Source organism: Labeo rohita, chromosome 7 (genome assembly GCF_022985175.1).
Source record: "Labeo rohita strain BAU-BD-2019 chromosome 7, IGBB_LRoh.1.0, whole genome shotgun sequence".
Taxonomy (NCBI): domain Eukaryota; kingdom Metazoa; phylum Chordata; class Actinopteri; order Cypriniformes; family Cyprinidae; genus Labeo; species Labeo rohita.
Window position 1 is genome coordinate 40,214,453 of NC_066875.1, and position 72,089 is coordinate 40,286,541.

Sequence of the window (72,089 nt, forward strand, 5' to 3'; positions counted from 1 at the left end):
GGAACACGGAATCAAGCGTGAGCTGTAAGTTCAGGCAAGAGGTTATATCCAATGCATCCTTATAAGGAAAAGCTACAGCCCCCCTCTGAAATGATTTTCCACACGGGTCGCCTGTTGTAGGGACATTGCGATGCTCTGACACTAGCAGGAATCTGAGGAATTGTTTGTTTAGAAAAAAGATGGTGGAGCTGGGGAGAAATAAATAAGAAGATATGGCATTAATACCCTGGAGGAAACCTGTATGTGTATGTGTGGACAGGGAGAAAGGGAGGGAATACTGCTTTGACTTAATCCCTTGTGATTGTGTGACATTTTTAGGGTTTGCTGGTTTTGTGTGCACTAGCTCCAGCTAAATAGAATCAAAATGATCTCCACACCACAAGAGGCAGAGTCAAGGTTGAAATAAATTATAATATAAAGTTATTTTAAATGTCAGTAATATTTCACATTATTACAGATTTGGGATTTTACTGAACTTTTGATTAAATATAGTTGAGGTCAAAAGTTTACATACTACACGCCTTGCAGAATCTGCAAAATGTTAATTATCTTACCAAAATTAGAGGGATCATACAAAGTACATGGTATTTTTTATTTAGTACTGACCTGAATAAGATTTTTCAAGACGTTTACATATAGTCCACAAAATAAAATAATAGTTGAATGTATAAAAATGACCCTGTTCAAAAGTTTACATACACTTGATTCTTAATACTGTGTTGTTACCTGAATGATCCACAGCTGTTTTTTTGTTTTGTGATAGTTGTTCATGAGTCCCTTGTTTGTTCTGAACAGTTAAACTGCCTGCTGTTCTTTAGAAAAATGCTTTAGGTCCCACCAAATCTTTGGTTTTTTATCATTTTTGTGTATTTGAACCCTTTCCAACAATGACTGTGTGATTTTGAGATTCATCTTTTCACACTGAGGACAACTGAGGGACTCATATGTAACTATTACAGAAGGTTCAAACACTCACTGATGCTCCAAAATGAAAAAATGATGCATTAAGGGCAGAATGAAGATGTGTGCATTTTCCTTTTCATATTTTTTTTTCATTTAGTACTGCCCTTCAATAGCTACAGAAGGTACTTATATGTTTCCCAGAAGACAAAATAAGTTACATTTACCCTGATCTTCAAATTCAAAAAGTTTTAAACAAAGTTTTAAACAAAAACGCTGAAAAAACTTTTTAGAATCTAAAGGATTTTTCTGAAGAACAGTGGGCAATTTAACTGTTCAAGACAAACAAGGGACTCATTAAAAACTAACACTAAACAAAAAACACAGCTGTGGATCATTCAGGTAACAACACAGTATTAAGAATCAAGCGTATGTAAACTTTTGAACAGGGTCATTTTTATAAATTCAACTATTATTATATCTTGTGGACTATATGTAAATGTCTTTTATGTGAAATATCTTATTCAGATCATTACTAAATAAAAAAGGTGTATGTAAACTTTTCACCTCAACTGTTTATGCAAAAAGTGTTTTGTTTTAAAATAAAAAAGTTGTTTTTTTAAATTAAAGCCTCCAATACATTAACACATTAAAAGCACTGAAAACGATTTTAAAAGTTGTTATCCAAAACAACCAATGTCTGCTCACTTCATCTACAGTATTTAAAAGCAGCAGATTTCGTAAAACTCTTAGAAACACCTCAAGATTAATATTTACCTCAGGTGTTTTGCTCCAAATGCTGCTCTGACTTATGATTTGCGGACAAGGAAATATGATTTGACAGACTCAGAAAAGACTTATATTTGCTTTGATAGGCCATCACTGTGTTTGGGACGTTTATGGGTTAATAAAGGTCAAACTAACCTGGCCATGACCAGAAAAACCTCAGATGACAGTCAGAAGATTTAATTTGTGGAGATTAGATGTGACTAACCTCATGCAACTAAAACCCTGAGATATTTTCATTACCTGTCTGCTCTGTGATGATAAATGCATTGTGGCGGTAATAGAAACCACACAATCCTGTTAAAGATCCACTTTGAGACTGAGCAGTAATTTTTGATTCCTGACTCATAGATTTACGGTCAAACGAAAATGAAGAAAGTTTTGCTTTTCGGCCTTGAGATGCTAACATGCTTTACATCCCTCTATAAAACATACTCTATGCCTTTAACTATGTATATACATTCATCCTCAAGTCACAAAGCTTTACTGAATGTTGTGAACCACTGGTGCAAAAACAAGCCTATGATGGCAACTCTGATTACCCACTTGTAATGGCTTAAATACCTTCGCTTGAGTAATTATGATGCTGTGAAAGAGGCCATGGAGTAAAATAAGTCTGAGAGAGTGCCTGTGAGAGCTTCCTAATAAATGCAGATGTGCCCACTGATGTGGGTTTAATGGTCCATGATGCAACACACAGCTGCAAAGGCTACAGCTGACCTCCCCCTTCTGATGGTGTACAGATAATCACAAGTCACACAGAAAGGGAGTTTTCTCATGGATTATGCAGCGAGATTTGACAGACTAGAGAGAATTGATTATTTATAGGTGCAATGAGACATGAATTATTCATGTATGTGCCAATCTGCTTGAATGGTGAAGATCTCAAGAATGGGATGAAACACAGTAGGTTCAACGTGAGGACAGTGATCTTGTATTTATGTAAGTTTTATCAAACAGATGGAGCATAGCAAAAAAAACAAACAAAAAAAAAAAAAACAATGACAACATTGAAGTGTCACTTGTTCAAAAGCATCCTAGAAGTGTCCACTCCTAAAGTCATTGCAAAGCTATGCATGTTTAGATTTCCCATAAACTTGCTATTTCACATAAGATGTTTACATATAGTCCACACTAGAAAATGATGATCTACAGCTGTTTTTTTTTTTTTTTTTGTGTGTGTGTGTGTGTGTGATAGTTGTTCATGAGTCCCTTGTTTGACCTGAACTGTTAAACTGCCCACAGTTCTTCATAAAAACCTTCCAGGTCCCACAAATTCTATGGTTTTTTAGCATTTTTGTGTATTTGAACCCTTTCCAACAATGACTGTATGCTTTTGAGATCCATCTTTTCACACTAAGGACTACTGAGGGACTCACATGCAACTATTACAGAAGGTTCAAACACTCACTGATGCTTCAGAAAGAAACATGATCTATTAAGAGCCAGGGGTTGTAAACTTGTGAACAGAATGAAGATGTGTACATTTTTCTTATTTTGCCTAAATATCATATTATTTTAATTTTTTACTGCCCTTGAGAAGCTACAGAAGATACTTACATGTTTCCCAGAAGTTATCATAAAGTATTTGGTAACACCCAAGTCATTACTGGTGGGTTACCATGATCTTCACTTCAGAATTAATTATACATTTTGCATTATTTTCATTAATTATGAACATGCATATAGTAGTTCTTAGTAGTTCTCTGGGAGATATGAAAAAAAAAATAGTAGTTACTGATTAGCTAATAGTGAACTACCACGTTCAACTGAGTGCTATGACTTACAGATTTGTTAATCAGAGTTTCTTGTTAGTTAATAGTAGTTACTAGAATGTTAATAGTGCATTAGTCATTTATTTCTGTGTAGTTATTCATTATTGATGGAACCGTATTCTAAAGTGCTACCCAAAATTTGTTAAATTTACTCTTATCTTCACATTCAAAAGTTTTAATGCATTGTGTCATCAGTGTGTGTTTGAACCTTCTGTAATAGTTGCATATGAGTCCCTCAGTTGTCCTCAGTGTGAAAAGACTGATCTCAAAATCATACAGTCATTGTTGGAAAGGATTCAAATACACAAACATGCTGAAAAACCAAAGAATTTGTGGGACCTGAAAGATTTTTTTTGAAGAACAGCGGGCAGTTTAACTGTTCACAACAAACAAGGGACTCATGAACAACTATTGCAAAAAACAAACAAACAGCTGTGTATCATTCAGGTAACAACACAGTATTAAGAATCAAGCGTATGTAAACTTTTGAACAGGGTCATGTTTATAAATTCAACTATTATTTCTCTTGTGGGCTATATGTAAACGTCTTTTATGTGAAATATCTTTTTCAGGTCAGTACTAAATAAACAATAACACGCATTTTGTCTAATTAACATTTTGCAGATTCTGCAAGGTGTATGTAAACTTTTGACCTCAACCAAGTTATTGGTTTTAATCTGGCACCTAATGCTAATTTCCATAATTATATGACAAGCCGTATACTGGCAGCATTTGTCCAATTTTTACTGAGACTGCAAAATGGTGGGCTGCTCTAAGGTGAATGAAACTCCGCGACAGGTTGTACAGATGAAGGCCCAAGGGATGACCTTTTCAGCCACTGCAATAAAAGTTTGTCATTCCAAATCTGTGATTTCTCAAATATTGCAGGTTTACAATGACACCAATTCATTCAAGACAAACATAAGACAAATGCACAGGGTAATGCAGAGACTCTCAATGGGGAATCGGTTCAACACTGCAGCTGGAATTGCTTGCCAGTTCAGTGCTGAACAGGGCAGGGATCTGTCTTGCTAACTTTAAGAGAAATCAGACTGAAAGTGCACTCTGCAGTGAACAAGCATCTCATCAGCAGAAAGAATCAAAAGACTCAGCTCACCTTTGCTGAGGAGCATGTTGTGTAAAGAGAGGAGAACTGCTCCAAAGTTTACTATTTTGACTGTGATTCTCATCAAATAAATGCAGCGTTGCATGAGAGAGAAAAACAATGCAACTGACCTTAAAGTTTTGAACGGTAGTGTACATCCGTAAAATCACTGCCCTTTAGAACATACTTTTGTGAGACCGTAAGCGTGTTAAACTTCAGCCATGTGAAAGGTTGCTTTATTTGTATGGAAAGCGTTGGGAGATGAGTATCCCAAAGGCCATTAAAACACACACAAAGAATTATTATACAGTAAAACAAACACTCAAGCAAAGCAACAACAATCCGGGAATGTCAATGAACTCCTCTAGAACAGGCAAGGACAATAAATTCTGGCCTTGGAGGATGGGAGTTGAGGGTGAATGAGGAAACTTATGGAAAATAAGACTGAAGCACGGGAGCAACATCAGTCAACACATTCCTGAATCCCCAGGCGACCCTTGCCGGTCCGATAGGCAGGTGAGTAATGAGGTTACTTGTCTGCATATGTGGGAATCACATTCAAAAGTGACTTACACAAACAGCAGCCTTAATGAGTTCACTAATGGAGGCAGGGTATGAAGCAGTGTCAGCGAAGCTATCGGATCTTACACAAATACACAAACCTTTACCCATACAGACCTGAGACAGGGGGTTCCAAAGGATAATAAGAGGAGCATGCTGGGAGGACCAACTGTGTATCTGTCAAGCTGAGGGGACAGAGGTCATCATCAAACCTGGAAGCTTCTAGCATGCTAGCATCAAACAGGGACAGTGCTATTTTGACCCAAATACAAAGCCAGCAAAGTGAACACTGTGAGTGCAACTTCTGCCACTGAATAGAACATCTAATATAAAATCCACTCTTTCAAGGATCCTTCAACAAGGTCAACATGAGGAAATAATAATTACTAGAGCAAACAAAGTAATGTAAAGCATGTGTGTAGTAGTAATAAATATCTCAGATATTTTCTTTCCACTGATTAGAGATCTGCAGTTGCTTTATTCAACAATAATCTGACCATCTGCCCCACTAAACTAATTGTAAACAATTGTAGTTATATAGATATGAAACTGTGGTAACACTTTACAATAAGGTTCATTAGTTAACATGAACTAAGGATGAACAATACTTTTGCATTTACTAAAGGAGAAGTCTACTTCCAGAACAAAGATTTACAGATAATGTACTTAACCCCTTGTCATCCAAGATGTTAATGTCTTTCTTTCGTCAGTCGTAAAGAAATTATATTTCTTGAGGAAAACGTTTCAGCATTTTTCCTCATATAGTGGACTTCTATGGTGCTCCAAGTTTGAACTTCCAAAATGCAGTTTAAATGCGCCTTCAAACAATCCCAAATGCAGTTGCAAACGATCCCAGCCAAGGAAGAAGGGTGTTATCTAGCGAAACGATCAGTTATTTTCATAAAAATACTTACTCTCCCTGAACTCTGTTTTTTTCCAGTTCATGACAGTTAGGGTACGTCGAAAAACTCTCAGGTTCTCCATCAACTTCAAAATTGTCCTATATCGCTGTTTTACCTTTTTTGTTAAGGGTGTTTGATCTTCTTTGCATGTTCACTTTGCATAGACTGAGTTGATGCTTCTGCAGCAATGAAGGATGATTTTGAAATCATTTATGAAGTTGAGGGAGAAAATACGATTGGAGTTTTTCAACATACCCTAACTATCTTGAGCCAGAATACACAGATTTCAGGCAGAGGAAGATAAGCGTTTATAAAAAGCGTTTATTAAAAAGTTTATAAATTGTATTATTTTTATGAAAATTACGTATCGTTTCGCTAGATAAGACCCTTCTTCCTTGGCTGGGATCATTTACAACTGCATTTGAGATCGTTTGAAGCCGCATTTAAACAACATTTTAGAAGTTCAAACTCGGGGCACCATAACCAGTCCATTATTATGGAGAAAAATCCTGAAATGTTTTCCTCAAAAAACAAACTTAAACTTCTTTACGACTGAAGAAATAAAGACATGAACATCTTGGATGACAAGGGGGTGAGTTTTCCTTTAATCTTAGTTAATGTTAATTTCAGCATTTAATGCATTATTAAAATCAAAAGTTGTGTTTGTTAACAATAAATGCATTGTGAACTAACATGAACAAACATTGAACGATTTTTATTAACTTACATTAACAAAGAATAATAAACAGTGTAATAAATGTATTGTTCATTGTTCTTTCATGTTATTTAATACATTAAGTAATGTTAACAAAGGACACCTTATTGTAATATTTTACCAAAATTGTGTCACAATTTGTGTTAAAAAAAACAAACAAATATAGCTTATAGTATTAAGAATTACAGCTTATTAAAATAATGTGCCGTCTTCTGCAGTCTTATTTTAGTATTGAGATACTATTATAGTTTTGAAATATTTTTGTTAATTACTTTGTGTTAATTTTAGTTTGTTTTTTGATGTGTTTGTCATTTTTCATAATTTTTTTAAATTCTTTTTTTATCCATTTTAGTTCATTTTTTAGTTTTCCGTTATAGTGAATATTTTAGTACATGAAGTTAAACTAAATGAAAAAAGAAGAAATGTAGCGTAAATTATATAAATAAATATATATATGTATATATTTTTTATTTCAAGATTTTTGCAAAATGTTTTTATGGTTTTAGTTTTAATTAAGCATAAAAACCTGAGTTTTCTGATCTCAGAGCATATTTGTATGGAAAATTGATTTAAATATGGACGCAGAGTGGCAAGTCAGATTCATATATTTGCTTGAAAATTAGGAATTCATTTATATGGACATGGTTTATGAAAACCTGTCCCATATTTCAAAAGAAGAAGCAGCCAGTGTTTCACAAAACAATACAACGCTCATTAATAATTCCGACGATATATCTACATACTGTAAGCTATGAAACATCTTTTGGTGTAATTCTGTTTCAATAACTGTACACTGGCTATAGACAGTAAAATAACACCTCATCGATAAAGCAAGTCTGAAATCATTTAATAGAAGAACAAACACATGCATTTCAAAGATCTCACTCCAAATAAAACAGTCAGTGTAATATTGAGATCCAATTGAGATATTAAAGTACATCTGTTTCTTGATTTAAGTACATTATAAATAATAGCTCCACAATTAAAAACAGTGAAATGAATATGATCTTCTTGAGAAACCATCTCAAGGTCTCATCTCACTTGCAATGTGATTGATTCTCAACTTTATGTGGTTTGTTTTGGTGCTTGGTAAGATACTTGATACCTTGCTGTGCTGTTGAGCATGACATGCTATGCGGTTTAAATCCCATTTTGATTTCATAAAAAGACATTCATTTAAAATATCTAGAGGATTATCTAGAATCATGGTGGCTAATCTCAGTCTGTGCAGTTGTTGTAAACAGATACTGAGGTGTTTTATTTCAGTTTGGAGTTTAACTTTTTTTTTGGGACCTAACTTTTCACTGGGAGTCAACAGTCAGGACACACATACTCTTTATTAAATGTTAGTACTATCACATTTTAAAATAATAGTAAAGTCAAAACTATAAATTACTATACATTTCTTAACACTGTTATACAAAAAAAAGAAACATGTCACTTGTAACTAGCGAATTGCTCTTATAGTATATCCATGATTTCAAGGGTGTCTTGTTCTCTAGCAAACCCACAGAGAGTGAAATATGGCGGTTCAAAGAGTCTTGTGTAAATCAAATAAATTACAGTGAGCCTTGAGTGCTGGGAGTGCCTGAGATGTCTCTTTGACACTTTCAGCCTCTGCGTGTGAGTGCGCTGTGCTATCAGGATAGAGAGGGAAAGACAGAATGACAAATACGTGAGGAAGAAAGTGAGAGTGCAAGAGATAAAGCAGGAGTGTAAGAGTGACTGTTGATGAGGGACAGCTTCCCACTTCCCAACAACCCTCTCCGGTGAAGCTCCAATCAGAAGCATTGCTATGATAATCTGCTCCAGATGTTGACCTGTGAAGACCTTTGCTGCAGGCATCTCGAGCTGCCGTCATAGACTACCAACACATTTACACTCACTAGGGGTTCATTTTCGGCTAGTAAGGAAATCCGGAATTCTGTGATTTAGAGTGTCAAGTATTCAAAGGGGACGGTGAAATGACAGAGTTTTATTAACTTTCCTGTTATTAAAGTTGCATATCTGTCTAAAAGGTTTAAGTAGCTCTATATGAAAAAAGGAAGTAGCATATCAGAGAGCTGGCAAAGATTTTCATTTTAGATTAAAGGGGTCATGAACTGAGAAACCAAAATTCCCTTGATTTTTTTGACATCTAAGAGGTCATTGTACTATAAAAACATCCTGTAAGTTTCAGAACTGTGGAATGTGCCACTCTATGATGTAATAGTGTAGCTAAACTCCGCCTCCACAGAAGATGATCAATACCTCCTTCTACATCACTGCCTGTTTAGCTCCGCCCACCGATTTGCGCACATACATTCTTAAAAACAAAGGTGCTTTACAAGGTTCTTCGCAGCGATGCCATAGAAGAACAATTTTTGGTTCCACAAAAAAACATTCAGTCAAAGGTTCTTTGAAGAACCATCTCTTTCTTACCTCTTTATAATCTGAAGAACCTTCAGATGTTAAAGGTTCTTTATGGAACTGTTTAGACAAAAAAGGTTCATCTATGGCATGAAGCATCTTTATTTTTAAGAGTGTAGCGTAAAGAGAAAGGCAATGGCAGATGTATGCAGAAACAAAATGATAAAGATGGCTCTGAATGCAAGAAGACACTGTGCAGTGCCAACATTCTTTGCATTGCCTTCCTTCCAGTCCCACCATTAGGAAAGAGTGGATGAACTTTTTTAATTAAGTTCCAGACCATGTCACTGATGTTGAACTTGGTCCTTTGTTCACTTCATTTTACCGTGGATTCGTTTACCAACAAGGCACAATTCGACACAGGATTTTCAGAAAGACTGAAACTAAAAGACGATGCTGTGCAGTCTATATTGGATCCGACAGTAATGTCAACACACGTGCTGTTTTTATTATGTGGTCACTATTGCTTTGTCTGTTATTACAGATCGCTTGATATGTACTGAGTATTTATGCGTCCATCTATGAAGGATACACAAGTCTTAGCCAATCATAGCAGTGGGAGTTTATTCAGAGTCTACAATCTAGTGATAGATACTATTTACAATAAGTAAAAATAGCATATTTTCTTAGCAATAAATTATATTTATATTAAGTGCAAATAGCAATGGATTCTATTAACAGTAAGTGAAAATAGCAGTGTTTTCTTAGTGATATGCTATTTACACTAAGTCCAAATAGTGATGCATTCTACTTACACTATGTTAAAATATCAGTATTTTCTTTGCAATAATACTTGCACTTAGTGCAAGTGGCAGATATTTGCACCTCAGTATTGTAGTACATTATAAAACAGTATACAATAAATGATCATTTTTATTAAAATTCTTAAATGGATCCTGCCTTATTGGGACAATAAAGGCCTCCCTACACCTACACCTACCCCTACCCCTACTCCTAACCAATAAATACCCACGAGGCACTTTATTTTTAATTTTTCAATTGTTTTCTTCATTTTATTGAAAATAAATTGCTTTCTGGTATGACTTTTGATGTGAAAAGGGAGAAGAATGCGTATGGTAAAAGGCGGATTCAAACTTGGGTCAATTGCACCAAAAAGCCAGTGCTATGTGCTTTACCACTTACACCACTAGATCCACTGTTCAACAGGCATTTTTTGTAATGTTTAACTACATGTTGGTGGTGGAGTTAGTGCAAATAGCCTCTGCCAACAAGGCATTTCTGCAAAACTGATAAAACACACCTATATGTGCAAATCACTGTAGTTTCCAGTTGAAATGAACACTACACTGTAAAAAATAAAAAACACAATTTGTTAAGTCAGCTTAAAATAATTTGTTACCCTGCTGCCTTAAAGTTTTAAGTTCAGTCAACTCAAATAAGTTTAGTCAACTTGAGATGTACTAAGTAACAACTTAGATATTTGTGTTTGCTAAACTTAACAGATGGGTAAGTAACCCAGCTGCCTTAAAATTTTAAGTTGAATCAACTCAAATATCTAAGCTGTCACTTAGTATAATTTAACATTTCAAGTTGAATTAAGCCAGGTAACAAATTATTTTAAGTTGACTCAACAAATTGTTTTTTACAGTGTAGAGGCAGTAAAACTTTGACAACTTTTATTCCTTTTTACGCAAAGAATGATTTACAGGTACAGAGTTTGGATTAATAAAGGCTAATTTTCTAACAGTTACTTGCAGAACATTATGTTACAACTCAAAAACAATTTTAACATCCTCCATGATTTGAAAACTGATACTTTTGAATGTTCTCGTCACATATATATAGCTTCACACGCATTAGTTTTCTAATTTAGTAGGTTTGCTCGTTTTGCCCTAATTTCTATATCACTTTTGCATCGTTAACGCTATCGTTTAGGTTTAGGCTTGGGTTTTGTGTAGGTAATATTTCCAAGACAATAGAGCATTTACCTTTAGCGACACTCCCTGGATATTTGAATTCTGAACAGCTGCAATATGTACCTCAAGCAGCGTAATAAAAATGTGCCACGGTCACTATTGAACATCTGTTTTAGCGCCACTCTCTGGACATTTCACTGCTGCAAAAGGTCCAGTATGGTGTACATAACTACAGTGTTGCAGAAATGTATATAGAGACACGTATTTTCATGAGCCATGGGTTGCTATTTGCACTTAGTATAAATAGACACTCCTGAAATGAGTCCATACATCTTTCATGGACTCCTTTCACAGACAGTGATGATGCATTTCCACCATTTTTAACATCTTAAATGTGGCAAAGTTTTTTTTTTGTTTGTTTTTTTTTAAATTAATGTTAATTTATAACACTACTCTTACCTTGGCATTAAATGATAGATTACCAGTTATCACTGCTATGTGAGTGTTTTTACAGCTGAGGGAGTGACGGTAAATTTGAAATCTTTTTCTCTTCTGGCAAACATTAATAAATCTCTCTCTGTTTTTTTCTCTTTTGGAAATGTTATGATGGATGTTTTCTTTTTCTTTTGGAGCAAATGGGAACTAAAATATCTGTAATTTCTGTGCACCACCGACTTCTGCTTCTGACAGCCCTGAAAACTTGAAAAGGGTCCACTGATCAAAACAGCTAATCTTATGGATGCATAATTGTTGCTATTATTTATTATGTGACTTGGAAAGTCATTTTGCAGTTTAGTTACAATAAACTAAAAGTTATAGTATGTTTTCACAGTACATCAAGTACAAAAGATCAATGAAAATTTGATTCAGCATCATATGGCCCCTTTAAAATTAGATTTCCTCTAAACAATTATGCACATCAGCTTAAAGCCTACTCAAATTTTATCTTGAAAGTCATTGTCAGCTTGATGACAGTACCTTCTTATCATGGCCTACATCTGGCATCTAGTTTTTACTGCACAAACACACTCAAAACACACACATACACAGAAACATCATTACTGGAACAAACCCATACTTTGACACGCCGTCTAAAGTATTGCACATTAACTGATGTCACCTTTTTTTGATTGCTCTAAAGCACTGGTTTTCAAATTTTTCCTAGTGGAGGACAACTTTAACCCCAATGAAAAAATTGCAGACCACCTAAAACCCCACATACACATTTATTGTTATTTATTAACTATTTCTTTGTTATTATTGATGACTTAGACTGCTACTTTAAGATAATGAAACTAAATTAGTTTTTTCATTAACTGAGAGGCTGGACTGAACACTTTACGTTACTAAAGAGAATAAATTCATAACTCATTCATAATTATTTATTTAGGTTTTTATAATCAGCAAATCAATCCACTGGCCAATCAGAATCCAAAATCAACACCGTTTTTCTGGAACAATATCATATGAGAATTCATAGGAGTAATTCATTCATGTAAAACATTTTTCAGCAGAAGCACAGGCTGTTCCCTCTGTTTCAAGAATTAATTTATACTGTGTCTTCAGGGCATATGCAATACAAAAGAAAAAAAATACAATATTTTAGATTTGACTCACTACAATCACTATGATTTATCAGCAACAGCATTATTATCCAATATCGCCTCACCCACTATTGTGTGTCCTCCTGAACAAGATCTAAATCTTAAAGATGTGACGTACATGTTTATAATATCAATGAAAATGTTGTGTGAGATATGATTCCTTGTCATATGTTATTTGTGTTGTTATTGAGGACAGATGCTGCCTTGATCTTTAGGATATTGCATTTAATATATCAGACTCGCACACAAGCCTTTCTCAGGGCAATTTAAAATGCCAGCCAACACTTGTTTCCAGATTTCTATACTAGGCAAAGCAGTCATTATGACTTGAGGGGACACGTCACCCCATCCTCCACCCCTCTGTCTGGCAGATAATCTATTTGGGGGGTTGTTTTGTTTGGCCTCGTTGCAAAGAACAAGAAATTGTAGCCAGCTGTGTAAACTGACAAGTTTAAGACCCAGCGGATAAGTGAAGTCTGTGCACTGAAAGAATAAAAGTGTTTATTTATGAGTGTTTAGGATTGCAAAAGTAAGACGCTTTTAAATTCACCAATAAATCACTTTTTGCCTTTGTTTTTTTGCTGTACTTTACTGTATGCTGGCAAGCTGTTCTGCAAATTACAACAGCTGTAGCTAATGTCTAAACACTGTTTAGTACTTCACTTTTACCATATTTCTATGACAAGAGTAGTCCCATTCATCTCAAAGGCAGCTGCTCAGCCGCCGTATGTAATGCCAGAAGTACGCAACCTGGAGGCTGCCATCTTTGATTCATGGCATGCAAATTAAATCTGTCTATACTAGAATTTACGGCTGCCCTCAACTAAAGATTTTTCTGGTCGACTAGTAGTCATTCATTTTAAGCATTAGTCAACTGTTAGTAGCACGTTTATTAATAAACCCTATAAATCATAATAAGCCTTTAATTGCCTACATGTCAAGTCAAGTCAAGTCAAGTCACCTTTATTTATATACCGCCTTTAACAATACAGAATTGTGACAAGGCGGCTGTACAGTATTAAATAGGAAACAGTACATCAACAATGCCAAAGGCAACATTAAACACTCACATTATAGGTAAAGGTAGTTAATCAAAAACAATAAAATAAAATGCAATATTGTGTTAAGAGAAAGTGTCCCCAACTAAGCAAGCCAGAGGCGACATAACCTAACGCACGCTCAAGCGCATGCAAAAAAAGCTTGCAACAGCACACCGGCAGATATAATAATTATGAATGTGTCAGAGACAAACAGCACGGAGACTGCATTAACATTTTAATAATTTATTGATTAACTAGTGCTTTCTTTATTTTCAGCTTAAGAGATGAAGACAGCAACACTGACTCTACTGTAGTGATGCGCCTGTACGCATGTCTCATATGGATTACATATGAGTTGTGGATTACACATTTGAATTGGTTCATTTAAAAGTAGACATTTCACTCTCTATATATATTTCATGTCTGTAAGGCAGAGACCGAGGCAGCAGAAAGCACGTTTGCTTTCCTTATTTTACAAAAGCGCAATGTTTTGTCGTTTTTGTGAGTCTGCACGAATACACAGAGTCTTTACAGATTCGAAAGATGTATTACTCTTATGTGTATGAACAAAAATGACAGAGTATTTTAGTAGCAAGTGACCGCACCGGCACCTCCATCTGTCATGCAGGGAGCGCGCTACTATTCAACTTTCACACTCCGCACACACACTAAATGCAAACAGTGCACATTTTTCTAGGTTAACATTAGATTGAGCTGCCGTGTAAAGTTGCTACTACATACATCTTTCAGACTAAAGCCATTTTTGAGGATGATGAATGATAGGCGAGCGTTTGGATGTCCTGCCCGATGTACTATACTACCACATAGACCAGCCGTTAACGATTTGTCAGTTATGGACTGTGTGACTTTGCCACTTCCTGTGGAGTTTTTTTTTTCCTGCTACTAAGCGACTAACAAAATTTTGGTCGGCCAAGCCTCTTATTGTCGACTAACAGTTAGTCGACCATTAGGGGGCAGCCCTACTAGAATTCCTTAGAGAAGACAGGGAAAAAAACATACAAAACTGTTCGTAGTCAAAAAAAAATCCTGATGTCCTGAAAGTAGACAAAGAGAACCAAATCAAACAAATGAGACAAAAATACATGCTCTGTAATTTATTGTTTGAGAAAAATAATCCAGTGTTACATATCTGTGCATTGCAAAAGTATGTGAATCTTTGCTTTCAGTGTCTGGTGTGACCCCCTTTTGCATCAATAACCGCAGGTAAAGTTTCTTGTAACTGATCATCAGTCCTGCACAATGGCTTGTAGGAATTTTAGCCCATTCCTCTGTACAGAACCGCTGCAGCTCTGTGATGTTTGGGTTTCCTCTTCTGAACTGCTTGCTTGAGATCCTTCCACAATATTTCAATTGGATGAAGGTCCAGATTTTCGCTTGGCCATTCCAAAACATTTACTTTGTTCTGCTTTAACCATCCTTTGGTAAAACGACTTGTATGCTTGGGGTCGTTGTCTTGCTGCATGACCCACTTTCTTCTGTCTCAGTTCTCGCACAGATGTCCTGACATTTTCCTTTAGAATTTACTGGTATAATTCAGAATTCATTGTTCCATCAATGACGGCAAGCCATCCTTGCCCAGATGCAGCAAAGCAGGTCCAAACCATGATACTATCACCACCATATTACACAGATGGGATAAGGTTCTTATGCTGGAATGCAGTGTTTTCCTTTCTCCAAACATGACAGTTCTCATTTAAAACAAAAAGTCCTATTTTGGTTTCATCCATCCACAGAACTTTCTCTCACAGAACTTAGTCATCTGGCTTGTCCATATGATCTTTATCAAACTGCAGATGGGCAGCAATGTTCTTTTTGGAGAGCACTGGCTTTATCCGCCATGTACACCATGGTTGTGGTTCTCCTTGTGGTGGACTCATGAACAATAACATTAACATTAGCCTATGTGAGAAAAGCCTTTAGATGCAACCTCGTGGCTTGAACAAGTCTTGCGTTTGTGGTGATCTTTGTTGGTGGACCGCTCTTGGAGAGGGTAACAGCAGTCTTGAATTTCCTCCATTTATACACAGTCTGTCTGACTGTGGATTTGTGGAGTCCATATTTTTTAGAAATGGTTTTGTAACCTTTTCCAGCCTGATGAGCAACAGCAACTCTTTTTCTGAGGTCTTCAGAGATCTCCTTTGTTCATGCCATGATTCACTTGCACAAACATGATCAAACTTTGACCACTGTTCTTCAAATAAAACAGGGCACACACTGACACTAGTCATTCCACTTAATGAAAACGCCTCAGAACAGATAAACAGATGAAGAATTTCACCTTCAAATTAAATGCTAATCCTAGAGATTCACATACTTTTGCAATGCATAGATATGAAACACTAGACCATTTTTCTCAATAAATAAATGACAAAGAAAATATTTTTTCAGTAGTTTGATTGGGTTCCACTTTCAGGAAAATCTTATTATGTTTTGGGTCATATTTATGCAGAAATATAGAAAATTCAAACAGTTACAGGCTTCAACTTTCAATGCCTCTAAAAATGTACTTATACATAAAATTCAGTGCAGATTCCAGCTGAAATTAACATTAGTGGCGGTAAAACACCAATATTTACCACAAAGCATGATTTCTTTTAAACAAATATGTTTAAATATGTATGTACAGTACTGTGCAAGAGTCTTAGACCACTAGTATTTTCATCAGCTAAAAAATGGTTTAAAGTCAGTTAAAGTCAGTCTTTTGCTGTAATGTGTCAGTAGGAAATATCAGTTTACATTTCTAAACATTCATTTTGCCATTAATTGTAATAATCCAGTGAGATTTTTGTATGGAGCACAGGCTGTTGTCAGACTCCTTGTGCAAACAGAGATCTGATCTCTCCATCATTCAATCCAGTCTGTCTTAAGAAACAGAAAAAACGGAGACAGACTAAATCCAGAAGAACTGTGGCAACATCTCCAAGATGCTTTAAGAGACCTACACCTACAAAGCTACCGTACTGTTAAAATTTTTAGACAGTTAGGCACATAAAATGAGGATGCTGTCAAAAACGATGTCATAAATAGATTTTCTTTATCAATGAACTTCTATTAACTAAAATAAATCAGCAATTGATGTGACCATCCTTTGCATTTAAAGTAGCTTTTGCCCTAGGTGCACTTGTGCAGAGTTTTTCAGGTAGCTTTGCAGGTAGGTTATTTGAAACATCTTGGAGATGTTGGAACAGTTCTTCTGGATTTAGTCTGTTTCAGTTATTCTGTTTCTTCATGTCATTCCAGAGACAGACTGGATGATGGTGAGATCAGATTTCAGTGTGGAGCACTGGCTGTTGTCAGACTGCCTGTGCAAACAAAAATCTCACTAGATTATTACAATTAATGGCAAACAGAATGTTTGGAAATGTAAACTGATGTTTCCTACTGACACACTACAGCAAAAGATAGAAATAACTTACTTTAAACCATTTTTTAGCTGGTGAAAATACTAGTGGCCTAAGACTTTTGCACAGTACTGTATGTGTATGTATATATGTGTACGTATGGCCTCTATGAAATATTTAAGTGAACTTGCTTGATAGTGAACCTGGTAAAACACTGCACTGGCAATGGGGAGCACTTGGGTATGAGTGCTGTGTGTGCTGACACTTAATAAAAAAAATTCAAAGATTCGTAGCGAAACAAGCTAAAATCACACACAATAGAGTATTAAACTTTTAACGCAACTTAGCCAAAGTTTACATTTATCTTTTTCAAGGAAAATAAAACATGCTTTTAATGCCACTCACTGGACATTTTAGTGTCACAAAACATAAAAGAAGTAACATATCATTTTAAAGCATTTTTCAGATGAGTGTGGGTTGAAAAGAAAGCTTCATCAGTGCACAAAAATTCTTATGACCACAACAACTAAGAAGGTGAGTTAGATAATGAAAATACCAGACAGGCATTTCTTCCAGTCTGAAAAGATCATTGTAGGCGACCTTGCAAGAAAGGATGACAAGAGCTATGAGGTACAAAAACTGACATATTATTATAAGCAAAGATAATGACAGAGACAGAGAGAGAAAGACAAAGAACTCTGTGCTTTATCATTCATTACAAATGGCACGGAGACTATCTTTACCAAAGTGCAATAAATATAAATAGGAATGGGCAAGAAATAAAGAATAAGAAAGATGGAGGACGGGGTTTGTTCCTGCCATGTGTATATTTCAAAAGTTGCCTGAATGCTGAATTTGGCACAAGTTCCTGACCCAGTTTCAACAGAGTAATTATTTTAAAGTAGACAAAACAAAAGAACAGTGCAATCTGTTAGTGCTTTCAAAACCAGTGTCACAGTACACTAATAATTCAATTTGCACTTTTTTATTACAGTATTCATGCTATACTATAATGAATTATTGTAGTAACAGTAAAATGTACACTACCAGTCAAAAGTTTTTTTAATGTTTTTTTTTAAAGAAGTGTCTTCTGCTCACCAAGCCTCCATTTTTTTGATCCAAAGTAAAGAAAAATGTGAAAATCTGAAATATTTTTACTATCTAAAATAACATTACTGCTCTATTGTTTCTGAAAACAATTACACTTGAAGAACATTGAATTATGAAACAGAAGCCACAGTGGATTCTAAAAATACATTTTCACCATAAGCATTGTTATGTAGGACACACTACTACAGCTTCTGATTAAATCTGTACATCATCTCTATTGAAAAAGCTTTCTTTTTCTACTGGAAAAAGTACTTTTGTTGTATTAGGGCATAGTGATGTGCGATAGTAATACCACATACTTTTTATAAATATACCATGGTAATAATTAATTACCACTGACATGATATCCGTTCAAAAAAGAAATTGCAAGACACACAATCAGGCCAGCCGCGAGTGGGCATGTCAATTATGTTGCTAACAATTACTGTGTGTGCCTGGGGTACTTTATGCCCTGAACGTGCACAAGTGGTTGATTTGTGTGGGCATATCAGGGCACAGACTAACACAGCGGAGGCCACAGTGTTTGCTGATCAACTACAATAAGCGCAAACCACTCGCATTCATGCTGGAGCCCATTTGAAACAAGATGAATTGTGATTTTGGTCACAGCTCTCATGGATTTACTGAATAACTGAAGTCACGAATCTCAAGTTTAATTCTAAAGCTGGCAAAACAGAACAAGACCCGTCCACAAAATATGGTTAAACTGATTTGAAAAGAGGGGAGAGGACTGTGCAAAGAAACTATTTCAGAAATCATTGTAATATAAAGAGGGGTTTAGTGAATTTATAACAGCTGACTTTGCAAAGATTACTATTTTGTAAACCATGGCTTCTCAGGGCTTATTTTATAAAATGGTTATTCCATATACATAGCAAGGTTTTACAAAATCAAACAGAGCAAATAAATTGTAATGATATTTTTCAGGCGAAATCAGCCAGTGTGCATGCGCAGTACTGAGCACATGTCTCAGAATGCTGACTGTTTCTATAGCAACTGGGTTTTCTAACGGCAGCTGACTTTACTAATCAACGATTGGCTCTTTCATTAAGAAGGCAGGGCTTTGCAGCCATAATGAGCGTTGCATCTTTCCCCATTCAAAACTATAAAGTGACAAGTCTTGGGTATTCTATAGGCTGTGTCTGAAAGCCTAGTCAACTTTACATTTAAAGACCCTAAAGAATCATATCAACTTGTGGGAAATGGGCATCCGATGACCCCTTTAAAAAATGAAAGCACTGATTCAAGTATTTTTGCAGAACAGGTCATTGTTATTAGAGGCTGTTTCGATATTATTAGTAGTATATTGTAAATATTATGTTTATTTACTACTACTTTGATCCCTATTAACACTTTTATAAAATACTATTATCACAAACAATATTGCTTATTATGTTTTTTTTTTTGTTTTTTTTCTTAACTATTCATGAAGTATATAATGGTCAAGATCTCATCTATTATAAAGCAACAAGTTTAATTTCACCAGAATATCTTTTTTTAGCTGTGTCTCATTACAAAGGATGCACCCTCCGGAGGCTGCATTCGAAGGCTACATACGTCATAGAGGCTGTCTCATTTCAGAAAAGCAAGTAAGACACTCTAAATGCGATCTTCGAATGCGTCCTTCTTTCACAGGAATTCGGTGTATCCTTCGCTGCTACAGATAACCCACAATTCTTTGCGTCACTGTAACCAAAGGTCGTTTATTTGAAAATAAATTGCAATGCCGGCAGATGTAAACACAAGTGACGATGTGGTGTTCAAAGATAAAAGTAAAACTAATATATTTTTGTCCTCCTTTATTCTTAGAATTAGAATTCGGATGTGCCTTGATGCCTTCCTGCCTTGGAATGCTGCATTTTAGAGCTTTCGGACGCAGCCATGGTCTTCCTTGCAACGGTCTTCCTTGCAACAAAGTGGTTGCCAAGCAGCACACAAAAGTAAACAAAGGTGTATGTTTGTAGAATAATTTACAACAGCTTCAAATGCGGCTAAACCAATCAGAATCAAGGACCAGAACTATCGGTTTTATAATTTCAGTTTTGTGCTTAATAAACATTTCTTAGTATTATCCATGTTGAAAAAAGCAAAGGCACTGATATTGTTTATTATCAGTCAGTGCACATTTATTTCAGTTGAAACAGCTCAGACTTACATTTTAGTCTAGGACTAGGCCTTGTCTGTGAAACCGGGAGCAAGATTTTATGCACGAAAAAAGTAGAATTGACAACTGCCTTGAAAATAACATGCAATGAAAAAATAAATAAATAAATAAATAAATAAATAAAAAATAAATAAATAAAAACACCTTCAATGGTGCTAAAAATAGATTTCATTTAACATACATAAAACAGGGACATAGGAACAGTCTAAAACTAGAACACACATAAGCTTATTAGTTTGGCTTATATATTGGCTTAAATATTAATTAGATGATTATTTGTTGAAAGGAAGCTAAGTAGTCTCTAGCCATAATAGATTACCTCTTACTGCTTGTACATTGATTCAGTCCCATGCCGAAGTGACAATGGACTGGGTAATAATGGCTGCTACACCCACGATACAAAATATAATTTATCAGCACTTTCGTTTTATTTAGGGGTGAAATATGACTCATTGAGCGACATTTCTTTTAAAAATGAGAAATGTGGTTCCAGCCTACTGAATTGATTAAATTACCATTACTTAAGACCACTTTAAATGCACTTCCTAATGGATATGAACTAAAATGCCAATTAATCAGGTATTTAAAACTGTCACTGACATTCACTGAAGTTTCCCCCATGCTTTTTGGCCTGTTCCACGTTCTTGCTATGAGTTCCCAGTATAAGAGGTATTGTGTTACTGTCTTTCAAGCAGGACTTCTGCGTTTGTGTGCTCAGAGTCTCTGGAGGACGATGGAATTAGGCCTTCCACATTCAGTCATCCCGATTTACCCTTCACCCCACAGTGTCCTCAGCCCTAGACAGCAATAACGACAGGAAATGTGAAAAGTGGTTCAGAGTGACATGAGAACGAACAAGGCCAAAGTTCTGCACTGGATGGGCGGCACAACTCTGCTTTAAATTGAATTAGAATAAACGTACAGGTTGATTTTAAAATACAGCACTTAAGAAGTCAAAGCAAAGCAGGTTGCTTATGCTATCTGTTTCCAATACACTCATGCTGTTCACTTTGGATTGCTCAGATAATAGCTCAGATTTCCCTTCAAGAAGCATTTAATCTTATTAGCTTATTTCCAGAGCGGTTTCTTTGCATTTTACTCCACTTTAGTGACATTCATACCTTCAGGGTATAAAAAGTGCAGGGGAAGTGTCTTGAGTGAGCATATAGGCTGAGTTGAATAGCCATAGTGTCAATTCACTGGTGCCCTTTAAACTGGTGCCCTTTAAACATCACCTTCTCTTTCACAACTGTTAAAAGAGAAGAGCTTTCTGCTGAAGGTTTGCATTCCACATACAAATTTATGACCCTGGACCACAAAACCAGTCTTAAGTCGCTGGGGTTTATTTGTAGCAATAGCCAAAAATACACTGTATGGGTCAAAATTATTGATTTTACTTTTATGGCAAAAATCATTAGGAAATTAAGTAAAGATCATGTTCCATGAAGATATTTTGTAAAATGTATGAAAACTTAATTTTTGATTAGTCATATACATTGTTAAGAATACTGAAGAACTATAAAGGCAATTTTCAGATTCCTGATTTTTAAATAGTTGTATCTCGGCCAACTATTGTCCTATCCTAACAATATCAATGAAAAGCTTATTTATTCAGCTTTCATATGATGTATAAATCTCAATTTTGAAAAAATGACCCTTATGACTGGTTTTGTGATCCAGGGTCACATTTATCACAGACAGCAAAGCTAGCGGTCAGTTTTATCATGACAAGATCATGCACACAAAACCTTCTGCCTAGTAACATCAGCACAAACACTGATATTAAAAAGCAAGCTCCTAGAACCATCACACAGAGTCATGACCAAGACCGTAACCTCACCTGACCACAACTGAACAATATGCAAAAACGAGGGATTGAGTGTGTGCTTATGCATTTTTTGCCACTCAGGCCCAGACTGAATCTGCAGACTTTAATGCACATTATTTATTCTTGTACTAATTTTAACAATGTGCTTACTACCTTTCTGGGCCTTGAATGTGTCAGCCGACGCAGCATCAGAAAGCTCTTGGATTTTATCAAAAATATCTTAATTTGTGTTCTGAAAATGAACAAAGGCCTTACTGATTTGAAACAACATGAGTAAGCAATTAAAATTGACAGAATTTCCATTTTTGGGTGAACTAACTGAAGCATTTTCACAAGTGCACTACAACGTTTTCGGCTAAAGGCATAATTAAAAAAAAAACTAAATATTTAATAAACAAACATACCAGGGATCGGGGGGAGTGGCAGTATGTGAATAATACATAGGTTCCACATGTGGGATGGTTTATACCTCAATACCTCAACTGGCAGAAGACTGACAATTATGTACAAAATTCAGGCATGACTTTATGCTAGCATGCGGCAAAGGCATAACAGAGCGATGGTACACGCAGTGCTGCTGTCATTATTTTTCTCTATGGGAAATAACACTGCCTAGAGATAATGTCTCGTATGCCACTGTAACTGCAAAGCATAAAACATCAATGGCTGGAAAATCTTCCATCATTGTGTCCCTCATTGCCCTGTCATCAGACAGGCGGCAAATACCGTGAAATGCAGTGCTTCAGTTCCTGAAGATAAACTGTTTTTACAGACTATGAATCTATTAAGATCTTCGGAAATGTGCACTCAGCAAGAGCACCTTCATTACCGACAGCGCTGTGTCTTCCACCCCTTCAATCTCACGACCATCTGTTTTCATACGAGGCCAGAGCGAGCACAAGAGGTATATTGCTTCTTTTTTGAAAAAACAAAGTATGAATCAACAACACCACACAATAGGAGGCAATATTTCAAAATTAATGGGAAAGTTAGAGGACAATTGAAAAGAAATGAAAACAGACTTAAAAATATCTGAATGCCATGGCATTAGATACAAAATATCAAAAGTGGCTTCTGCAAACAAATGATAAATGACCTTTTCTCAGAATGTAATCTGTAAACGCTACATTTTTCTTTAAGACGTAGAGTTTGTACAGAACAGATTTGAAGAAATTTTGCATTAAATCACTTGCTCACCAGTGGATCCTCTGCAGTGAATGGGTGCCGTCAGAACAGCTGATAAAAACATCACAATAAAACATGAGTAATCCACAGTAGTCTAGAACATCAGTTAATGTCTTGTGAAGAAACTGAATTTTTGTTAAAAAAAAAAAAAAAAAAAACATTTTAATTTTAAACCATTGTTTCTGACCAAAATATTAGTCCATAATCATTGATAACATTTCACTGATTTTTAAAGCCCAAAACAACAGTTTAAAGTTAAAAAAGTCTGTTTGTTGGACAAACATGCAACTTATCTTCACAAGATGTTAACTGATGGACTGTAGTTGTGTGGATTACTTGCGGATTATTGTGATGTTTTTATTAGCTGTTTGGACTCTCATTCTGACGGCACCCATTCACTGCAGAAGATCCATTGGTGAGCAAGTGATGTAATGCTAAATTTCCCAAATCTGCTCTGATAAGAAACAAACACTTCTATATCTTGGATGGTCTAAAGCTGAGTACAATTTTTATTGTTGGGTGAAATATTCCTTTTTAAAAAACTGGTCTTTTTACTTTTTTTCAGTGAAATGCTGTGCTTCTGCTCTCTTTCTTTAACAAAAATCAGTAAAATAAAATAAAAACTACATTATATGAAATGAAAACAAAATGTAAACAAAAAATCTGATTTCAATGTCCACTATATGCCAGGGTTATGTCTGTCAAATAAACTATGCATATCGTAATTTCTTACACTATTAAATCATCACATATCATAAACATATTGCTAAAGACTTCCATATTACTGTCATTTCATGCACAAGTAAACCTAAGTGTTCACCTGCAGAAATGCATTTAAAAAAAATCTTGAGTTTAGCAATGGTAATGTCCTTCACAGCTGAGCGGATCCTCTCTGAAGTCAGACCTTCACCCTAGAGACACGTTTGCTGAAAGGTCACCGCAGGACAACGCTTCAGACTTTACTGCCGCCTTCTACAACCACTGCATGAATCGTTGAATCAATAAGGTCCTTCCTTGCAACGAATTTAGAGAAAGTTACCAAAAAAGTATAGAGTGCAGAATCTCAATTGTGAGTAACAGTAAAGGCAATTCTACAACCCTCAGGACTCTAAGTGCAGCAGAAAATAACTAGTGAGTTTGCATGACTCCTTAGGACAGTATTTGGCCGATATACAACTATTTGAAAATCTGGAACAAAAAAATCGAAACACTGAGAAAATGGCCTTTGAAGTTGTTCAAATTAAGTTCTTAGCAATTCATACAACTAATCAAAAATTAAGTTTTGATATATTTATGGTAGGAAATTTATAAGTCTTCGATGGAACATGATATTTACTTAATATCCTAATGATTTTTGGCATAAAAGAAAATTTTTGACCCATACAATGTTTTATTGGCTATTGCTACAAATATACCCGTGCTGTTTATGACTGGTTTTGTGGTCCAGAGTCACATATGGACATTTATAATTTATAATAGACATTTTATAATAGTACAAATGAAAGCGTGAGACAAAGAAAGCAAGAAAAATATAAAATATGAACAGATGGTGTATAGCCTGTATGAACCTGGTGAAAGACATTTGGAGCTGCATCCCTGTTAGAATAGTTTCACTGTTAAAGTGATCAAGAAGTTTCTAAGAGGACTACAAGGCACTTCTGGTTTTTCATCAGATTTATTTAAAAAAAAAAAAAATCAAAGTCATCCCTCTCTGTATCTTATTAATTTAAATATATTCCAATGAAAGAACTGAAGGAATGTGACAAGTAATCCTGTCAAATACCCAGCTTTATTATAACAAGGGCCAGGTGTGATATTTACATACATAAATTTACATGCATTCTCTCGTGTGATGAATAGCATCACTTAAGAGAATATGAATATGCCAAATGTTCATTTCTGTGCAATTATCAGCAATGTATCCATTGCTGCCAAAATGCTGAATAATGCATCTGACAATTTCATCACTTACAGTATTCTGCCATATAGTCTGAAAGTGCTCCGATTTCGAAAGTGACTTATATAATGCAACTAATGTCAAGCATGCAAAACATAGGCATAGAAATGCACTGCATCTCTGTGCTTTGTCCACGAAAATACCTAATGTACACTGTTTATGCAGTGAACATGACTGAAATTGTAAAAATGTCACGCTGAGGAAAACTGAGTGCTTTACTTTCAGCAAATACAAATTTTGTATGGTGGACTTTAAAAAATGGCCAAAAACTACCCATAAAATTGGATCAGTAATGGTCCATATATGAAAATGGCTACATATCTGGAGTACACACTTTGCTGACATAATGCTACATTTACAAGTAATAGTCCATTGTGAAGGCCACATCAGTGCAAACTCGGCACAAGAACATCATGTACACTATTTTGGACAATTCCATAGACTTACGTACAGGCTCCTTTGACTTGAGCCTGTAAACAACCACCTAGCAACAAAACAAATCACTACTCTTTTTATGCCCCCAAAAATCTCAACCTGAATAAAGACACAGAAATGAAGACTTGCAACATAAACCTGTCGAAGCCAGAAAACCCTGATGTTTGTTTATCCTTCCAAAAGAATCATCACGAGTTCCTTCCCTGCAGGGCACCTGCAGAGTCTTCTACTCTCAACAGGTCGATATTAATAACAAACATTGCGTTCTTCAGTTCATTTGCTTTTATTGATATTTCATGTCAACAATGCACTCTCACCAGGTTAAATCAAGCATGGAAAAAGCAGAAACTGCTTTGCTCGTCATCAAGATAAAAACACACATTCATTTGGATTTAATTAAGATTTGACTGAGAGAAGCTTTTATGAGAATTCATGCAATGGATGGAGTTTTACTTTTAGTTAATGCAGTTTTTACAGCCCTACATTCAAAAGCTTTCGCCAAGCTTTTGAAAAAGACAGATGCTCAAAAGAGATTGAAAACAGAGGGACACTGAGAAAGCAAAGCATAGAACAGATACATAACAGTGAAGCAAAAGCAAAGACCTCCTATCTTTTCAATGTCATTATACATATATATATATATATATATATATATATATATATATATATATATAGAAAATAGAAATTAATACTTTCATTCAGCAGTGGTCATGGTGCATTAAATTGATCAAAAGTAACAAAGACATTTATGAGATTACAGAAAATTCTTTTTCAAATAAACAATCCAGACCAAAAGTTTAATGATTTCCACAATATATTACGCAGCACAAGTGGACTTTTTTAATAAAGTATCTCAATTCCGTGGGGAAACCGCGGACTTGGCAACACTGGCCATTATTACCGTTTTGACTGTATTTTTCATCTAATAAATGCAGTTTTGAGACTTTTAAAAAACATGAAACTCTTACCAACCCATTTTCAGATGTTGCGTAGATCTGTAATGAAGAAAATGAATCATCACAGACGAGAAAACGTGATTCAGTGTTAAGTTATCCACACACCCACTTTTGAAAAAAGCCAGGCCTGCATAGAACGATTCTATGAATCCAACCTCTAAAACATCACACATTCAAACAAATCTAAAAGAGGGGGCGAATAGCTACATGTCTTGACATCTCTCCTGTGGCTGAACAAGAGACCACAATGGTACTGTCAGTCTCCAAGTGTTTTTTGGCCCAATTTTGTCAATGCTCAACAAATGTCACAAGATAAGCTGTCACTTGTACTGAAATGAATAAATCTTAGGGTGGAAAAGCAAAGAATTGTTAATACAAACATATCTTATAAATGCTTAAACGTGAAATCATTATAACACCTCTCCCTGGTGGTCAAACGCTGGTAACATTTAGATTTAGAACAAAAGCAAAAGAAATTAAATTGAGCTTAAATAACATTTAGTATAAACATAAGACCATTTCCACATCAAAGTATATATACACACACTCTTAAAAATAAATTTTCCAAAAGGGTGTTTTTGCAGTGATGTCATAGAAGAACTGTTTTTGCTTCTCCACAGAACCTTGTGGACCAGTGACCAGTTCCAAAAACAAAACATTTTGAGGAACATTTTAAAAATGTACAAAAACTTTTTTGATTATAAAGAACCTTTTCTGCATTTGAATGTTTAAGGTTAAATCTTTATTTTGAAGAGTGTACATGAGCCTCCATAATTATAATATCACTTAAAGCTGAAGTGTTCAGTGTTGTCAAAAAAACTTTCTGGCATCCTAATTTATCATGCAAAGACAAATACAAGTTATATGGATAGTTCACTCAAAAATGAAAATTCTGTCATTAACTACTCACCCTCATGTTGTTGCAAACCCGTAAGACCTTTGTTCGTCTTTGGAACACAAAATTAGATATTTTTGATGAAATCTGAGAGCTTTCTGACCCTGCAAAGATAGCAACGAAAACAATGACTTTATTAAACAATTTCTTCTCTTCCCTGTCAGTCTTCGACATTTACAATTACATTGCTGTCTGCGCAGGGTCAGAAAGCTTTCATATTTCATCAAAAATATCTTACAGGTTTGGGTGAACTATTCCTTTATTCAGTGTTGATTTCCCCTGAAAAGTCTAAACATAACGGTGCTTTAAGATCACTGCATTTGACTGAGTCATCCATCAACCTGTGGTTAAAACAACCAGTGTGAGTTGAGTAAGCTGAGTTTGAAAAGATACAGATATAAAAGAACACAAATCCAAGCGAGGTGTTTAAAAAAACCTTTAATTTATTTACAAACGGCAGAGTTTTGCAGAGTGGATTGAAAGACCCCCAGAAAGATTGTCATAAAACATTTGTCCATCAGTGAATTACAGAAAATTGCATTGCACGTTAGTCAAAAACAACTAGCATGCACATTATTCTCTGAGTCACCAAAATAGATTTGATTATAAAATATAGCTCTCAGTATAAACATCAGGCTTGTTTGTAATCACCAATCATTCGACTCAACTTTGAAGAGATTCTCAAATACTTTACATTTTTTTCAGGTGATGTTTCAATGAGCTAAAACAGCGCTCAGCTACTTTTCACATTTGCAAAAATAGATTTGAACGTCTATTGCTCCTCCTTACTGTAAATATGACGTTCAAAGCATCTAAATCTCAAGTTCGCCCCTGGTGCAAATGTTTTGCTTGCAACCAATCCAGATTAAAGAAAGAACACTGTGAACTCAAATTGAGTATGAAAGAAAAATAAAAAGAAGTCAAAACTCTCTTGTAAAATAAAAATGCAATAACATCAAAACACAGTAATAAAGTGAGCATAAGAGTAATGGACTGTGACAGCTAACAAACTCCTGACACAAACATTTTCCTACTAAAAAAGTTACATCAGTCATCAATCACAGTGTCGACAGGAAGCCTGTCCTCGCCAGAGCACCTGTGCATTCAAGCATTCCCTAAACAATCACAACTCAACATGACATCCAATCCAAACATCCCATAGTGCAGTTTAACCACTAAACTAACAGAGTTGCATCTCAGCTCAAATCTAGAAGAATGAGTGAATTTCCACAAATGCAAAAAAAAAAAAAAATTACTTTCTTCAACAGGTTCTTTGCATATCAGGGCATATGTTTAATTAAATTATCTAATCACAGAATTAAATATGCAAAGCGATACAGATAAAGTTTCTAGGAGGTGACTGCTTCTTAATCATGACAACGACGAAATGACACAACACACACAAAAAAGGTCCTCTGGCGCCCTCTGTTGAGCACAACCACAAAGCAACTAAACTAAAGCAGCATTCCGCGTAGCCAGTCACAGTTAAACAGTGCTTACATACAGCGTCCCCCTTAGGTAAACGCATCAGTACAGTCATACACACTATGGCACACACTTCTTTCAACGCTAGAGACTAGTAAACCAGATAACTGCAGTGAGTTGGACAACCTGCGATAATTCCTACCATAACTTTGGCTGTTCAAGTGATGTTACAGATATCACCGTTTTCTTTGTAGTGAGCCAAATAAGAAATTATTTTGGGAACGAATAACAGAAACACCCAAAACAAACCTCTTACGTGGCACTAGATGAAAATCCCTGATTTGATCCTGTTTGTGAGACTATTGCTTAAAAGGTTTACTTTGCATGGTCTCTCACAACACAGAAAAGCCTACAAATGACTCTTTGATACACACAATGAATGTGAGGTCAAGCCATGCCAATATATTAATTAACAAATTACAAGCAATAAAGTAAAATGATAGTTCTATATACTCTTTCTATATACTTTGCTTTCACAATTAATGAGAACTGAAACCAAATACAACTACATAACATTAAATGTTCTGCAGCAAGCAGCCTCTATTCTGTTCCTATTTTCTTTCTTTCTAATTTAATTATGTGCATATTAAAATTACACAAATGAGAGAAACAGCACATACATCATATGAACTACTATATGTTTTAGAATTTAGCTTCTGTTCACCATTTACTTATTATATGGAAAAGAGCAGCATGAACATTCTGCCTAATATCTCCTTTTGTGGTTTTCGAAATAAATGACATGAGAGTGAGTAAATAATGGAGATTTATGGGTCAGCTATTCCTAGAAGCTGTTATGAGAGTTGTATTTGGTGTGTTTCTTTATCAATCATCATTCGAACATCCATATGTCAGCAGTGTAGCAGCATGCAGATCAGTGGTATGAGTTTTCACTAACACTCAACGGTGAAAGAACCCGCATAAAAATTCATGAAGCCATGACCCAGGTCATCTATAATATATAAAAGGCTTATAAAAAGCTTAATATTTAGATTTAGAACGTAAAACAATAGATCAAAGAAGTGTAATTCTCTGATATAGGTAGTTTCGATGTTGTTGCAGGTGGTTTATCACTACACGGTCAAGTGTTGGAATTTCCACCATTACTAAAGCAGATGCGTAGAATTTACTTCAACATCCTCCAGTGCTACCATATTAAATTAACAATTTCTATGCTGATGTAAAAAAATTGTTTTTAGCTCTGCAATTAATATGAATGAAATACCACTGGTCAAAATCTATCAATGATTATCTACTATACAATACAAACATTAATTGGTATTAATTTTCTTCTAATTAGCAAACTGCCAAGGCAGAATCAATGCTTTAAAAAGACCTCATATTTGAAACGTTGTGCACGAGGCCGTAGTTCTATCTAGACCTACACGTTAAGCTGTGTTCAGGGCAATTTAACTTCTGATACACACTCACTACATCTGGTTACTCTAATAGGTCTAGGTCTATTGCTCCAAAAGCGTACCTAAAGCATATTTAAGTTTAATTTTAAGCCTACTGATTTGAGTGACATGATTTTTAAACAATAAAATCAAGAGTAAACCAAAATAAGCCTGTAATGTCTGTAAAAACAAATGTCGTCTTCAAGTAAGGGCATGAGACCAAACAAAATGTCGCCTGTATGTGAAAATAATAGGGAATCTAGCATTTTAGCAATGCACATTCTAACATACAAATCTTTCCAGGAAACCCGTAATAGTGTCTGATCTTTATCCCCAGCACCATCTCATGATAAACACACTGAAATATTGTCACAAAAACATGCAGACGCATATAATCAACTTGTCTTCATCAAACGTAGGCCTGGCTCTCAGCTGAAGTCACTTGATAACGCAACAGCAACTAAATGGTGAAAAGAATGGCCAGTGCAACCTGAGGATGTTTCGCATCCACCGAGTTCTTCCACACATCACCTCACAGAGGCTGTGAATTTTCATACCTGGTGAAACCAGCAGCAAAACAGCCACTCCTTTTCAAATGGCTGGAGAGAAGGAATGGATGAAATGCAGGATGGAGGTATGGATGGATCAAGAGCAGATGGATCCAGGTGTAGAGGTCAGTGTGCAGACGGGTGTAGGCAAACCGTAGAAGAGCGGGTCAGTCATGGGGAAGATGAGGAGGAAGAAGAGAACGACCCCCAGCACGTAGAAGGAGAGAATCGTGAGGCGGTGCGGGTGGTCCAGGGCCGTGCTGAGAGCTGGAAAACCCATGTAGTTGCAGAAGGAATGGCACAGCACAGGACCCACCAAATGACCTAGAGATATATATATAGAAAGAGATTGCAGTTATGTCTTTGTGTGTGGTTACAGTTTGTTTGCTTCAAATCTAGTTGAATCAGAACTATCATAAGGATTGCCTCTGAAAGTGTCAGTTCTGTCAGTAACATTTCCAGCTAACCTTTCAACCAAAAGAAATCAAAATAAAAAATATATATTATAAAAAGAAAAGAAACTATTTTAGTTAAACTGTGATATTATTTTCATGACAATTGAGTTTAACTCCTTCCCTAATAATATTTACTATCTGCAATACAAACCAAAAGTATCTCAAAAATCCCTTTTAAAGCTTTTAAAATGACTTTAAACTTCATCTTCAAACCTCAAGCTTTTAAAACTACTTCGTAGCTATGCTTTCGTAAGCAAACTTTTATCTAGTTTTCACTATGAATCATCATCACGTCTGGACACGATATTTTAATAGAAGCCTCAGAAAGGCAATAGCACAAATACTGTACAATGCAAATACAATACAATTTAAATATATATTTTTGGAGCATTGCAGTCATGAGACAAAGGGGAAAATCAATGTGCCTAACTGTCATGAAAAGTCACAATACTAAAAGTTATTTTAGTGGGTACTATTAATACTTTTAATGCAAAAATGCAAGAATGTTTATTCTACATTTTTTTAGCCCTCTTGTGAAGTAGTGTATGCATCAGTTTTATTAAAGATAAATTACAGATGCACCTGTCCTGATGAATATAAAGGCTGTATAAGCTCCAAATACTGCAGTGTAGGAGAACTGGAACACTGAAAAGTACACAAACAAACAGACATGAGTAATTATATCTCACAGGCGGCACTCTTTGCACTAAAGATGACAGTAAACTAATGACTCGATTACCTGCAGAGAGGAAAATCCCTGAGACAGTGCCCTGTCTGAACCGCAGGAGCTCAATTACATGGTGAAAATGAGCTGCAGTCACACGCAGAGAGAGAGAGAATAAGAAAAAGAAAAAGAGAGAGAGAAAGGTTACCATTACAATAATGGTCTACAAAGAAATGCAAATTAAATTAGAAATGGTCTTGCTTTTCTTGAGCAACCAAGTGGTCAGTCATACAAACACATTAATACAGGGGTGATTCTTTCTGCAAAAAAAGACTTGAGTAGGTTGATTTCCCGCCATTTTCAGAGAACCGCATGGAATGCTCAGGTTACCAATTACCAAATATCTCAGTAGCACAGAGTATCAACAATAATTTCCCTGGAGAGTATCCTAACACTTCTTTTTCAAATCTGTTTTTAGTATTTGCTATTACCGCAGTAACATTTATTACATTAGAGATCTTATTGTATCTTTTTGACCATGAAATGTTTAATTAAAATGTCATAACTGACGTATATGGAAGAACATTCAACTCAATGTCAACTCAACCAGAGGTCCCTGGCCCAAATTTTTGATTCTGTTACATTTTTTCTAAAGAAAGATAAACATTTATAGTGATGAAAGTCAAAATATTAAATGTCACGAATGCATATTTACTGAGTATTGCACAATTTTATGGAGGAGGGTCAAAATGACAATTTTCACCTGAGATTCAGAGCCAAATTACAGGAGGGAAAAATGACATCAGAAACATGGTCTGTTTTATTATTTTTTACACAAGAGATTGGTAGGCCTTTTAGTAAAGTTTAGTTAATCTTTGTTGCATTATATGCCAATGGTGGCCGTTCAAATATGAGGGGAGTTTTTTTTCTAAACTTCACATGCCTGTAATGAAAAAGTATTAAAGATATCTTAAAGCCCTTTCAGATATTGGTTCTTAACAAACTTTCCTTTTGGCATCTTCATTTTTAAGGCCATATATTGTTCCATACCAGCAATACTGGAATCTCAATATGGCTCCAGGACTACATTGTTAAATTGCACACATTTTCATGGTCAAAAACCAAATGTAGGTCAGTTTCGTCACTAATACTTCTATTCTTTTAATGAAGAATGTCTAAAGAACAAACAATTTGAATATACTTCTTCACTTATAGGCATGCTAACTTTGGAGAGAAAAAAAACCTTGAGAAGTGCTTTTTTTCCCCATTTTTGCATGGTCACCATTGGCATGTAATGCAACAAAGATTGCTGAAGTCAACAGATTTTACTAATAGACCTACCGTTCCCTGTGTAAAAATAGTCTCTATTTTCATCTACAAAATAGTGCATTACTCAGTAAAAATACATTTGTGAAATGTAATATTCTGGCTTTCATCACCATACATGTTTATCTCTCTTCAGAAAAAATATTAACAAAATCAAAGATTTCTGCAGAAGTAGCCTAAAACAATGGGTCTTATTCACTACAAGTGTATGTGCAAGTGTGTGAATAAAGTATGCGTACAAACATCACATGCTTTTAAGCTTTAGAGAGCGTTGCATGTTTGTTGAGAAACTGTAACTCAAAGGTTGCGTAAAAACCCATATTTGAACATAATTTGAGAGGGAACATTCATTTAAATTACTCCAAATTTATAATATTAGAACAAAGTTAAAAACAAATTCTTGTGTGCACATACATGTTGTAAATAAGAACATGGATGGACATGTTTTGTGAGAAAGTTCTTTAATACGAACAATCCATGTAATTATTAGCGACTGAAACCCAATGTCTACAAGCTATTTGGCAACATCTGCACAGTTTTGGTGATATCAGCCAAAAAAGCCAAGTTGTTTCATAGGCAAAGCAAATTAAAAAAGACTTTGGAATAACATGCACTTATGAATAGCTAACATAATGTAAATAGTAGATGCATATACCTCAACCTGTGCCTAAGCAAATGGTATGTCACCACTCACCAACACCAAAGAAGAGTGGACATGTGAAGATTGCGGTGGACGGGCCGGCACAGGGTACTAGCATGGGAAGCATGCACGCCCGAAAAACCAACTCCTCCGTTAATGGAGCCACAACCTGGTTCCTCAGCCAGCGCATGTCGCTCAGACACAGCGACCAGAAGCAAGGGTCTGCAAAGACATAATAAACCAATCACATCTACAACAACACTGACAGTGAAGCCAATCTCATTCTTTGACAGCAACAATGATCAATCTAGCTGATTTATGTGGCATAACATGAAGATACAGATTCACCTCCCAAATGACTTAGCTGACATTTAGTGTTGTCTATAATAACTTAGCATCATGACAGCTCACTAACAGATTATTTAAATCCCAAAATAGCTTTATAATTAGAGAGATTCACTGGAGAAATCACTAAGGCTGCTTACCGACTACAACTTTCATCCCATCAATGAAACCCCAAGGGCAATCCATGGCTAGCTGGATCAAAGGACCCAAAAATAGCACCTGATGGAAAACAGAGTAATATATCACACAAAAACATGCCAGGTAAGGTGCCCAATGAAAAGACTCTTCTACAATGAGAAAGTCTCTCAATTTTGATAATACATTGCTTTAGGCTGAAGATAAACACTTGTTTTCCAACATCTAAGAAAAAACACTGAGTAAAGATTCAGTCATTAACTTACCATAGTCAATAGCAGCGGAAGAATAATAGCAGGAATAAGACCCTCCAACCGGATCCCCATAAGGGCCAGTAATGAGGGAACAGGCTATAGGAGAAATTAAGAAAATCGGAGTAAGTCTGGTGTTTCTCCATCAAATAAGGTTAAATACAATGGCAAAAGCAAATTACAAAATGCTTCACAACAAAACCATATGATGCAGTGAGATCTAGAACCACATATCAAAGAGAGCACGGTAAACACATACAGCAACAGTAGGGATTAAACATTTGTGTTGCAGTAAACTAACCTGGATGCCTGTGAAATCTTTCCATGCCCACACAAACACTGGAGACAGAGCGGATACAATCAGTACACTGGTGAAGCGCCTCTTTATCACTGCAGGATGATCCCTGTTAGTGCAAACAACCACACAAACAAACAAATAAACAATCAGCGCATTATATTGTCAAACGCAGTTCCTGGAAGGCCAACCCAGCTCCAACACAAAAACCATGTAGTTTTCAAATAAGCCTGAAGGACTTGATTAGCTGGATCAGGTGTGTTCAGGAGGGCTGTGTGCATTATACAGTGACACGTTTGCATCCTACCACCAGATTATTTTACAAAAGACAAAACAAACAAAAAAATTATACAAGTTTGACGCTAGGGCTGCTATAACAAAATATGAATCAATAAAAAAAAAATTAAACAATAATGAAAAACTAAATCCATAATGTTTTACCTTTAATGTTTTACTTTACGATTATTTATTTGAATGTAACATTTTTAAGATTTAATTATTAGTTTTTCATCACCGTACTAATGTAATATTTCTTGCACTTCATGATGTTGATGTCAAAGAATAGAAGTTTTTTGTACTGTACCAAACGTTCCATTCAATTCATAGTTTTAAGGTTCGATTTGATTCGAATAGTATTTTTTAAAAAAGATTCGACCCAAGCAATACTGAACGTTCGAATCAAGATACATTCAAATATTCGATTCAAACAATATTTGAAACATTTTTAAAACAATATATTTGGTTCCGCATTCCTTTGCAACGTTTTTAAACATTAGATTGAAACAATATACTGTAAAAGCGTCGAACTGGACGTTATAATGCTCCAATATGCTGTCCAGGAAGGGAGTGTACTGGGTTTTGTGACACGGCCAAAGACTACGAACAATACCTTGGTAACTCGCTTTTCCAAACGTATAAACTTCCGACATAAGAGCACGCAAGCAGTAGACAGGATAGAATTGACACCCAGCAAAGTCCATCAGGAACAGACGCCACATTAGCATGGAGTTGTTCTGAATGAAAACTTGACTTCAAATCATCGTCGTCGTTCATGGCGAGACCGACAGGAGCTAAAAACCACTAGACGCGCTAAAAAACTGCAGGTGTAGGTGACACATTAAACACCACACACGTGATTTTGTTTTTGTCCTAGATAAGTGTGTATGTCCACAATGGAGGTACTCTGAAGAAGCTGAGAGGAGACTGTTTTGGCGCCACAGAATGACGCCATCAACGCGAGACGGTCCTGCCGGCCCATATTTCCATTCATAACTCATAACAGCTGATGATGATGCACTGTATGTTGAATGGGGAGAAGAAAAATGACGGTCAATTTATAAAACACATAATGGCCCTGAGACGTTGTAACTACATTATGGTTGTAGCTTATGGCTACAATAAGTTCTCCCCACTGTGCAATAGATTATATTTATATTTAGCTAACCCTACTTCTTTTCTTATTTACAACTCCTTGAAAAATAGTATCTGTATATAGATTATTTTGTATTTTATATATTTTTGACCATCGTGTCCATAGATAGATAGATAGATAGATAGATAGATTTTAATTCTTATGTGAACGTTTTATTTTGTAAAGCATTACTCACAAATACGTTAGATAAATATTATCTATCTATCTGTTTATCTATACATACTACCAGTCAAAAGTTCTTGAACAGTAAGATTTTTAATGCTTTAAAGAAGTCTCTTCTGCTCACCAAGCCATTTATTTAATCCAAAGTACAGTAAAACAGTAAAATTTTGAAATGTTTACTATTTAAAATAACAGATTTCTATTTCAATATATTTTAAAATGTAATTTATTCCTGTGATTTCAAAGCTGAATTTTTAACATCACATGATCCTTCAGAAATCATTCTAATATTCTGTTTTGCTGCTCAAAAAAACATAAATAATAATAATAATTAAAAAAACATATATACTGACTCCAAGATTTTTAATGGTATCGTTTATAATTTTACAAAAGCTTTTTATTTCAGATATGCTGATAGATCTTTCTATTCATCAAAGAATTTTGAAATGTTTTAAATATTGATAATAATAAATGTTTCTTGAACAGCAAATCAACATATTAGAATGATTTCTTGAAGACTGAAGACTGGCGTAATGATGCGGAAAATTTAGCTTTGATCACAGTAATAAATTACATTTTAAAAATATATTCAAATAAAAAGCAGAGAATTTAAATATATATTTAAATATATTAAATATTACTAATTTTGCTGTACTTTGGACCAAATACATGCAAGCTTGGTGAGCAGAAGAAAACTTTTTTTTATTTTGTTGTGAAAATATGATTAAATTCATACAGTTATGGAGCTTCATAAAACTGTGTGATTAGGTTAACTAGCATGCGCTTCATCACGCAGATGGTCGTCTTAATTAAGAGGTGTCGATGAAAGTGACACAGCGCAGTCACTGCATATATTACAGGTGTAAAGGACCGATGCACTTCCACAGGTGTATTCCTAAATGCGGAGAATGCGGAGGATTCCGCGGGCTGTCAGATCCTTCGCTCAAGCGTCACTGCGCGCGTATGTAACAGCAGTGGTGTGGTGCCAACCCCACGAACGCCACCCTGAGGCGAAATTACGAAGCCTACGCTTAGCTTGTAAATATTAATTAGACGGAGAAGTCCTCTAATGGCTAAGCCTGGCTTCTGAATATTAATGACCTACTCCTGACGTTGCGCTTTTACGGTCCAATGACAAACTCTTGGTCCGTGAATATTAATATTGCCACTACCATATTAGGATTCGTAAATTCACATCCGGGGGCGGGGCTTACGCGTGTCGTGGCATCCTGACCAACCGCAGAGGCGCATGATGTGGGCGAGGGCAAAACCCGTCCTCGGATTTCTTTAACGGCAGAGAACTGAGAGGCAGAGATGGGCGTGACAACGGAGTGTCTGGACTAGGCTGAAAACACTCTTCTCCTGGATTAAGATCCGCGCTGTCCTCCGTGTAACTGATGACAACGGAGTGTGGCAATGCAAACCACACGACGTGATGCGTGTGCCATCCTGTTTAACACCGCGAGTGATGAATTAACAGCACGACGCCCTATTTTAAGGCCACACGGGGATTGACAAACCAAGGATATTCAAGGCAGGGTGTCTGTAACATCATCAGGTGCGTATTCGGATAGTTTTTTGCATGGCGTGCTTGTTCACCTAAATATGTTCCTCTTTTTATTATCACTTAAACAGTGTTTTCCTTATGTCAGTGCGGAGTGCTGTGTATAGATGCGTTCCTTCTGTAGTTGGTTATTTATTTTCTGTTCAAATCATTTATAATTTAGATTTTCTTTTGATTTAAAGTGTTTTATTTAAATTATAATAAAGTGTAATAAATTAAATAATTAAATAAATAATTAATTTTCTGTTAAATCCCTTGTGTACTTCCCAGGCCTCAAAGGCAGCCGTGAAATTGCTTAGTATAAATAAGAGCATCTTAATTATATCGCTCTAGCTGGATACAATTGCAGTGATGGTTCTGGTGAATACCAAATAGGTCAGGTTTTGGTATGATAACGTTATGTAATACGTCCATATGTAATATGCATTTTCAACAGGAATGGGAATAACCCAAGTGTGACACTTAATCATTTAGACGCCTTATGAATCAACTGTTAAAAAGTGTTGCCTCACTTTTCATATATAGTAAACGTCTAGCATGCGTGCGTGTTTTTCCCGGGGGGATCAGTACGATTACGTCGTAAAATTCGAATTAGACATCGAATTATAATTCGGATCTTAGAATTCGAATCTTCGGATTCAGCTGTTCTGCTGCTACTGAGACGCAATCCGCTGCAATCTGTCGTCTGAGAGCACGGGCTGGTCCACGGGTCATGCTGTCTCGAGTAAATGAGCAGAATACGAGCAATGCCATTACATAATCTTGCTTATAATATTAGTTTCTGAGGTGTACAATAATATGGAACGTTTATAGAACAGATCAAGAAAAAATGACTTTCACAGGCACTGTTGTAAACCTAAATTGCACAGCAATGTGGTAAAAGCTACATCAAAAAATGTTAAGTGAACATTCAAAATTAAGAATGTAATTTAGTTTGTTTGGATGTTTTGTCATGTAAAATTTTCATAATTGCTGAGCTAGTTTTGTTAGTGTGTTTAGCTTGTTTGAATAACAAAATTGAAAAGCATTAATGACACATCCAATAAGCTCACCTATATGACTTTTTTTTAAAACAATGAACAATTATGAATGGTTACAGTAAGTTTGCCTCATAAACATTTAGGTATTAAGTATTTGTTCTTCATGAGGTAGGAATTACATGTTCAATCATTCTGAAGACCAAATTTCCCATTTACTTGTCTGACAGCATACGTGACATTAATATATGTATTAAGAAAAGAGGCTTTGATGTCTCCTACACTTTTTGACTGCAAGTGCTTTTGTATGGATATGGAATAGTCTTAATAATTATTTTGATTTCCAGTAAATATCTTACACAATATATTGCAAATTTAATGGAGAAGAATAATGACCCAGAAGTTTTAAGTAAAATTTAGACATAATATATTTTGCTTGTCAAGGAAATTAATGTTGTTGTAAGGAAAACAAGACAGTGATTAAGAAAATTATTGTTTTTCATTGTGGACAAAGTCTGAGAGGAGAAATTTCTCAATTGTCATTCTGTTGAGAGGGATGATTGTTCTTGTTTGGCAAAACATATCATTAAACAAAAAAAGTTCTTTCTTATTACTTCCTAATGTCTTAAATTAAAATAACTGATGCTTAGTGGCAGACTCTTGCATGAATGAAGATTTTTAATTAGAGAATGAGACATTATGGAGGTTGGGAAAGTACAGGGTAGTTTCACTTGATCTAAATTTGCTTGTGTTGTGGGATAATTAGTATATGTCAGTTTGTTGTGCACTGGTAATGTTTTCTGAATAATATTTTGAGTAGTGCTATTATACTTGAAGTGCATATCCCCTGTTCATTCATCTTATTTATTTCTTCATTGCTGGTTTTCTTTATGTGCTGCATAGTATTTCCTTTTGGCATGTTTCATTCAAAAACTATAAACAAAACATCTTTGCAATGTCACATAGGTGACCCATATACGAGTTTGCTGACATGCATCTGCAAATGCTGATGTGCCGTTTAAACAGGAAGAGTGTAAATGATAGAGCTTCTGCGGAGGTCCCTGCCTCTGAAGGTCACTATCAAGTTTCACAATCACGGGGAGATGATGTCAACGTGTTCTCGCACTTTCTCTCATTTCCTCCCTTTTGTGGTTGCAGCTCTTTCCACTGCTCGCCCAGACAGGAGCAGCGGGGTCAGACAGCACTGTAGGACACTCACTCCATCATGAGTCGTACACACACTCACACACACCTGCTGCAGACCATGGCTTCACAGCACACTGCAACAGACAACAGCTATGACGGCCATTCAACAAGCTGCAGCTGACTACAGACTTACACTGACAGAGATAATGACATTATACGGTACAGTGAGCAACACTGTTATAGATGGTGTTTTCGCATTAATTATGCAATATGCACCATTGTTGCACTGGTGCAGACCGCAGTCTATAGCAGATCTCAGCTAACAGATAGATGGTGTTATTTTGTTAAAAGAGAATGTGATAGACAATTTGACGCTAATGTAGTACATAGTGTACTGTGTATACAAGAGATTTGCATCCTGGTTTGGTGGACAAATATTACATTAATTTAGCCTAATGATTTACAAGGCAACAATCAACAAATTTATAAAGTACTAAAACATACAAAATACACTGTTTTTGGTTTTTGTTTTTTGTTTTTTTAGAAATAGCAGGGATGCATTAAATTGAAAGTGAATGTAAAAACATGCATAAAGTTATAAAATATTTCAATTTTCTATTTTAATAATAATAAAAAAAATGTTTCTCAAGCAGCAAATCAGCATATTAGAATGATTTCTGAAGGATCATGTGACACTGAAGACTGGAGTAATGATGCTGAAGATTCAGCTCACAAGAACAAATTACATTTGAAAACATATTCAAATAGAAAATTGTTATGTTAAAATCTATAATTATACTTCATAATATTACTGTACATTTGATAAAATAAACGCAGCCATGATGGGCATTGAAGAATATATAGCAGAGTTACAGATAGAAAACAAACACGAACAGTCACTCTACAGACATTTTAAACAGTATCTAATAGTTATTGCAAACTATAATACATAAGTAAGAATCTGTAAGGAGTTTTTGCAATACTTTAGAATGATTTCTGGAAGAACATGTGACACTAAAGACAAGAAAATTCAGCTTTGCATCACAGGAGTAAATTACATTTGAAAGTATATTCAAATAGAAAACTGTTATGTAAAAATCTATAATTATACTTCATAAAATTACTGTTTTTACTGTATATTTGATAAAATAAATGCAGCCATGGTGGGCATTGAAGAATATGTAGCTGAGTTACAGATAGAAAACAATAAACAACAGTCACTCTGCAGATATTTTAAACAATATCTAATAGTTATTGCAAGATACACAAGTAAGAATCTGTAAGGAGTTTCTGCAATACTAATTATAATCTATAATTATATTTTACAAAGTTACTGTTTGACTGTATATTTGATAAAATAAATGCAGCCTTGGTGGGCACTGAGCAGAGTTACAGATAGAAAACAATTACTAACAGTCACTCTGCAGATATTTTAAAGAATATTTAATAGTTATTGCAAACTATAATAAATAAGTAAGGATCCGTAAGGAGTTTTTGCAATACCTTAGCAGCAAATCAGCACATTAGAATGATTTCTGAAGGACCATGTGACACTAAAGACTGGAGTAATTATGCAAAAAATTCAGCTTTGCTATCACAGGAGTAAACTACATTTGAAAATATATTCAAATAGAAAACTTATGTTAAAATCTATAGGTATACTTTACAATGTCACTGTTTTACTGTATATTTGATCAAATAAATGCAGCCTTGGTGGGCATTAAAGACTATATAGCAGAGTTACAGATAGAAAACAATTACCAACAGTCACTCTGCAGATATTTTAAACAATATCTAATAGTTACTGCAAACTATAATAAATAAGTAAGAATCCGTAAGAAGTTTTTGCAATACTTCCGCAGCAAATCACATATTAGAATGATTTCTGAAGGACCATGTGACACTAAAGACTGGAGTAATTATGCAAAAAATTCAGCTGTGCTATCACAGGAGTAAACTACATTTGAAAATATATTCAAATAGAAAACCGTTATGTTAAAATCTATAATTATACTTAATAATGTTACTGTTTCTACTGTATATTTGATCAGTTAAATGCAGCCATGGTGGGCATTGAAGAATATGTAGCAGAGTTACAGATAGAAAACAATGACCGACAGTCACTCTGCAGACATTTTAAACAGTACCTAATAGGTATTGCAAACTATAATACATAAGTAAGAATCCGTAAGGAGTTTTTGCAATACTTTAGCAGCAAATCAGCATATTAGAATGATTTCTAAAGGAACATGTGACACTAAAGCCATGGAGTAATGGTGCTGAAAATTCAGCTTTGCTATCTCAGGAGTAAAACTACAAAGTTATGTTAAAATCTATAGCTATACTTTATAATGTCACTGTTTTACTGTATATTTGATCAAAAAAATGCTGCCTTAGTGGGGCCTCATAAGGCAGAGTTACACACAGAAAACAATGACAGACAGTCACTCTGCAGAAATCTGAAACAATATCTAATATTTATTGCAAACTATAATACATAAGTAGGGATTAAGATAAAGTGAGGAGGTCAAACCTTGATGTGATCAGAATGAGTAAGGAGTTTTTGCAATAATAACTTAATGACTGTATACTAAGAAAATGTTAACTTAAAAATTAAGTCAAAATGATTATTTAACATCACTGAATCAACCTAAACACATAAAGTTACACCAACAAAATTAAAGGGATAGATCATGTAAAAATAGTTCCTTACAGTGAAAACTGAAAGTTACCATATTTTACTACTCATCAAGTGTACAATAAAATATTAATTTATGTTAAAATAGTTTTATTACATGAGAAGAGAGACTGCTGAGAAATATCATACTAGCTGTGTAGGAAATTGCTTGTTATACATTTAACCCCAGATTGCTGGCATTGACCAATCAGAAGCAAGTATTCCAGACAGCTGTGCAATCATAAACAATAACAGACCACTGTAGACACTATGAATACATAATAGTATATATCATTGCATTTATGAGATGCCATCACTTTGAGCTTACTCCAGCAGGCAATACTACATTCTGCTACCTATACAAATTCACTTTGCTACAGGATGCCAAATGTGTGAAAGCATAACACCAATACTACTGTTTGCAGACAGAACAACAATGCAGACAGAAATTTTGCAGGCGTACGAGCATTGGAGATGTGTATTGCAGAAAAAAGCAGCTCAGACAAAACCGCGAAATAGCTAATGATCTGCTGAAAAGCAGATATAGATTTTGAAGAATTAAGTTTGGCAAGGCTGGACTCGAGTAAAGCCTCATAAGTTATTCGTGAGATCATTTCCTTGTGCGTGTATATTTAGAACTCACTTCATCTGGCTCCTGATAGAGATGGATGAGGCAGACTCGCTCTCTGTCTACCCCGCTCACACTCATACGCTCGGTCTCATGCGCCGCACTCGCTCACCCCGCTGCAGAGGCAGCAGAGAGGATTGTGGGAATGAGGAGAGAAGGTGACGGGAGATGATACAGTAACCAGGGAGGACATAAAATCAGACCGGAAGGAGGACGTGGTGATCTGAGAAGTGGAGATGAAGAGAATAAAGAAGATATTAGAGGTACCTGCACTGTGGGACCCAAGTCTTTTAATAAAGGCACCAGAAGCCAATGAATTATTGATAAGCTGCCCAATAATGTGCGGAGAACAGTTCGAGCTCGAGTCAGTGCTCGTCATTTTATTATACAATAAGCCACTATGCAGTAAGGTTGTTGTGTCTGGAAAGATTTCATTCCATAATAAAGCATCTCGTCCTCACCACCCCTTGCATTCCTGTTGATCTCCCTCCCCATATCTCTCTCGTTCCCTCATTCCTCCCCCAGGTTGTGGGCTGATTAGAAAGTGCGTGGCATAGAACAGGCAATCCATCACCTTGCCAAACCTCAGCACTCACACACACACGCACACTGTGTTTGTTCATCCCTAGTAATCTTGTGTTATCTACAATCTGCTGTTTTGTAAGCACTCTATATGTATTACACCTCTACATACCCTTCTCCATCCCGCTGGCCCTCCCTGCTCCTCTCCTCTCCTCTCCTCTCCATCACCTGCACCACCATGCTATTTCTATTTTTGTCCTCTCTCAGTTTTCCCTCCCTCTCCTTACTCACCCTCTCAGCCTCCGGTCCACCTCTCACCATTGCACACCCACAGTCATGCAGTGCCTTAATAGCGCAGCGATTGGCTCATCTGCGCTGTCCGTCATCTCTAAACCAGTCAGCTTCCTGTGGTTTTGCACTCAGTTCAGATTAATTTGCTGCATAAGGGAGCCTGAAAGAAGCAAATGGACATATAACCAGTTGATAATGTTTTACATTTTACAAAAAAAGCTTTACATATTTTTTTAATGTTGTGTTAATTTAGTGGACCATTATACATACAGTTGCAGAACTGCAAGACGCTTATCATTTAAAAAATAAAAGTGATTTTAGTGTGTTTAGTGTGCTGTAGACTAGAGGAAGCATCATCCAGATATTTTCCACAAAACAAAATAATTCTGAAATAAAGCTGAAATAAAATATAAATATAAATATTAGATGAGAACGTTAATGAAAATTAGAATTTTTTTTCTTGGCAACTAACTCAAATAAAGTAAGTTTAAATAGTGTTTTCTCCTTCTTTTCTTGATATTTAGAGCCAGTTTATCAGGTAGATAGATAGACGACAGACAAACAGACAGACATACAGATAGATGACAGATAGACAGACAGACACAGATATATAGATGGACGGACAGGCAGATAGATAGATAGATAGATAGATAGACACAGACAGATAGATAGATGACAGACAGACAGACAGAGATGTATAGATGGACGGACAGACCAGATGGATAGATGACAGACAGACAGATAGATAGACAGACAGATTGGATAGATTACAGACAGATAGACAGACAGATAAACAGATGGACAGATGACAGACAGATGGATAGATAGATAGACAGATGACAGACAGATGGATAGATAGACAGACAGATAGATAGACAGACACAGACAGATAGATAGATGACAGACAGACAGACACAGATAGACAGACAGACAGATGACAGGTGGATAGATGACAGACAGACAGATTGGATAGATTACAGATAGACAGACAGAAAGACAGATGGATAGATGACAGACAGAAAGACAGATAAACAGATGGATAGATGACAGACAGATAGATGACAGACAGATGGATAGATAGATAGACAGATGGATAGATGACAGACAGACAGACAGATATATGGATAGACAGACAGATGACAGATAGACGGATAGATAGATAGATAGATAGACGGACAGACAGACAGATGAATAGATGACAGATAGACAGATAGATTTTTGCCTAAATAACACACATTGAGTACTCAGAGCAATGACAACACCAATTTATCTGACAGTCAGTATTGAACCTTTGAAATGCCACTGCTGTGATTGTGTTCCATTAAGTCTTTATGAAAAACAACAATGAAGTCCTTTGCGTTGGAGCAGTTGACTGTGTTTGCAGAGAGGTTGTTATTCTCCTGGGATTGGTTAAATCTCCTGTTCCCGACAGGTTGTCAATTGATGGTTGGCTGCTTGTTGACTTCAAAACACTGCAGAGACAGCCACACTATCTCAGGCTGTCCTCACAGGATCAGCTGTTACATAAATACATAACAGCTGATCCGTGATACGTCTGTTATTGTTTTTACAGGTGGAGTAACCGACAGGGGGGAGGGATGGGATGCAGATAAGAATCGTACTGTTTTTCCATTTCCTATCCCTGTAGCGCTTATTAGATAAAGTTGTCATTTCGCTGTGAGAAAACAAGCAAATGTGCTGATAAACAATATCAATCTCACATTTTTCCCTTCACTCTCTCTTTCTCTCTCATAGCTGTGAGTCGTTTTTGTGGATATGGTTTTGGAAGGGAGCTCCGAAGCTCTTTGCCCTCCTCCGTCCCTGGAGCTGCGCCCATCATGCAACAAGAACCAGCCTTCTCCTCCTCTGGGCTCAGGATCGCAGTCCCATGATGCTCTCTGCCCTGAGGACAAGGAGCCCATCAAGTATGGGGAGCTGATTGTACTTGGGTAAGAAAACGTCCACAACAATCCTAGGGAATGATGTTAGTTAAAGGATGAAGGTTAAGCTTTACATTTCTATAGTTCAGATTAGCTCTTTCTTTCATAATAACACAATAGAACTTAAAGAATAGTTCATTGTTGCAAAGAAACAAAATTATTCCAAAAAAGATGTTGCAGATTATTAAGTATTTAAATGGATTGCATCTGAACATATTTAGTTATGAATAAACAAAACCTTTGACATCAGCAGCACTGAGTTTATCATCATTCAGGATCAACTGTACCCACACTCATTAGAACTGTACCATACCGTCTCAGATTGGTGAAAACCCATTTATCTAAATTACAGCTCCTCCACTCAGCCAGCGTTTTGCTGAATGCAGGAGTTCAGTGGGAGTTCAAGGGTAAAATTACCCTCAAATAAATATGACTTCAATTAACATCTTTTCTCGCAGATGAATGAATGCCACGTCATCCGGGCCAATTGGCTCCCCGGTGTACCTGCGGCTGGTTTTCCTGACTTATCTTTAGATTTCAGCTGCGGATGCAAAACACTTCATTTGACTGCCAACAAAGATGTCATTCAAATCACACAGTCATGGAGCAGAGCAGAGCGATGAATGTTTCCAGTGCCAAGAGGGGAAGAGGGTTTAACCCTTAAGCTACAAGAAATGGAAAAGAGAAAGCACATAATGGTGTTTGTATCATTCGCAAAAGTGTTACACATAATGTTTTTTCAAGAAAAATTAAAGAAAAAAAATCTAATATATGTTAAAAATTGTGCCTTCAGTAAAATTTGACAGAAATGTTTGATGACTAAGCTTCTGTCTACATATTAAATTGATCAAAAGGGAAAGTATAGACTTATTAGAATTGTTCCAAAAATTGTATCTCAAATAAATGCTATTCAATATATTTATTATATTTTTATTTCAACAGTAAATGCTGTTTTTTAACTTTCTATTTATTAAAAAATCCTTAAAAATCATCACAGAACTGATGTTTTCAGCTGTGATAAGACAACATTTTCTTGAGCAGCAAATCAGCATGACCATGTGACACTGAAGACTGGAATAATAATGCTAAAAATTCAGTATTGCATCACAGGAATAAATTATAATTAAAAATATAATATAATAGAAAGTAGATGGAAACTAAATAGAAATTAACAATTTCACAATGTTATATTTTATCCTGTGTTTTTGATCCAATAAATACAGTTTGGGAAAGCAAAAGATAAATAAATAAATCTTACCAACCCCAAACTTTTGAATGGAATTGTATATGATATAATCAGCTATAGTATTTCCAAAACACAAACATAATATGTGACCCTGGACCACAAAAGCAGAAATTTATTCATGAATACATCTGAAATAAATAAGCTTTCCATTGATGTATGGTTTGTTAGGATAGGACAAAATTTAACTGAGATACAACTATTTGAAAATCTGGAATCTGAGGGGAAATATTGAGAAAATCACCTTTAAAGTTGCCTAAATAAAGTTTTTAGCAATGTATATTACTAATGAAAAATTAAGTTTTGATATATTTGTGGTAGGAAATGTACAAATTATCTTCATGGAACATGATCTTTACTTAATATCCTAATGATTTTTGCCATATAAGAAAAATCAATAATTTTGACCTATACACTGTTTTTTTTGGCTACTGCTATAAATATACCCATGCTACTTATGATTGGTTTTGTGGTCCAGGGTCACATATGACAATTTACATTTGCACAGAAAATTAAGTAAAGTAGCCTGTAACACATTGACATTATTGTGTTATTTAGCACATCATCAAAAATGAAAACATTGTTTTTGGAGACCAAGGGCCAGATTTACTAAACAGGCCAAATTAGCGTGAGACTACAATCCCACAGAAAGTGTCAATGGGAGTGGAAAGGTCTAGGGGGATAAACTGTACGCAAAATTAATGTGCACAGACGCAGCCAGATAATTTCCATAATGACCAATGCAATCAGGCTGCAAAAGCAGCGCAATTTAGTTACAAACAAACAGCCGTTCATAATTACGTGCAGAAAATCTACTAATAACACAGGTTCGAAATGGGTTAAGACTTGCTTTTTTGGGTGTTAAATAATGGTGGAGCTCCTCTATACAGGGAAACTCCTACAAATGCGTATGCAGTAAGTTTAGCCACGATGATAAATGTGTCCATGCCTTTTCATCACAAATTTTTCATTGTGTGTCTTCAGTAAATCCTGACAGTAGTTTTTTAATGCCAAAAAAGGGTTTGCGCTGGCGGAAGCAGTTTATAAATCTGGCACTAAGTATGCTAGTTCAGTAAAATAGACAAAAATACACTATTTTAAAATATGTTTTCATCACAAGATACTACAGCTGAAACAAACAAAAAAAAAATTTAAATGTAAAAAAAAAAAAAGACTGCCTCCCAGTGAGATGAAAGGAGATAGAGAGAGCTCATTTAAGTGTCTGGACTATTGATCGTTGTCTAGATGAATTATAAGATGGCTTCGCCTCCTCATTGACAGCCTCAGAGAGGCCTGCATCAGCCATTTTGTGGAGGGCTCATGACTCCTGTCATAGTATCAACGGAGAGATAGATGAATGCCATTTAATTATTTTTAAGTACACGCCAATGCTCTTAAGTGAAAACAAGTGTTGCCTAGTTTTTGTCATCCCCGAGACAACAGTCTGTTCTCAATCTGTCAGCTCTATCAAAATCAGTCAGCGGGTGAGGTGCTGCTTCTAAATTAAGCACCAAATGTGTTTTTGATTAATTCATTCTTTATTGTTCAAAGCATTCGCTAAACTCAGATTGGACTATTGTGGTTTTGTTATATGCAGGCACAACGGTTCGCTAGCTAGCGGGGACAAGGGCCGCAGGAGGAGTCGGCTGGCCCTTTACAAACGGCCCAAAGCCAACGGCGTCAAACCTGATGTCATCCACAACGTCTCCACGCCTCTGGTATCAAAGGTGACAGCGTTTGCTTAAATTTCTTACAATTTCCATGCCTATGTCTTAATGCAAACAATGATAGGACAAGATACTTTACCTAAAACATTTTTTTCATGGCTTCCAAAAGATGTAAAATCTGTTCCAACATAGGTGTCCTCTTGACCCACCCACTAAATTCTGTAAGAGTCATTGCGTAACATTGCAACCGACTGGGTGTTTTGCCAGTATATTGCATAAGGTTAGGGAACCTGAAAGTACCTTATGTTCCTCTGACTTGTTTAGGGATGAATGATGCAACAAAGGCCATTAGTCAAAGAGTTGTATGTGAGTGCGTGTGTGTTTGCAGGCCCTAAGCAACAAAAGCCAGCACAGCATATCCTACACACTGTCCCGGAGTCATTCTGTTATAGTGGAATATACACATGACCCCAACACTGACATGTTTCAGGTGAGCAAAGCATCATATTTAAAGAAGAGAGGATTCTTTCATTTAAAGGATTAGTTCATTTCCAGAACAAAAATTTACAGATAATTTACTCTCCCCCTTGTCATCCAAGATGTTCATGTCTGTCTTCAGTCATAAATAAATTGTTTTTTGAAGAAAACATTTCAGGAATTTTCTGCATATAGTGGACTTTTATGGTGACCACGAGTTTGAACTTCCTAAATGCAGTTTAAATGCAGCTTCAAAAGGCTCTAAATGATCCCAGCTGAGCAATAAGGAACTTATCTAGCTAAACGATCGGTTATAACCTCAAATGCTTAACTTGTCTAGCTCTGCGATGTGCATTCGTATTCTGTGCACTCCGGGTCAAGACAGTTAGGGTAGGTCGAAAATCTCCCATCTTATTTTCTCCTCCAACTTCAAAATCGTCCTACATTGCTGCAGAAGTACCAACCCAGTGTTTACAAAGTGAACGTGCAAAGGTGGTCAGACACCCTTTACCAAAAAATGTAAAACAGAGATGTAGGGTGATTTTTAAGTTGGAGGCGAAAATGAGATGGGGAGTTTTTCGACATAACCTAAGTGTCTTGAACCAGAGTGCACAGAGTACGAATACACATCGCAGAGCTAGACGAGACGAGCATTTGTGGTTAAAAAGTGTATAAATTGTAAATCTTTTTAGAAAACAACCAATTGTTTCACTAGATAAGACCCTTCTTTCTTTAGAGCCCTTTGAAGCTACATTTAAACTGCATTTTGCAAGTTCAAACTCGCTGGCACCATAGAAGTCAACTATATGGAGAAAATTCCTGAAATGTTTTCCTCAAAAAACATAATTTCTTTATGACTGAAGAAAGACATGAACATATTGGATGACAAGGGGGTGAGTAAATTATCTGTAAATTTTTGTTCTGGAAGTGAACTAATCTTTAACTGCCTGTTTAAATATCTTTATTGAGTTAAACATGCAAATTAATTTAAATTTGTTTAGTATACAGCCTTAATGGTGAATATCGTTACCTTTCTATATTTCTGGCCTTTGTGATGTAAAATGTCTTTCTTTCTCAACAAACCTAAAGGTCATTTCACCCAAAAAATAACATTTTGTCTTCATTTATTCACCCTTATGTCATTCCAAACCTAAATAACTTTCTTTCTTCCTCTCTTGAGATACAAAAAAAAAAATTTTTTTAATAATGTACTGGTTAGTGATGCATCAATATTAGAAATCTGGCTGATAACAATAAGCTGGTAACTTTACGGCTGATACAATAAGTGGTCGATATTAAAATGATACATTATTTTGTTAAAAAAAAAAAATTAGGCATAAACACATTATAAAGTGCAGCATGAAAGATGAATATTAATTTTGAGGTTGTTTAACTGTGTTATTAAATTATTATCAGTAACAAAGATTACATTTAAGTAAGCATTATGAAGGTATCAGTGTAAAAATAGGTTGAAATGAGCATGCACAATTAATATCAAATATTGTTTTATACCAATAAATACCAATAAAAAAAATGTAATTATAGTCTGTAGGGTATATACACTACCAAAAATATATACACTATTCAAACGTTTAGGGTCAGTATAAATCTCTTATACACACCAAGTCTGCATTAATTTGGTCAAAAATACAGTAAAATCAATAATATTGTGAAACTGTATGTATTTAAAAATTTAATTTATTTCTGTAATTGGAACAGCTTTTTTGATTCTTTGATGAATATAAAGTTCAAAAGAACAGCATTTATTTGAAATCTTTTGTAAAATTATAAATGTCACTTTTGATCAATTTAATGTATTCTTTGTGAATAGACATTTTAATATCTTTCAAAACAAAAAAAGTGGTTACACTTTATTTAAAGGTGTCCTTGTTACTGAGTACTACTTGAACTTATGGTTAGGGTTTGGTTTAGGGTTACTTGCATATAATTATTCATAATTAATTGTTCATATAATAGTGAGTACATGTAACGTGTAAAACAAGGACACCTTAAAATAAAGTGTTACCAATAAAATCATACAGACCCTAGACTTTTCAAGGCTAGTGTGCATCCCTATAGTACACGTTGCTCTTTTCCATGGAATTACAATGAATGGGGGATGAGCAGCCAGTACATTATTAAACATATTTTGTTTGGCTTCCATGGAAGAATGAAAGTCATGTGAGTTTGGAACAACATGAGGAAGAGTGGTTGATCAAATTTTATTATTGTTGAGTGAACTAATGCATTGATATCTCACTTACTGTGGTTGTTAATGTGTCTACAGATTGGCCGTTCCACAGAGAGCATGATAGACTTTGTGGTGACAGACACAGCGAGCAGTGGCGGTGGAGGACAGGGGCAGGGGGGCGCGAATGGAGAGGGAGGACAGTCGGCCCAGAGCACGATCTCCCGCTACGCTTGCCGCATCATGTGTGAGCGTAGTGCTCCCTACACAGCACGAATATATGCAGCAGGCTTTGACTCTTCCAAAAACATCTTCCTTGGGGTGAGTCATAACAGGCTATTGAGTCATAGCCACGTTTACTAATGCAGAATCTTTGCCAAAGTACAGAACAAGACAACACAGCGCAATAGGATTATTTACACTGACATCAAAAAGCAACACAGTGGAAAGGGACACATTATTTTCCTGCTGTTTTGCCTGTTAAAGTCTGTTTATATTGCCTTAACAAGCAAAACAAATCGGTTCACAGAACATCCACGTAGAATGTCAAATAAAACTTCAACCTAGTAGTTTGTCTATTAGATGTAACAAGATTGTTACATTTTTTGAAAAGTCTGAGTGGTTTTTACCTGTGTAGGACTTGTTGATACTGGGATGTTATGAGTGGTCGCAAGGGAATCGCTGTATGGTTGCTGTACGGTCCACACCAAAGTCATATAAAACCTTAGAATATCAATATAAAAATGTTAATATATTAAATAGAATTAAATAAAATTATAATAAGAAGCATTATTATTAATACCTGAGTGCCAATAATAATTAAGCACCAATTTGAAGGATCATGTAACACTGAAGACTGGAGTAATGGCTGCTGAAAATTCAGCTTTGCATCACAGGAATAAATTACTTTTTAAAATATATTCAAATGGAAAACACTCATTTTAAATTGTAATAACATTTCAAGATATTAATGTTCTACTGCATTTTTGATCAAACAAATGTAGCCTTGGTGAGCATAAGAGACTTCTTTAAAAATATATACTTAAAAAAAGTACACAAATTACAATTTTTGCTGCCAGTGTATAATAAAATTCATACATTAAAATATTTGGATTTCTAGGACTGTAAAACAAAAGTAAATATCTTAATAAGGTTGGACAATCATGGACATTTCTAATGTAAATATAATTTTTTTCTAGTGTTTTATAGGTTCAGAGCCTTGTGACAAAAGCTGCAAGTCTGATTGCTTAGAAAAATGTATCACACCTATCTTCAACAAGCATGATTTAAATATCATTGCTGTCCACGGTACAAACAGAGTTTGATAAGTTATTTAGTGTAGGGTTGTTTATACAGGTTTGTTGCCTTAGCAGACGCCACTAATTATATACAGTAAATCTATATTCACAACATTAATAGAAACATTTTACATCACAGACTGATATTAATATCAGTGTAAACACATACAGTATAGCTCCTTGTAAAATCGTTTAAAGGGACAAAGGTTTTGCTTGTTCATTCAGAAACAAAAATGTAAAAGCAGATAACATCCATCATTTATTGAAACACAAGAACATGCAAATCCAAAAAAGAAAAATACTGAATTCTGCAGATGCATATCATTCATAACAAACGGCAGGTACATTATGGAGCTTTACTCTTCCTGCTGTCACAACTGAGATGCTCAAAGGGATAGTTCACCCAAAAATGAAAATTCTGTTGTTATTTACTCACCCTCGTGTCGTTCTAAAACCATAAGAACTTCGCTCATTTTTGAACCACACATGATATTTTTGATTGTTTTCTGACCCTGCATAGACAGCAATGAAACTACCACGTTCAAGGCCAAAAAACGTTAAAACAGTGCATGTGACATCAGTGGTTCAACTGTAATTTTAAGAAGCTATGAGAATACTTTTTGTGCACAAAGAAAACAAAAATAACAACTTTAATCAACAATTTCTTCTCTTCCTTCAGTCTTCGACACGTTTACGACAATACCACACATGCCATGAAGGCTGACACGAAAGAGAAGATTTTTTTTTTCTTTGCACACAAAAAGTATTTTCTGCACTTAATAAAATGACGGTTGAACCACTGATGTCACATGGACTATTTTAATGATGTCCTTACTATCTTTCTGGGCCTTGAACATGTCAGTTGCGTTGCTGTCTATGCAGGGTCAGAAACTCTAGAATTTGTGTTTCTAAGATGAATGAAGGTGTTATGGGTTTGGAATGACATGAGAGTGAGTAATTAATTACAGAATTTTCGTTTTGGAGTGAACTATGCCTTTAAGAATTTCATTTGTCAGGTGTAGTCAGTGGGATACAGTGTATTTTCTAGTATTTTCTAGACTTTCACTGTATGGATAAAAATGGCACAAGGGTGAGTAAATGGTGACAGAATTTTAATTTTGGGTGAACTTTCCCTTTAATTATTGAGGAGATATAGATTTATGCCCCTTATACAAAATCTTTCATACACCGAGCAAATGGAAGTAGATTTTGAATGGAACACTTATTTAATCCATTACCGTTAGTACTCTTTCATTCCAGGCCTTTTCAAATAGTGACCTTAATATTTGCTTTGCCCTTGATAGTAGCTAACTTAATAGTGGAGATCTACGCTTTCAAAAATACACAGACACCTGGAGGACAGTAATGGTCCAGTAGCCGGCGGTGATGCATGACATATCAACACGCGGCTACGGCCTCATACAAATGTCCTTGACAGGCTCTCTGCCCACTGCTGTTCTGTGGAGGTGGAAAGAGAACGAGAGAGAAAGAATGGATACTGTATTCTAGTCGGGTATAAATATTTCAGACTCCCACTGTATAATGCAGCACCAAGTAGTAGGTGTGTTGTGTAATAGCTAGTAGCTATAAACGGAAAGCCTACAGTGTCTGTCTGTACATTATAATCCTCTAAGCTCAGTTAGTCAGTGATTTATTATATAACACACAACATACATGTACATTAAAAGAGAACCGATATTAATCTGACAGTAAGCCATGACATGTTTTGATTTCGCTCTGAGTTCATCCTGATACTGTAGAGATTAGTAAAATGCTCTGATATGCTTTTTTTCTAGGAGCGAGCTGCTAAATGGAGGACCTCGGATGGTTTGATGGACGGACTAACAACCAATGGGGTGCTGGTAATGCACCCAGCAGGGGAGTTCGTATCTGAGCCAGCTCCAGGGGTGTGGAGGGAGATCTCAGTATGTGGGAATGTTTTCGCCCTTCGAGAGACACGGTCCGCACAGCAGAGAGGAAAACTGGTGAGAATTTGCTTTAATCTCTGTAATGAACCGCCAGTAAAAATGTTTCAAAGGTACACTGCAGAATTCTGGCTTCTCTGTGGACATCTATGGATGAAACTTGAAAAATTGCTGATTTCTTCAGTGGCCACATCACACAGAAAACTGAATTTAGTGAATCATATTTCATAGAAATTCAACACAGTTAGTGTACTTCCACTATGGTTGACAAAAGTGAATTTATTAAATATGATAAAATACACTACTGTTCAAAAGTTTTGTTTTGGGTCAATAAGATATTTTTTTATTTTTATTTTTTTAAGAAATTAATGCCTTTATTTAGCAAGAAAGCATAAAGTTGATCAATCTTTTCTTGACAATAAAGTTTTATATTATTACAAAACATTTGTTTTTTTTTTTACTTTCTATTGATTGACAAACCCTGAAAAAATGTGTCATGGTTTCCAACACTAATATAGGGTTTGTACAAGGTGCTTAAAGAGCTTGAAGTATTTAAAGACAATGTATCTATGAAATGAGTGTTTAATTTTTTCTATATATATATATATATAAACACTCACTTTCACTCACAATTCATGCAAATCAAAAAACAAAATACTTTTTCACTTATTTCAGTTCATAAAACGAGTAAAAACAAAAACAAACAAATAAAAAACTAATAAAACAAAACTAGTTGCTAAGCCAGTAGTAATAGTACTGACAATGTCATGTAAACATGGCTAAAGACATGAAAAGAGGAATACATAAACTGAATCAATTTCATTTTTAACTGAATCAAAGTAATTTAAGCTGGAACCGCTCCGATTGCTGTAAACTTGTGACTTCGATCAATCATTTCAAGCAATTCACTAGCATGTAGTGATGGGTGAAACTATGTTTTTTGAAACCACAAATCAATTAAAGTATTGTGTTACAAAATGATTTACTGTTTTGGATCGTGTATCGCAAATCATTTGATTGAGATCTGGACTCCAGATTGCGTATCGCAAATCATTTGATTTAGATCAGGACTTCGAAGAGGGTTCGCAACACATTTAAATTAGATTGGAACTTCGCATATCGCAAATCATTTGATTCAGATCGGGTGTTTGGAGTGCGTATCGTGAATCATTTGATTTAGATCGGAACTTTAAAGCGGGTTCATTAATCATTTGATTTAGATCGAGACTTCAGTGCAGGTTTGCAAATCATTTGATTCAGATCGAGACTTCGGTTCAGGTTTGTGATCATTTGATTCAGTTTGGGACTTCAGAGCGAATCTAATCAGAAAAAAGTATATGCAAATACAAATTCCTTAAGATTAAAAAAAAAAAAGAATTAACCATGGTTTTAATTAGAAAGAGAAGACATTGTTTGATAAGTGAGATCTCTGATTGAAGTCCTTGAAAATCAAAAACGTACTTGAAAAGTCCTTGAAAGTCTTGGAATTTCATTTTACAGTATCTGTACGAATCCTGCTGATAATACAAAATGTTTCTTGAACAACAAATCAGTATATTAGAATGATTTCTGAAAGACCATGTGAAACTGAAGACTGTAAAAATGATGCTGACAATTCAGCTTTAAATTACATATTAAAATATATTTGTACTAATTTGTACTAATATTTCAAAATATTACTGTTTTTTTTCTGCATTTTTACATATTCACATAAATGCAGCCTTGGCAAGTTAGAGTGAAAAAACAAAAAATCTTACTGACCCCAAACGTTTGAACAGTAGTGTATATAAAACAAATACAAAATGGTTTAAGTGGCATCTCAAAATATTTCTGTTTGTAAGGCCTTTATAAACTTGAAAGCTTTAAGGCTTTTAAAACTTATAGTTAAGTTACTGTGAACTTAGCTTCTTACTTAGTTTGCTTTCTTACATGAAAATTTAAATTGGACTACCTCAATTCTAATGCAAAAATTTAATTGGAATTAAAAAATGTTGAATTCTGTACTAAATGGTGCACATTTCTTTTTTTTCTTACAAAACCATAGTGTATATTAAGCAAACATTTTTGACATTAAATGTTAAATGTACATTTGACTAGCTGAGTGTCTGAAGTAACATTCGGCTTTATCATTTGCTGAATGGCACAAATGAGTGCAATGAGTTGGAAATTATGGCACATTAGAAGGTCAGTTCACCCAAAAATGTAAATCCTGTCATCATTTATTCACCCTCTTGTCAATCCAGACCTGTCTGACGTTGTTTTTTCTGTGGAATACAATAGAAGACATATTGCAGAATGTCTTAAGTGATTGCACATGTGTTTTTTACCTCACAGGTAGAGAACGAGTCAAACATGCTGCAGGATGGCTCTCTCATCGATCTCTGCGGGGCCACTCTGCTTTGGCGGACCCCTAGCGGTCTTCATCACACCCCGACTCTCAAACAGCTCGAGTCTCTACGCCAAGAACTAAACGCCGCCCGTCCTCAGTGTCCTGTGGGTTTCAACACGCTCGCTTTTCCCAGCCTGGCACAGCGCGCCACCATCGACAAGAAACAGCCCTGGGTCTATATGAACTGCGGCCACGTGCACGGCTACCACAACTGGGGATTTCGTAAAGAGAAAGCTGGATCATCTGCGGTGGCGTTAGTTGGGGGCGGAGGCACAGCTCCGGCTACCACAGGAGACCGAGAGTGTCCCATGTGCAGAGGGGTGGGTCCCTACGTGCCCCTCTGGCTTGGGTGCGAAGGGGGCCTGTACCTGGACGCGGGGCCCCCCACACATGCGTTCTGCCCCTGCGGTCACGTGTGCTCGGAAAAGACGGTGCAAGGTTGGAGTCAGATCCCACTGCCACACGGAACGCATGCCTTCCACGCTGCTTGTCCTTTCTGTGGAACGTGGCTGACTGGGGAACAAGGCCACATTAAACTCATCTTCCAAGGGCCGGTCGACTGAGAGGAACAGCTGCCGTGTGGAAAGCGAGACTGAAACGGAGAGTTTGGACTGTGGAAGATGCAAAATGAAAAAGGACACAAAATTAAGAGCTTGTGAATAAGGCAAGGATGACAAAAAGGGAATATACTTTGTGATGCAGAATGTGTAAATAAAAGTGATGAAATAAAAGTTGAAAAACATGAGCGTTGTGTGTAAGAAGAAGTGAATGGAAACTGCATACATTTGCATTTGTAAGAGCTTCATGCAAGGCTTTAATTTACATAATGTGTAATGTTGACAAAGCATCTGCAGTCAGCTTTCGGCAATGGAGTAAAACGAGTCACATTTCATCACTAAATCACATTGAAAAGTAGAATTATAGGAACATTAAGACTTTTTGCATTGTTGCAAACTGACAAAGCACATTTTCTCCTTAATTCTTCATTACCATATTAAGTCTAGACATTTGAAATAAGCCATTATTTTCACTGCCCATTCACATCAAGAATAATACGTATCCACCTCCATTTAACACGAAAGTAATCCTATGGGTGAGACTTCCAGTTCATCACTTCATCATCATTGATTCATCATCGGTTTGGTCAGTTACCCTAATGTGCGTCTGTACTGGAGATACTCGGATGTAAACAACAGCATGGATTGCACAGTTAATCTACTACTGAATACGTTATTCTGCTAATTTATAATGTCTAAACCACGGGGGGAAACGTGTGGAAGCGGCAAAATCATATAAAGAAGGACTTAAGAAGCAGGTAAGGGCGCTATATTTTGACAAAGTAAAGTTAATAGGTGGTAAAGATATGTACGTGCAATATTAATTAGCCTAATATTTCACCTACCTGACATGATAAGAACAAACATGAATGTTGTCAAGACTCTTGCCCTGGAAATCCTGGTTCAGGTTGGCCAACCACAAACGCCTGTTGTTCCTCAAACAGTTTTTTGCACTCTTCTTGATTTGTTATAACTTTTGGCAGTCTATAGAACTCCAAATGTTTTTCCTGGTCCGCCCGATTAGTTACAGCCCAAAACATGACAATAACTAACTATTTTTAGCAGGAAAAATCAACCAAATATGCGAGTTGAGTTCCGCCATTATGGCAGATTGATGACGCATCGTGAAAATAAGGAGAATAACGACGTGCAGGAAATGACAAATGGCTATGACTCACCAATTTGCAATTTCAAGCAGTAAAATTATCTGTTTTGTACAGCTAAAAACGCTGAGACCGGAAGCCAGACCCATAGAATTTACAAATGGCCGCGCCCACTCTTACGGGAAGAAAAAGGTGGATAGCTGTGATGTGGATTCTACTATTATTCTAAATTTAGAACGGTTTTTAAAAACAATATATTTATCGTTAACATTATAATAATTCCTGTCAATCTATCTATGTGTATAAAAAACTATAATGATCTTCCTTATGAGAGTGGGGGGCATTTTTATTGCAAATAATCCTAAAAATAGGAGCATCCTTATTTCTTTGCTTCTGCGGTGTTGTGAAATCTTACCGAGGCATGTATTTGACAGTGAGATTCACCTAATCAGCAATGCAAAATTCTGTGCTAGAGAGAAACTAAAAGAATAATGAAAAGCAAAAAAACAAAGGCAATGCTATCAACCAGCTCTCAGCTATAAAACAACAACAGTTTAAATTTAGCATCCACGTGCGCGTGCATGAACTACACAGGAACGCTCAGATCTCTTTACATTGTCAGGGTCTCAGTTTTGTGGTTGTGATGAGCTGGCACACTGAGAAATTAAAGAAAGAGAGATGCTGCATCCGCTCTTAACTCCTCCCTCTCTCTCTCTTTCTCTCAGGGGAGTCTGAGCAGAACGGTACAGTCCTGCATACTGACTGCAGCTACTCTGACTGGCTATAAATAACTCAAGGTCATTGGCTCAGCCCTACTACACGTGCACACTCTTCCGAATGTATTGGTGCAGACAAAAACAAGCACGCAATATATAGTAAATCAACAGGTCAAATATGACACCAAATGGTTTCTATTTATGGTGTCTATATTCAGTCATCTGATAGATGAAATAGTAAAATAAGCTGATAAAGGCATAATGTCTTGCAGTCTACTACTGGACACAGATCACAGGTTTTCATACAAAATGGAGATCCATGTATTATCTCACCATATCCTTAATGTGAAATATGCTATACATATGCATTATCATTGGTTAGGATGCTAACAGGGCACTAGGTGGAGACGAATAGGCACACATGGAAAAGGAGGATTCATCTGACCTTCACATTTTACTCTGCTATCACATGGTACATGTTAGAATACAGACCTAAACTAGATGGTTTTTTTTATACCTAAAGTAAATTTAAGGATAAAATGGAGGTCATTATGTTTTAAACAGTGCTGTTTTTGTTAATAATATTAAATATTAAAATATTACTCTAGTCAAATACCAGTCAAAAGTTTTTGAACAGTAAGATGTTTAATGTTTCTTAAAAAAGTCTTTTCTGCTCACCAAGTCTGCGTTTGAATTAAAGAACAGCAAAAATAGTAAAATTCTGAAATTTTTTACTATTTAAAATAACTGTTTTCTATTTGAATATATTTTAAATTGTTATTCATTTTAAATTGTCATTTATTTGTGTGCTTTTTAGCATTACTCCAGTCACATGATCCTTCAGAAATCATTCTAATATTTTGAATTGTTGGTCAAAAACATTTATTATTATTATTGTTGTTATTATTATTATTATTATTATTATTATTATGATGATGATGTTGAAAACAGCTGGGTAGGATTTTTTCAGGTTTCTTGGATGAATAGAAAGTTCAGAAGAACAGCATTTATCTGAAATAAAAATCTTTTGTAACATTCACTTTTGATCAGTTTAAAGCATCCTTGCTTTTAAAAAAAACACTAATTTAAATAAAGTAATTAATAATAATAATAATAATGTTATACTGACTCCAAGCTTTGTTTTAAATATTAATAATAACAAAATAAAAATGTTTTTTGAAGAGCAAATCAGCCTATTAGAATAATTTGTGAAGGATCATGTGATCATGTGAGACTGGAGTAATGATGCTGAAAAATAAGCTTTGATCACTGGAATAAATTAAATTTTTAAATATATTAAAATAGAAAGCAATTATTTTAAATAGTAAAAATATTTCATAATATTACTGCTTTTGCTGTATTTTGGAAGAGAAGATGCTTCTTTAAAAAACATTAAAAATCTTACAGTTCGAAAACTTGTATATATAAAATAAATAAAAGTGTATTCAGTATAAAGGAGTATATAAACTATATTAAAAAAAAAAAAACACTGGAAAGTCAGATTAGCTTAATGGGCAAGTCTCAAAAATATATGACACATTTCAAAATATGAGTCATATTTCACTCAAAATCAATGCAGAAAAAATAAACATTTATATTTTGTAAAAACATGTTATTATTGAATACTTTTTTGCATTATGACATTATTTTCATGACAACTAAGCATATTTCCTCCACCAATTCTCATTACTACAATGTGTCCAGATGTTTTACTGTCGAGTTTGTCATTATTCTAAATAATAATTTTCATTACATTATACATTATACTGTAATAGAGTAATGAGAATCATCCAGTCCTGACAAGACAATTTTTACTATTAAAAATGACATTTTGCCAGTGCCACAGACAAGTTCCTGACAGGTTTTATGCAATTCAACTTGCATAAATGATCAGTCATCAAATTTCCATCTAACACAGGAAGTGATACTTACCTCACCACCCACGCAATATTTCACTTGACACAACAGAAAAGCAAGCAGAAAGTCATTTTTAAGTCTCATGTTGATCATTTTATTATATATATTTATAATATGTACAGAGAAGAGAAAACAAGATCAAACCCAGCTATGAAACAGCACCGGGGTGAGCAAGCAAAGGGGGATAGAGAAAGAGCGTGTATATTAGGTGGGGAAACTACTAAAGAGGTGCTTGCCATTTTACCATCGCCGTGTCTTAATTGAAAAAAATGAGATGTGCAAATGACATGGGTAAAAAGTAAAAAGACGAAAAGCATAAGAACGCTCCATCACATTCATAAGTAACCACCCCCCTCCCCATACCCTTCATCTTTCCGATAACATTACCGCAAAATTCATAGATCGAAAGACAGCAGACGTTCTGAGAAAACAACCCTTCCGAACGCATCCCAAAAAAGCACTTGTTTAGTGTGTGAACGAGTGCAGGGTTTAAATGAGACTTTATTTTCACACAGACGTAACGCGGGATCCACGACGGACCGGTTTTAAAATCAAAGGAATGTTCCCCAACGCAGTTGCCCCTTGCCCGACCCTCCTTCCCAGCCATTGCACACGCACCCATATCCCTGCTACTGCTCCCTCCAACCCGACGCTCCCAGTTCACTTACAAAACAGTACAAGCAAATCCAGTATACCATATTAGTGATGAAAATGTGCGGTTACGTTAACATTGGCAGATGTTAGTGGTGTAAAACTAGATTACACTGGCTCAGTGAGCGAAGGTGATCTAACATCACGATGGTGAGACTAGTTAAGACGCACTAATACTAGCGAAGTTCACAAACTCTACGTTTTCTAGATCCACGTTGTACATAATAAAACAGCCAGGTCAAAAACACTGTCGTCAGACCAATCATTTGCAGTTTTTGTTTGAAAACGCTGATAGGATTGAGTTGTAGTTAAGTCGAGAGGAGTGCAGGTTCCATATAAACCTCTTTGATCAACGAAGGCAACATCTGAATGAGCTTCTAGACCTTTAAAGATCCATCTGTAGGTAGATTTGAAAGCTAGAATCTAAGTGTACGAATATTTTTAATTTTAAAGAACATGGGAGGTCATATCCGGTCTTCTACGCTGGACCAGTCAATCCCAATATTCCTAGATGTAACACACAATATTCCCACACAAACACAGCACACTAAACCGGATCCATGGAACTACCACACTTTCACCTGTGGCGAATTTAAGGCCCTTTACAAATATATTTACCATACGTAAATAAACACAAAGCGCACACAATGCATGATGGACCGTTTTTGGCAGCAGCGATGACTACAGATTGGAAGTTTGGCTCAATAAGATGGTAAAACGACACCAAATTATAAATCTGAGGTCTTAAACCAAAGCCACAAAACTGTAGGAGGAAACAACCTCAACATGTCAAGATGTGTTCGTGCATTCATTTTGAACCTGCGATGGCAGAACACTCAAAAGTAGCAGAAGTCATTGAGGTAATAGAGGGAACAGTAGCTTTCATTGACCAGCCTAAAAGCCTAGACCCCCCAAATCCAGATTATGAGCGAAAAACAACCCTATCCGTCCCTTCCCTGACCAGACTACATCAATGACAGCAGTAAGCCTTTGTACAAGCCTTCATTAGAAAATCAAAAACCTACAGAAAAAAAAACAAACAAAACACAAATCAGTCTTAAAAATCACCATAATAACAATATACTAGTAGGATGAGAACAAGTATAGAATATTGCCGACTTTGTATGCAGTTGACTTCCTGTCGATTCAGCCTCAGAAGCCATGCTTTCACCCACAAACCTCATTCGAGAGGCGTGTGAGAGAATTAGAAATACTAGAGAGGTTAACGTACTTAACACAACCTCGCTAGTTGTTTAAAAGGAGGATTCACGAATCACCCTTATCTGCTCTCATTATAGACATCTCTTTCCATACATGGACATATGACTGTACCAAAGCTCCATCCTGGATTTTAAGTACAGAGTACAGGGGTATGGATATGGGCGGGGTTGTTAATGTGCACAGGGAGGAAAAAGGGGTGAGGTGTCTTACACAAAAGGAAAGGCTAAGGAGAATAAAAACAAGACTATGGTGTTATAAATGAAGCCGTAAGGCTGTTAGACGTTGGCTCTTAATGCAGTGGTTCCTCCCGTGAGAATGCTTTTTTTTTTGGTGTGTGTGAAAAATGTGTTTGAAAGGGAACGGGATGGTTGTGTGTGTATGTGTATGTGTGTGTGCGTGTGTGTGGACGCTCAAGCTCTTCAACAGCAGCCACCGCCAGACTGCCGCACAGGAGTGCTCTCGATCTTCAGGTTGGGCTTGTCTCCTCCGGTTGTCGCTCCAGGGCCCATGCGCTTCTTGATCTCGGCAGCCATAGTCATGAAGGCCTGCTCCACATTCGTGGCATTCTTAGCACTCGTCTCAAGGAAGGGGATTGCTAAAGAGTCAGCAAATTCCTTGAAGGTAAAAAGAAATCAGAGTGAGACATTTAAAAAAAAAAAAAAAAAAAAAAAAATTTTATTTTGCCCAACCTTGCACTTGGCACTTGTGTATAAGAGTCAGAAAGCTGTATTCAAGACTGTTACTAACTGTAAAGGTAATTTTCTTCAACAACTTTATGTTAATAGTGGTTTACGCCTGTGCAAAACTTCCCGCAAATTAGGCAGTGATCATATTTACAGATGTTCTGAAAATTTTTGCAAGTGAAATCCAGTTATCCATGCAATTGCGAATTTTGCACAGGAAAGAAAGATGTTTCCTTGCAGATGTCACATTTAATTCAAGTTATTCAAGCAAATTCACCGTACTGAACAACAGAAAGCTGTCAGTGATTCTGTGCTTCATCCACCACTAAACTACAATGGACCTTTTATAAATGATGTCAAAATTTTGTAAAAAAAAAGTGACTACACTTTACATGCTGTAAGTGGTTGCTAGGGTGTTCTGAGTAGATTCCTTGATTAAATTTGAGTACTTCATTTAAAAAAATCCTCACTGCATTCTACCCATGTCAGGTAACCAGCAAAATAAAGGAAGTGGCGTTTTCCACAGACGAGAATCCATGAAACGCATTATTAGACCGTTTTCCAAGGCTGAGCGATATATTAAACCCATTTAAAATCATAATAAAGCATAATGCAATTGTGATTTCACAAGCGCCACGATTAAATTAAATGAACACATGCAATATATGCATCTGAATTATTTACATACGTTTAGGTTAGGGGCAGCTCCGTTCACAGTAAATGCTGCTCCACACAAACTGTTATCATTTACATATGTGGAGTGTCTCAAACTCCATCTCTGCATATTGCTGTGAGTTTGGGTTTATTATAACGTTCATTTGGAAATGCAACGTCCACCATTTCATTATATTTGTAAGGTAAATCATTTCTAAACCTACGCAAACATGGGAATACATCAATATCTTTCTCAATGTTAACTGTTCATTGTGATTTCAAAATAAAAGCTCAGGCCCTCACTCTGAGTTTACAAGTTTTCATATCCACATATTCAAGAAATTACAGTGACTGTAGCATCTGTCATGAAGTAATTAACAATTATTAAATATTAAGTGGACATTCAAATTAAATGTTGTTTAGTCAACATTAAATAAGAATTAGATAAAGTAAAGTAAAGCAGTAAAGTGTAAAAACAATCGTCAGGCCATTGTCGCCCTCTGCAGTCATTTGTTATAATGTGTAGCTCTATTGTTTATAATACATTATGTATTTTAACAGTTTTGTTCAATAAAACCATATGATTATTGCTATGTATTTTACGTAATTTTAAAGGCTATTGTTCACTTAGGTCTATTTTTATTACAAAAAATTACAATTATCCAATTATTCGATTAATCGACGAAATAATCAACAGATTACTCGATTCCCAAAATATTGTCAGCCTTACTGGCAAAAGTTAAGTCTCAAGACCTTTATGATATTCTGGTCTCTCGATAAGTCTCTTGCAATGTAAGTCTAAAACAGAGTGCTTAGAGCTGCAAAATGGTGCAAGACCAGTTAAACATTAGGTTGAGGTTTATTCAAATTTCTAACCCTTAGCATGAGTAGAAGTAATAGTAAGGGTAAGTACATTATTATGCTGCCAATGTCACAAAAATGGGAAGCAATTGGGCTTTTAAGGCCCACTCATTTTGATCAAAAAGGGAACAGAGACTTAAAATCAGAAACTAATACAGATTAGACGTGTCTATTTTGCCACATCAATACCTTGGCTGTTGTGTAGTCCACTACTTTCTTGGTGGTGAGGTCACATTTGTTCCCCACCAGCAGCTTGTTGACGTTCTCGCTAGCGTAGCGGTCTATTTCCTGTAGCCACTGTTTCACATTATTATATGACTCCTTAAGAGAAAGAAGGACAGAAAATAACTCTTAATTTCAATTCTTTATGTGTTAAGGAAAAAGTGTTATCAAGGACTGTTATTGTAAACTAAAACTATTAAAACTAATTTTCAGTAACTAATATTAGATGGGAACATGTAATTAGAAAACAGAATTAGAAATGTTGACTTGGCAACAAATTTCAACTAAAAAACAGACAAAAGCACATTTAAAAAACTTAAAATGAAAATATAAAATGCTAATTCAAAGTATTAGTACACACCTAATAACAACAATACTTAAATAAACAATACTAAAATAACACTGGTGTTATTATCAATGCATCAATAACACAAATTTGACAAGCAGGTAATCAAGACAGACAGGTTTTCTGAGGATGACATTAGCAAAGTTTACACAGCATCAGAACTATAGAAAATGCCGTAAATGTCCTTTAGTCTTTTTACCGACAATGATTCATTATTACATGTGTGCATTGTTAAATTTAGGCCAAACAAGGGAAGGGATTTTCTGACGACTTCTCACCTGATCCGTGACATCATAGACCACAATGATACCGTGAGCTCCTCGATAGTAACTGGAGGTGATGGTTCGAAATCTTTCTTGCCCTGCAGTGTCCCACTATAAGAAGGAAAAGAAGAAGAGAACTTTAAGTAATGTCAAACTATGCATGTTTCTAATAAAGGTTTGGCCCCATTTTCACATCTACACTGTAATGAGTTACTAGATTAATCTACTGACCCAAGAAAGCAGGTCATCATCATGTACTGGTGTACATACTAGAGACTGTCAGAGAGCTTGTGAAAAATGTGTGTTATAAGGCAGAAAGTATGGACTTACAATCTGTAGCTTAATGGTTTTGCCATCAAGTTCAATGGTGCGGATCTTGAAGTCCACGCCTATGGTGCTGATGTAGCTTTCAGTGTACGTGTCATCCTGCAGGAGCAAATACAAACAGAAAAGAGAATGAAAACTGACCTATGCCAAACTGACCAATTTTCACTGTAGATATATTGCAGTATAGTTCTACTATTAAATACATGCGGTCAATTCTATATTATTTGCAGACTGCAAATTTTCATTTGGTTTTTTATTCATGTTTGGCAGCAAAAGCTGACAAAACGACCCATCTGTGCCTGTACTCACAGCAAATCTCAACAGCAGACACGACTTTCCTACTCCAGAGTCACCGATGAGGAGCAGTTTGAACAGGTAGTCACTAAAATGGAGAAACGCAACAGTAATACATTAAATACATCAACATGAATAATATATTACATTTTTGAATATCAGTTTAACCTTTATATCCTATAACACGAATATAACATTTGTTATATTCAGTCAGTGCAGTCAGTTTTCATTTTTAATTAATTTTTAATTCATAATTCTGTCATGCCTTTTTATTTTTTGTATCTAAAATGGAGAAACACAGCAGCAATACATCAGATATATATCAACACGATCTTATTTCAGTTTTCAATATTAATTCAACCTTTATATCTTAGGACATTTACAAGTCATTACCTCAAGTTCATTTTATCATTCCATACAATATTATGTTAGTATTATTTATATACTTTTACAGTATTTCTTAATATTTTGAACTAGCATTTTAGCTTTTATTTTAATTTTAGCTTGTTTTCATAATTTTGTTATACATTTTTTATTCACATTTGTTTTTGTCTTTTATATTTCTATATATTTTTAATATTTCTATAAATAATATTTCAATTATTTTTAGTTCAGTTTTAGTTATTTTAGTACTTCGGCTTATTTTTATTTTTTTAATTTCAAGTTTTTCATCTAATATTTATATCTTATAATTTAAATAATCTCCATTTCAATTAACAATACTTTTTTAATACTTTTAGTTTTCATTAACAATGACAACGCTGCTATAGTAGTTATATTAATGATAATCATACAACATGACAGATTTAAAAGGTAGTAGATTGCAAATCATTGGGTCTTAAGTTTTTGGCTAATGTGAACATTTATAAAATTCTCTCTTTGTACACAGTAAGACTAAGAGCAAAGATGCTTGATTTCTAAAGAGTTCTGTGTGCATATTGACCTTTAGGAATGGTGTTTGTCCATGTTAATATTCCAATGACACTGCATTGCATACTATTGAACAAATCATATAGCATAATCACACCTATCAGCGGTTAAATTGATCAAATAAAAAAGTGGCATTAGCATTGCTAAAATGTTAACTGGTTTGGAAACAAGCTGCAAAATCAACGGCCACTTTCAACCAACAGCCAGGAATCTGCTTCACTGTGATGAAGTAGGTTCAAAACAAAATCAGCATAAACAAAGTATCCTCTGCCACAGCTCAAAATACAGCTGAGCCTTATTTGATTCCAGAAATGACTGTCGCAATGAAGGACCTATTCTGGTTTCTGAATTCAAGTACTAACATTAGACAGGCTGAGAAATGTTGCATCACACAACAGTTGTGAAGCAATCATGACTCTCAGCATGCCCATGATACACAGTGTGCTCGCATGTGTCAAGGGAAAAACAAGAGGTGTTATACCCACAAACAACAAGAAAAACCTCAATCTCAGACGAGTAAAGCATTTCACTGTTCAGTTCTCAGTTTTAACAAGTCAAACACTTTTTGCAATACAAACAACACCATAAGGCTTGGATATTAGTGGGTTTGTAAAGTCAAATGCTAATACAGACATATTTTAGTTCATTTAAATGAAGGATGTACAACTTCAGAATTCACAACAGAAATTAAGTGAAATCTGTTTATCCAAGCATCCTAACAGGATCCAACGCTGGCTGAACCAATAGCACAAGGGGCGGGACTACCTTCTTAACTGACCAATGGCAAACAGGGGAGAGTTTGAAACATGTTTGTGTTCTTTGTTGCCAGTGAAATAGATGCATTTAAAAGACTGCTGATGGATATGACAAGTAATCAATTTCTCAATCTCACTACTGGATATTCATGCAATATTCATAAGTATTCAACTAAAGACCTCTGTAAGTACACAGATTTGAAAGCTGCCAGCATAGTACCTGGAAAACACACACAAACACACAAAAATACGAAGCATCTGCCCTTCACGACCTCTTCCAGCTGTAACACTTACTTTCAATTCACAAGGCCTAATAAAAACCACATGACACTCGAATGTCTCGCAATGACAACCTCGTATTCAGGTCCAAAACACTGTATGTAAAGTGCATATGCACTCATATGCAAGATCCATTTTGACAGCTGGATTCAACCTGGTGTCAGTAAACTAATGACGTCATTCCGTCGCAACGCAACATACAAAAATGACGTCACGCTATACGGCAAATGCTAAAATTGTGTGCTAAAAACACTAAATAACCTCAGTTTTACAGTTTTCAACGTATAATAGTGATAATACTATCCGTTAGACTAAGAAGCCGTCTAAATAAAGGCCGAATGAGCAAATATCCTTTGAATTCGCCGTTAGTTCCGGACGCTGTTAGCCGTTCAGGCTAGACAAAGCTAGTCACACTGACGCTTCGTGACTATACAAACACTGACATCCGCAACACAAGTCTGGACGTCAAATACTCACTATTCTGGATTCATGGTGTGTTTGTATCGTTGTCGTTGGGTTCAGCAGGAGATCAGACTCTTTTCTCTGCGAGCAGAGGCGATGATAATGATGAAGAGGATGACTGGTACGTCTTGAATCCCGAGGCACTGGAGCAGCTTTCTCTGATGTAACGTTACCCCCTCCGATCACTCCTCAACACTGTCTTCTCGTTGGATTCAGTCACTTGACGGACATTACTGACCTTATAACGCAAAACACTGTTATTTTGTTCTGCTTTTCTTCCTTCCTTCCGATCTGCCCCTCGCTCGAAGTACAAGATGGCTGCGCAGGTGCGGCAGTGACATCAGATGACGTGGCATCACGGACTGAACTCACAGAAACAACCAGAGATTCAACTCATCAAATGAACTTATGAACCTATTTTAAATAAACAATCGTAAGTTAAATTATGAGAGAAGTTCAAATAAAATTAGAAATAAAAGTATAATTACATATAACCGGCTAAATACATTGTATTTTGAATATTAACATTTTAATGTCATGTGATTTCTTAATCTTTAAGTATATGACATATTAAGATTTGTGTGTATATATACATTATTTATTTATTTTTATTTTTTTCAATCAAGGCAAGACACTACATATGTATATAACTGTAATAATAAGAATATAAAAAAATCTCAAATTTGAAATTTCAAAATAATTGTAAAAATTGTTATTGATCTTTTTTTTTCACCCTACCTGTAGTATCTGAAAATTTTCTGAGCATATATATCTTTGATACACAAATTTACAAAATATGTAAAAAAAAAAATATATATATATATATATATATATATATATATATATATATATATATATATATCACAAAGAATTTCTCTCTTATGTACTTCTAGCAATGGAATACGGGCTACACTGTATACGGGCTATTTTATAGAACTGGTGCAAACTGCTGTCCCACAACCAAAAAAGACATTTAAAAAGCATTTGATTATTCAAATCTAAACTACTAAGGTCCTTCCATTATCTATTAAAACCCACAATAATATTTAAAATATTAGTAAGCTTAATATATTTTAATAATCATCATTTATTGGATACTTTCAACTGACCCTAACCCCTTAATTTCAAACTTATGACAATTATATTGAAATAATTTTTGTATTTTTATTTCATTGTTGTTTTTAAACGTATTTTCATAAAAGTTAAAAAAAGAATATTGGTTTTATATTTTGTTTGTAAATTAGGGAACTTAATGTAAAAAAAATAAATAAAAATGTGTCCTGCATTTTTCATGTCACTACCGAAGTATGTTTTAGTCCATTTGCTAAGACTGATTTTAACTACACCTCTACATCCCGTGTCCCATAGCTAGATAGGTCCCATCATTTTAAAGTAAATGTGTTCAAAAGTCTGAAAAATCTTTGTGTAACTTTAAAGAATGTCACTACCGAACACCTTTTTTTCTATAATTAAGCAGACTTTTTTGGGAGTTATTCCACAATATTTTCCACACGTTTTTATATGTGTAATACTATTCAGAACTGTGCTAGCTAACCATGTGCTGATTAGCATCTTTGAGCTAGGTTCAAAAGTATATAAAATTGTCCCTACCGAAACAGTCACTTTTAAAACATGTCATCGTTGATTCGGTAGTGACACAGTCCTCATATTTGGGCAAATAAACAAACATTTCAGTAGAGTTATGCAGTTTTTTTGTGTTTTAGTTTCAAAGCTAAAATTCTGTAATGTGATGTGGTCACTACCAAAGCATTACTGTCACTACTGAAAATATGCAGTCACTACCGAAACATGGGATGTTTTGTCAAAAATAAAGTATATGGAATTATCAAGTCAGATGTTATGATATTTTTTGGTTCAGTGTGTGTTCAAACTAATGAATCCTTAACTTTGAAATCAGTATGATCATCTTTTTGCCTTTTACAAAGAAAAAACAGATTCAAAACACAACAAATCTCATAAATCACACTTGAAATATTGTTAAAAATGTTATTTGTTATTGACTTACCTCTGAATTCTTTTAATAAAATAGCAAAAAAATATATATTTACAATGTAGATGTAAGCAAAATCTTAATAGGTCAACATAACCCTAATTAAATTATTATTACTGTGTTTCAGTGACAAATTTGGGGAGAGGGCAAATATTCCAAAACTTTCTGTAAATACAATATGAGAATTAACTGCCCGATTGCTAC

General features: G+C 35.5%; 4 protein-coding genes across 7 annotated transcripts in view; 1 reads left to right on the plus strand and 3 right to left on the minus strand.

The window, feature by feature from the left end:
- Positions 1-27,989: 27,989 nt before the first annotated feature.
- On the minus strand, positions 27,990-36,324 carry rce1a (Ras converting CAAX endopeptidase 1a). The gene is made up of 8 exons (XM_051114729.1): positions 35,997-36,324; positions 35,114-35,216; positions 34,828-34,911; positions 34,567-34,645; positions 34,136-34,303; positions 32,191-32,262; positions 32,034-32,096; positions 27,990-31,320 (listed from the first exon to the last, which is right to left on the minus strand). Exons 1-8 carry the CDS (start codon positions 36,158-36,160, stop codon positions 31,094-31,096), a joined length of 960 nt encoding a protein of 319 aa, XP_050970686.1. The 5' UTR covers positions 36,161-36,324; the 3' UTR covers positions 27,990-31,093.
- Positions 36,325-46,282: 9,958 nt separating this feature from the next.
- Positions 46,283-58,378, plus strand: peli3 (pellino E3 ubiquitin protein ligase family member 3). The gene is made up of 6 exons (XM_051114728.1): positions 46,283-46,455; positions 49,287-49,416; positions 49,745-49,846; positions 52,121-52,342; positions 55,116-55,304; positions 57,579-58,378. The coding sequence occupies exons 1-6, from the start codon at positions 46,283-46,285 to the stop codon at positions 58,194-58,196; spliced, it is 1,434 nt and encodes a 477-aa protein (XP_050970685.1). The 3' UTR covers positions 58,197-58,378.
- A 3,615-nt stretch (positions 58,379-61,993) lies between these two features.
- Positions 61,994-70,195, minus strand: rab1ba (zRAB1B, member RAS oncogene family a). Its single transcript, XM_051116050.1, has 6 exons — positions 69,890-70,195; positions 67,464-67,536; positions 67,158-67,253; positions 66,843-66,938; positions 66,186-66,317; positions 61,994-64,412 (listed from the first exon to the last, which is right to left on the minus strand). The coding sequence occupies exons 1-6, from the start codon at positions 69,901-69,903 to the stop codon at positions 64,218-64,220; spliced, it is 606 nt and encodes a 201-aa protein (XP_050972007.1). The 5' UTR covers positions 69,904-70,195; the 3' UTR covers positions 61,994-64,217.
- A 684-nt stretch (positions 70,196-70,879) lies between these two features.
- si:ch73-40a2.1 (tyrosine-protein kinase receptor TYRO3) overlaps positions 70,880-72,089 on the minus strand; it is a 14,385-nt gene continuing 13,175 nt past the window's right edge. For all 4 annotated transcript variants that reach the window (XM_051116047.1, XM_051116048.1, XM_051116049.1 and 1 more), the window contains one exon: positions 70,880-72,089. This exon is cut by the window's right edge and continues 496 nt beyond it. The gene's annotated coding sequence lies outside the window, so the exon portion shown is untranslated.

Bases quoted from the DNA above. Each gene is read 5' to 3' on its own strand.
- peli3 (XM_051114728.1), top strand. From the start codon at position 46,283: ATGGTTTTGGAAGGGAGCTCCGAAGCTCTTTGCCCTCCTCCGTCCCTG. The intron at 49,847-52,120 runs GTGAGCAAAGCA...ATGTGTCTACAG, and splicing joins CCAACACTGACATGTTTCAG to ATTGGCCGTTCCACAGAGAG. The intron at 52,343-55,115 runs GTGAGTCATAAC...CTTTTTTTCTAG, and splicing joins CCAAAAACATCTTCCTTGGG to GAGCGAGCTGCTAAATGGAG.
- rab1ba (XM_051116050.1), bottom strand. The intron at 66,939-67,157 runs GTAAGTCCATAC...TCCTTCTTATAG, and splicing joins AAACCATTAAGCTACAGATT to TGGGACACTGCAGGGCAAGA. The intron at 66,318-66,842 runs GTGAGAAGTCGT...CTTTCTCTTAAG, and splicing joins TCTATGATGTCACGGATCAG to GAGTCATATAATAATGTGAA.
- rce1a (XM_051114729.1), bottom strand. From the start codon at position 36,160: ATGAACGACGACGATGATTTGAAGTCAAGTTTTCATTCAGAACAACTC. The intron at 34,646-34,827 runs GTAAGTTAATGA...GTTTTCCATCAG, and splicing joins TTCCGCTGCTATTGACTATG to GTGCTATTTTTGGGTCCTTT. The intron at 31,321-32,033 runs GTGCATCTGTAA...ATATATCTCTAG, and splicing joins CTTTATATTCATCAGGACAG to GTCATTTGGTGGGTCCTGTG.